The sequence below is a fragment of the Abrus precatorius genome, unplaced genomic scaffold (assembly GCF_003935025.1).
Source record: "Abrus precatorius isolate BTA unplaced genomic scaffold, Abrus_2018 Scaffold2, whole genome shotgun sequence".
NCBI lineage: Eukaryota > Viridiplantae > Streptophyta > Magnoliopsida > Fabales > Fabaceae > Abrus > Abrus precatorius.
Genome location: NW_020874362.1, coordinates 33,633,524 through 33,685,876, shown reverse-complemented (window position 1 = coordinate 33,685,876; position 52,353 = coordinate 33,633,524). Strand labels below are relative to the sequence as shown.

General features: G+C 26.8%; 3 protein-coding genes across 5 annotated transcripts; 1 reads left to right on the top strand and 2 right to left on the bottom strand.

Moving 5' to 3' along the window:
- Window positions 1–10,403: 10,403 nt before the first annotated feature.
- Window positions 10,404–13,207, bottom strand: LOC113858119 (dof zinc finger protein DOF1.4-like). Of its 2 annotated transcripts, XR_003503334.1 has the most exons (3): window positions 12,786–13,207; window positions 11,558–12,595; window positions 10,404–10,654 (listed from the first exon to the last, which is right to left on the bottom strand). XR_003503334.1 is itself a non-coding variant. In XM_027490598.1 (2 exons), the coding sequence occupies exons 1-2, from the start codon at window positions 12,846–12,848 to the stop codon at window positions 11,612–11,614; spliced, it is 1,047 nt and encodes a 348-aa protein (XP_027346399.1). In that variant the 5' UTR covers window positions 12,849–13,207; the 3' UTR covers window positions 10,876–11,611. The 2 variants fall into 2 exon arrangements, 1 of the variants encoding a protein (XP_027346399.1); XM_027490598.1 differs by lacking the exon at window positions 10,404–10,654 and having other exon boundaries at window positions 10,876–12,595.
- Window positions 13,208–33,326: 20,119 nt separating this feature from the next.
- LOC113858927 (squamosa promoter-binding-like protein 3) lies at window positions 33,327–35,517 on the top strand. Its single transcript, XM_027491729.1, has 2 exons — window positions 33,327–33,804; window positions 34,852–35,517. Exons 1-2 carry the CDS (start codon window positions 33,479–33,481, stop codon window positions 34,958–34,960), a joined length of 435 nt encoding a protein of 144 aa, XP_027347530.1. The 5' UTR covers window positions 33,327–33,478; the 3' UTR covers window positions 34,961–35,517.
- Window positions 35,518–42,896: 7,379 nt separating this feature from the next.
- LOC113858725 (mitochondrial arginine transporter BAC1) lies at window positions 42,897–48,879 on the bottom strand. Of its 2 annotated transcripts, XM_027491461.1 has the most exons (10): window positions 48,585–48,879; window positions 45,932–46,021; window positions 44,669–44,770; window positions 44,369–44,473; window positions 44,178–44,276; window positions 43,921–44,109; window positions 43,732–43,830; window positions 43,492–43,627; window positions 43,372–43,407; window positions 42,897–43,248 (listed from the first exon to the last, which is right to left on the bottom strand). In XM_027491461.1, exons 1-8 carry the CDS (start codon window positions 48,681–48,683, stop codon window positions 43,493–43,495), a joined length of 918 nt encoding a protein of 305 aa, XP_027347262.1. In that variant the 5' UTR covers window positions 48,684–48,879; the 3' UTR covers window positions 42,897–43,248; window positions 43,372–43,407; window position 43,492. The 2 variants fall into 2 exon arrangements, 1 of the variants encoding a protein (XP_027347262.1); XR_003503421.1 differs by having other exon boundaries at window positions 42,989–43,243; window positions 43,372–43,627.
- Between the last annotated feature and the right edge of the window lie 3,474 nt (window positions 48,880–52,353).

Below are 52,353 nucleotides of genomic sequence, written 5' to 3'. Positions count from 1 at the left end.
TCCCGCGTTTCTTCCCTGAATCTGATTAGGGCCCCACCACCTCATTAACTAGGATCCTCCACCTTGCATTTAAGGTACAAGTGTGGAAAAATGTATGTAAAAACATTTTCCTTAGTAAGAATAATAGAGGGTAGGAATTTGAACTGGAGTTTATGTTTTGTGCCCGACAACCTCTATTGTCTACTGGTGCAAATTTCTTTGAAAAATTGATTTTCAAGTTGAAGAAAAGCAAATGGCTCTGTTGGATTGGTGCTTTTTCCTAACTCGCCAATCTATTGTCCCTCTTCATGTCTCCAAAAACATTTTGCGTTTTTGGTGTTTGTAGAAAATAGCAACTTGTAAAGCACTATCGTCAAAGATTTGCCTCTTCCCTGGACTGGAGGCAGACACGGGTCTCATTTTTTCTCTCTGGATTTTTCATTGAAAAGACTGGATTTGCCTAATTAGGAAGTTGTCAATTGATCATTCCCACATGCCCATTTTTCTATTATTACATTTTTATTTATTTCTAAAGAAATGACGTGTCAACCTAATATTCTTCAATTCAACTTTTTCTAAAATAAAGACATTATTGTACATGTATAAATTTAATCCCTGATATTAATAAATTAATCTCTGTGTATATACAATTTGTGAGAGTAAAATGAGGATGTATTAAAAAGAAATAGAGAGGCTTGTTACTAGGAAAAGCAAAACACATTAAAGGAAAATAATATTAAGAAGGATTTGTTGAGAATATATATATATATATATATGATAATTTTGAGTTTTAAATTTTAAAATAGAATATTTTATTTTTTAATGCTTTTTCTCCTTTCAAATCCCCTCAATTTTTGGAGAATTAGGAGAAATTTTTAGTATTTTCTTTTTTTCCTTTTTTTAAAAATTTGAACATATTATGAAAAAATTATAAAAATTATTTTTTATTATCAATTTTTATTGAAATATAATTTTTGAGAAGTGAAAGTTCCTAAAATTATTTTTCTTTAAAGTTTGTTGCGTGTATATTTTAAAATTAAAAATTAATTAAGAAGAATGTGAGTTATACTATTAATATTTTTATGTTTTATTCACCTACATCTTTGTTAATTTTTTTTCTAAATTTTAGAGATTAAAATTTTTATTTAATTTTTTATTATATATATATATATATATATATATATTCTAAATATCAATTTTTACAAAAAAATATCTTAAATTTTTATATTTTATTAAATTTAAATTTTCTTTTAATAATCTCATCTTTTAAATTAATAATTATTAATATATATTATTTATCCATATTTAATTGAATTTTTTATATTTTAAAATTATTTAAATTTATTGTATCATTATTATTTTGTTACATACTATTTGTAATAGTAAAATTAAGTAAAAATAAATTTTTAAAAAATTATTATTTAAAATATTTATATATATTGCTAATAGTTTTATTATATATAATTATTTTAAAAAATATAATATTTTATTCTTTATTTATGGAATATTATATATACATATTCTAAAATAAAATACCAATACATCTAAGGACTAGTAAATTAGTTAATCTATATAATACCGACATAAAAGTTTATTTTGAAGGCATAGGTATTGGAAGAATGAAAAACATATATTATAAAATAGTTCCATTCATCGTGAGTTAGTGGGTAATTTGGTACACAAATGAGTTAGGAATTTTACCCGTGACGTGATAGTAGGTTTTTATTTTTATTTTTCTTCTTTAAAGTCCTTGAAATATTTTAGATTACTAGGATGTAAACGTTTTTTATCAGACACCTTAAATATTTTTATGTTCAGGTTGAAGACTTTTATTTTAACAAATAAATCCTTAATATAAAATAAATGTATTGTTAAAATTTTATATTCACAAAACTCATAGCATATCATATTATAGATAATTTAACACTATTTAATCACTTTTTTTTTTAAATAAATGAAGCTTAAAAGTTTAAAAATAAACAAAAACTTACATCACATATCTAAGAATCTAGACATCAAAAAAATTCAACCAACAAAGAAGGAGGAGTCTTATCAAAATATAGAAAAAATAAATCATCCTGAGCCCCAAATTTAGCTAACAAATTCATACTCTGATCGATTTCTCATAGAACATGGCCCTCTCAACAAACCCTTAATCCTACTAATTATAAAGTATAGAGGATGACTATTATTCTGATAGTTAACAATTAAAGAGATAGTCTCCATAGAATCACATTCAATTTAAATAAGGTGAATTTTTTTTACTAAGAACAAGTTTTAGACTCCAAAAACACCTCAAAGTTCTGCAGCAAGGGAAGAACACGTATCTAACAAATCAACAATGAGTTCGCTATCACTATCTCTAATAAGATCTCCACAACCAGCAGTTCCAGCAGATTAGGAGACAGCTCCATCAACATTTGGCTTGAGCTGCAAGTCCATAGGGTTGAAATTTGTTTAAACTTTCAAGTCCCAGCCATCCAGAATCCATCCCATGAGAAGACCTGCCACAAAGAAAAAAATCAAAATCAAAATTAATTTTATGCAACAAGGACTCAGCAGTAAGGGAAGAATTTTGAAAAATCTCCTTTTTTTCTATTGTCCCACAAACTCTAAAATGTAATACAAAATAATAAATTCTAATGAAGATACATAGGAAACCTAGAATCAAATAAATTAAATATCAGCCAATTAGTTAATCCTTTACTGAAAAATAAAAACTAACTATCAAGGATAATCAATTGATTTCAAATTAGTATAGCAAAACATCAGTTCTTAAGGACATAAATTACTGTCTCAGTAGCTTCATCACACATAGCACAAACAACAAAGTTAGTCATGATACGATTACATCTCTCGTCATTAGTAAAAAGTTTACTATGAACTCTTTTTCATACGAAAAGCTTAATGTTTGGAAGACCTACCCATCTTCAGACAAGATTAAAAATATTCTGATTCTGGACTAGAGGCTGATCAGGGACAAAAATAAATTTATAGATAGATTTAATGGAGAAAACACCATTTCCAGTAAATTTCCAAAAAAACAAGTCCTACCCCTTGCCAAATTAAGAGGATTAATTTGAGCAATCAACTCGCAAATGGATTCAAGAAAACGATTCTTGATTCTGGTCCAGTTCCAACAACCATTTTGGACAAACATCACCATAAGGTCATTCATCTCATTTTCAGGGAAAGATTGCAAAGTAGATTGACTAAGGCACTGCTTGTTAAGAATCTAGTTATCCATCCAAAAACGGATGGTCATCCCATCGCCCAGGACCCAACTCAACCCATTATAAAAAGACTTCCAAATTGAGAGAATGTTATTCCACATATAAGAGCAATTTTGATACTTACTAGAAGTAATATTTTTTCAAGAGAAAATTTATATTTACTCCTAAATACTTGGACCCACAGGACAGTTGGAGAGAAAATAATCCTCCAACATAATTTCATAATATAGGCTTTATTCACAAGATGAGTTTCCCTAAAATCAGGGTCCCATCATAATATAGGCTTGATTCACAAGATGGATTTCCCTAAAGCCCAAGCCCTCATTAAACTTAGATTTACGGACTTTATCTCAACCAATTAAATGATATTTTTTGTCACCCAAAACTTCAAATGAACTTTTTGCATATATTGTTATTATTTTAATCATGTAAGTTTATTTTGTGTGCATGTTATAAGAAAGAAATTTATAAAAGAAAATTTTAATTTATATTCTATCTTTCAACCATTTAATATTTTAAAAATTTTAAAATATAATATTAGTATTTTGCATTCAGAAATAATAACAAATAAATAAATTTGCAAATCATAAAAAATAAGATTAAGTGAAAGAACTGAATAGAAAATTTTAATTGGGTGATAATAGAATAAATATAAAAATATGGAAAAAAATTTAATTTAATTTTTTTACCAATATTAAATTTGATGTTTTAAACTTTAGTTTACCCAAATTTTTTATCTTATATTTTCAATTCTCATCTATATTTTAAAATATTTTTATTTAATTTAAAATTTAAAAAAAATAACATATATAATATATTATAAATTTGATCAGTTTAATTCTACTAATTTTAATCAAGAAATATTTTATTACAAATTTAAAATTAAAAAAATACAATAGTATACAATTTACAAAATTAAGAACTGAAATTTTTTTAACAATTTTATTCTTATAATTTTGAATTACAATAGTTTCTCTTCTAAAAATTTTAGGTAAAATCTCCAATACATTTGTAATTAAGAGAGTTTAATATCTAATCTTACACTGAAACAATCTCAAAAGTTAATTTTAAATTGATAAACAACAAAATTGTTGATTTAGTTGAAAAAGATATTAATACTTTTTTATTTTTAGTTTAAAAAATTAATACTTTCATATTTTAAAATATTATAAAAATCACAACTATTAACATAAAGAAAATATAAAATATTATTTTAAGTTTTACAAGTAACAGAGCAATCACCAAAAATTTTATTTTGAATGTTAATGTTATCAACTAAAAATTTTATTTTAAATGATAATGTTATCTACTAAAAATTATAAAAGAAATGTTCAATTTGAATTTATTATTAAATTATTTAAATTAAAAAAGACTGGTCAACGTCCCTTGACAGATATCACGCCTATATATCTTACATGACAGCTTTATTTACAATTTTTACTTTTTTCTATTTAAGGACTAAATTGCAAACAGATCAAAACTAAACTTATTGACTAATGGCATCAAATTACCGTCATAAAATAATTTTAAAGTAAATCTAACGACCACACAAAGTACTTACAGCTACTAAATATGTTAACTCATGGTTGACTTTACCTTATAAAATTTTACCTTAAATAAATAAATTTATATTCAATTATGACTCACTCAATTAGTGGATCGAATATGCTTGAGCTAGATCAAATTGTTTCCTCTCCAGCGTTGATTACAATCGTTTAAATGAATCAAATCAACAAAACTATAGTGCCATATCATGGAACAAAAGAAGAGTCACAGAGTCCTTTTCTATGAAACAAGCATAATTTTACTAGGCTACGATAGAAAGATCCAAGCCTCTTACATCAGACTAATTAGAGACAAAGATGCAAATATAACACAACAATCAAATTGGCAACTTTGTGTTGTATATTTTTATCCTCCCAACCATAAGATGAATTCAAAGGCCCCATTCTTTTCATTCTTTTGAAGTTTTATTTTGGTTCCTTTGAGCCATTAGATGCATTGACTGTCATCATTTATGGAGTTTTGCCAGAGAAAAGCGGGGATTAAAGATAATCTGGTCCATAGAGCAACATCTCCCAAAACTTCAAAATATCATAAATAAACTGACTTGAAAAGTACTTAACCTAATGTAACATTGAATATACTGACTAATGAGTCTGCCATAATGCAAAAGATCACAATTATACTATGAAAGCGACAAGTAATGAACCCCATTTTAATTTTTATTAGAAGAAGATAATATGATAAACAACGTGATGAATATTCATGAAAGAATATTGAATTTTGTTTGTACGCATTATAAACTAAAACTAATAGGAACACTAACAAAGTACTTCATGTCACATCATAAATATCAGCCTCTCAAACAATAAATAATCATTACCCAATTCACTTAAAGATTTAAAAAATAATTGCCACCAATTCTCGTATTCTTGTTCTTGACAATTACGAGATTAAACTAAACTGAAATAAACTAAAATAAAATTATTCCGAAGCACTAGACATGATGGAGAGTCGAGAAGGCCTAATTTGGAAGTGTTTGTGACGAGTTTGAAATGTAGATGGTTTGCGCTTTATAACCATATTGTTTTCTGCAAACACAGCTTCTTCCCCACCCTTCTTCAACATGGAATTCTTGATTGCCTTTTTGAGAAGTATGATGTTACTTCTAGTATATTTTGTCGAGGGTGGTTTCTTGTCAGATTTAGGACCTGTGTGTTGGAAGTAATTGAGAGCCACAGGATGAAGTGAAGGGGAGCAGAAGAAACTCGCATTCGCCAGAAGGTTTGGGTCGGTGACGTTCAACCTGCTCATCTGTAACTCTATTAGATGCCTTCTACTTCTTTCCATTGTAGCAAAAAGAATCTCTTTTGAAGAATCCATTGACGTTGAGATTGAAAGCGTACTGAACTTTTATTTTTTTACTTTTAGATCTGAAAAAGACTTGCGTATTTATAATTGTTTGTTGATAAGATGATTATTTGTTTTCCAGTTCCATCGCTAAATAGAATATGAAAATAAAAATTTGTAATGCTTGTTATTATCTTTTTCTTATACGTTTTATTCAGATAGCATTTTTTAGCATTTTACATAAGCTTTATTTGATTCTTGAGATAAGATGTATTTGTATTTCAAAATAAGATCACAATCCTTGAAGAAGTTAGTTTGGATTAAGGGATTTGTCTACACTATCGAAAACTTTTCTTAAAGTTGGTCTATTAAATTCTTTTATTTTAGATTTTTTTTTTCTCTACCACACTATTATGGTTAGAATTCTATTTTTTTTTAAATATAATAATTTTTAAATTAAATTTTTTCTAATTTTTTTAATTTAATTTTAATAATATTAATTTTAAAAAAATAAAATAATATCGTTTATATTTAAACTTATTTCACATTCTTGTTTCAATATTAAACATCTCATAATTAAAAGTTTAAATTTTTTTCTTTTTTCTCTTCTAAGCATTCACACAAAGTTTAAATAACACACTTTTAAGTTATTTAATTAAAATTTTCAAATTTGACATGAAAAATAAAATAACAGTTTTAATTTTTTAAATGATATTTTTTTTACTGGAGTTTAATAAATATGATAGAACATTAAGTTACATAATTCAAAGCAACTTATAAAAAAAACAAACTAACGAGGAGTAAGATTTTTGGATGATCTATTAAGACCCTGGATCCACTCGGTAAAAAAGACATTGAATACTGCGGACATTTCTGCTTTCCTCACGCGCGCGCACATGTATATAATTTTTTAAATTATAATTGACAAATTCTAACCTTTTTATAATTTTTAATATTTTTAAAAAAATCATCACTGAATTTATATATATATATATATATATATATATATATATATATTTTATTTTTTTTTTTATAGCTTTTCGAGGATTTATCTCTAAAATTTTTGAATTTACAAAAACAATCTTCAGTGACAATTTTTAAAACTTATATTTTTATAATTCTTTTAAAAATTACATTTTGATACATATTATATAAAATAATTAGTTGCGATATTTTTTTCATAATTATATATATTAAATATAAAATAGTTTGATGTTTTATTTTATTTTTTATTTTTTGAAAAAACTACTGTGAATTAAAATAAAATTATTTATAAATTTTAAAATTTTTTTAAAATATATAAAATATTGTGAACTTGATTATTTAATATGAGTTGTTATTTTAATAATTAGACTGATAAAAATTTAAGTTTTAAAAAAATTAAATAAAGTAAGTTATTGAAAAAACTAGAGCTAGTAAATCCATTTTCATGTTCAAATACTAAGGTTTTATTTTTATTTTGATAATATATTTATATTTTACTAGAATATATTACATAAATAACGTTTTAGATTGAAATTTCAATAAAATTAAGTCAAGTTTCATACATAATTTATCAAATAACACAGTATAAAATAAAATTTTGGATTAAATTTATTATTTAAATTGTTGGCATATCTATATAGAGAGAGAGAGATTTACAAATGATACTTTTAGCAATAGCCTTACAGAGACTCTTTGGTAATTATATAGTTTTCTGATAAAAATAATATTGTAAACGGAAAATTACATGATAACAACGATGACATACGCCATTTCTTTGTTCTATATACAATGGGTATCGATGCCCACCCAAACTCAAATATAATAAACAAGTTAACTTAAAGTATGTAAATATCAAAAGGGAAGTTATTCAAGAACATATGGAACTCTTTTTACTCCAGGAACAAGTAGAAAAAAATTGATTAATAACTAACCAATTTTCTAATTATTATCTTTTAAAATCTTTTCTTTTAATTTGAATATAATTAATAATATTATATTAATTCGAATATAAAATAAATAATAAAATAATAAAAAATTCATGATTATTAAAGATTTATATATAGAAAGGGATAAAACATAAATTGTATATATATATAAGATAAGTTATTCTTCTAAATAAAGTTTTAGTGGCTCTTGCTCAGTTCAAATCATTCAAGATATTCTATTTTTAGAAATACGGAAATAAAAGGAAATATATAGACAAATTATTTGCGTCCAATAGGATAAATAAAATATACGCAATTAACTATAAAAAAAATGGAAAACAATGGCAAATAAACAAAAAGATAATAACATTTTTTTAAAACAATAATTATAGTAAGTATCTGGTCAAGATAATAATAAAATATTATTACTTTTTTAATTTGATGGACTCTTGATAGAATTATATATATATATATATAATTTTTTTACACTGATATGAGTCTAAAACTTTTTACATTTAATCTAAATTTTTCATTTAACTTACATCTAATGAGTTATAATTTATTATTTCACTGATTGTTAGATATAAGTTAAATGAAAGATTTAGATTAAGTGTAAGAGTTTTTAATCTTATACCAGTGTAAGAAGATTCTTCCCCATATATATATATATATAATAGTAAGTAAATATCTCATCAAATTAGTGTTTTGATATTTTATTTTATTTTTTATTGGTTTTATTTATGAATTATTACGGTAAAAAGTTATAACAATTGAAAAATTAAGGTCAAATTGAAAAAAAAAATATAGGACTTATAAAAAATTAAAAGACCAAAACAAAAGTTAGAATTTATTTTAGAAATTAAGTTTAGGAGAAGAAAAGAAAAGAATATATTTAATGATAATTATACGAAGATTTTTAACCTTTCAAAATTTTTGTTCTTTTTTTAATTAAAAATTAATTAAGCAACATAATGTTACTATAAACTTAAAAAAGAAAAAAGGAAAAAACTAAAGCTATCTCTTAACCTCATTCCTAAATTGAATGGAGAAATAAGTCCAAACTTACGAAATGTAGATTTTCACATACACTAAGCACTTGGTTATTTAAAATAATTCCAATGCAGTTTTGGCCAAAACTAAAAATATCATCTACAACGCTAATGCCAATACATGCACACTAAACTTTTGAAGTGAGTTGAGGCAAATTTTCTAGAAGAAAATGCTGATTATTTTAATTTGGCACACTAAAAGCAAAAATACTTCGTGCACATTTATTAGTGTCAAGTAATTCACATTTGGGTAAGGTGGTAGCAATGCAGTCCCAGTGTATAGGGAACGAAATGACATTATTTATAACATAAAATTTAAGTACAATTACTAATTACAATTTGAATTTTATTTCAATAATCACTGTTAATATTAACTCTAAATATTTTATTAAAATAAACTCTGTTTTTAATTGATAAACAACACCTAAATTTTTTCCTTAGTTTTAATGAGGTAATAAAACTATACTGATGCGAGATAAAGTGTGCATAAATAGGTATAAATAACATTATTTGTCTTTAAAAAAAAAAAAACGAAGTAGAATGGAGAAGAACAATATACAGATGCACATCGTCTTGAAGAAATATAATTTAAAGTGAAAGTTTGAAAGTGTTGAACTAGCTGGAAGAGCAGTGTCCATCAAGAAGAAAATTTTACTAAGATAGAATTTAATTACATTCAAGAGCAGTTGTCAAATAAAATAAAAGGGGTAAAGAAATCAATTTTCTAAATTAATATCACTACTCATTTATTTAAAGAAAGATCTTATCGACTAATATATTAAAAATGTCGAGTAAAGAATTAATTAATAAAAAACCATAATAATGCATGAAAAATTACAATAAAATCTTATAAAAATATATTCATAACACCCTTTAATAAAAAATATTTTTAATTCCTTAATAAAATCGTAACACTGGTTAGCATTCTCGATCCCTAAAGAAAAGTAGTATCACATTACACATCTTGTAAAATAGTACATCATAATATCAACAAATATAGAGAGAAGAAAGCGTAAAAGAATTATTTTTCAATAAATATAAAAGGGGTTTCTAAAAATACAATTAATCCAAGTTTCTTCTTCAAGAGTAAAGCAACAAGTTAACTGTATCTTTTAGTAGTGTTTCCTACTTATAATAATGTAATATATTTTTACTTACAAGCACAATTAATTAAAAAAATTCAAAACATTTTTCTTCTTAGTATTATCCAGGTCAAGCTAACTAGTCTTCTTAAAAGACTCATTCTATTGACTTTTTAAATTATTAAATATATATATGTTTTAAAAACTGTTAAATTTTATATTTCCAATATAATAGATAATTTCATTTTTCCATAACAAAATTCCATATGCCAAATTGTAAAGAAAATGTTATATAACAATAAATATATTTAATATCTTAAAAAAAAATTAAAATGTCGTTTGATTAATAAGTAAGAAAATTATTAAAAAAAAAAGAAAGACTGTATATGTTGAAAGAAGACTTTGAATCACTCTTCCAACTTGTGGAAGTCAGGCCAACTACAGAGAAGAGGAAATTCTTGGGAGCATGGAAGTGGAGAATGTCTGGTGTGAAATGCATGGAGTTGTCTAGTTTGAAATTTCACAACCTATTACCTGGTCCTATACACCTGAAATGATACATAGACGAAATGTCCCCTGTCACTAAAAGACAACAACATACGAGTCCGAGTCCTGCTTAAATTCCTATTGTGCGCTACAGATTTTGGCCAGACTTCATAGCCCACTTAGCAGTTATACACCATTTCAGGACTGTTGGTACTCTTTAACGTGAAGTGTCCACTCAACTCGATAAATATTCTTAAAAAAATAGTAAAATTCTTTGCATGGACCAAAGTTTCTTGAATTACCAACATAGAAAAACTACAAAGTCGAACATATGACCCAAACCATGAAATCAACCCCACACACATAAATCACCCAAATACAAGTAATTAATCTCACTCTCCTATTTCTCCACTTGCCATAACAAATGTTGAGTAAGTTAACAAATTAAAATGAAACCAATATTAGTTCCTTTCGCCAAGGACAGTAGCTTATACCAAGCAAATCCCCCACCCCATCTAACTAATCACAGTACATAAGAAAGTATTAAAAAAAGTGCATGTCATTGCATTGTATATACATTACAAAATTAACGAAAGACCAACTTACTAAACTATGGAGAGCTTGCACCAAAAGTTCTCCTTTTGATCTCCACAGGCATCAAACACTGTGCAGAGTCTACGGTGACACGATGAGAGAAGAGGATCCGAGGTTCCTCTCAGCGCAAAATAACCAATTCTCAACCTTGACACATAAAACTAACAGGCTGAAGCGTAATTCAATTGCAGCTGACATGATCGCTCCGATCCCAAACTCCTCTCATCTTTACCTTTTTAAGTATCAATATTTTTTCCCTTTTCAATGTAAGTAAACCAACCAACTCACTTTGACCCAAGAGCAAAAAAAGGTAGCAGTAATAAAGAGAATTAAATTAAGCCTAGAGCTAAAGAAAAGGACCAAAAGATGACCTTAATTAAACGATGGAGAGAGATATGTAGGTTCGAAAACGATGCATCATCTTTCTAGATCAGAGAAGTGACTGAAGGGCCAATATTAGGTTGATCACTCCAAGCACCCCAATAAAGCGAATTAGGATCAGACAAACCCACATGCTCCATCTGGTTCTGGCAAGCACCACCACCGCCACTATTATTGTTATTATTATTATTCCACTCCAACCTGTTTTGTCCTTCAACTTTCACGTCTTTTGAAGCCACCACCTCTACACTCTCACCGCTATTATTTCCTTCCATTTGCAGCTCCTCTAGCGTTGCTAATCCTTGGAAACCGTTGCTACCTTGATCACCCTTCAACCCACCACTGACAATTTTTTGTTGTAGCAAAGTAGAACTCAGCAAGGAGGCCATAACAGGAGTGGAAGGTGCACAAGTTGAAGAAGAACCAAAGATCGAATTATAAGCAGAAAGAAACGAGTTGCTGCCATTTGAAGTAAAACCATTTCGGTAACCATATTCGGTGGACATAACCCCAGATGAAAAACCTAACCCAAGAGCATTCATCTGAGGCTGAAAATTGAACCTTGGAAAAGCAAGGTTCATGACATCACAAGAGTTGCCGTTATTACCGTTACCGGGTAACCCATAAAACAAAGGGTTGATGATATGGTTTGAGGTGGAACTAGAAGCAATATTATCGATGTGGGAATGTGAAGGAGGGTTTGAATTGGAACTGGGAGTGGAAGAATTAGAAGGAGAGTTAGAAGAAGCATCAAGGTTTGGACGCTTGACACGCTTGTTTTTTCTGCAGCCACCACCAACGGGAACGTTCCTCAGAGTTCCACCTCTTGTCCAGTATCGCTTGCAGGCTTTGCAAAAGTGTCTTGGCTGTGACAAACTGTAGTTGTTGTAGTAGCAGAACTTGGTGTTTGATGAGTCACAACGAGGGCACTTGAGGGCTTGATGCTGCTGCTGCACAAGATCTTGACTTGGTTTCTCCATAACCCTTCCAGCGGAACCCATAGAGATTTTGTGATCATCTATTTGAGCCTGCAAAAATAAAGGTAATTAAGAAAAGAAGACGAAAAAAAAGGAGAAGAAGGAGATGAAAGAGAAAGTGTTTTAAGTTGGTGTTTTAGGGTAAAAATAACAACACAGTATCGATATTCTCTTCCAAGAGGAAAGCAACAAAATTGGGGTGGACATGTATTTGTCAAATAATTAAGAGAGAGACATGAACCTGTGTCCATTTGTTAGACGTTGTTGGAGGGATTATTGCCATTTTCTCACAGTTACCCAACATTTTTTTCTCTCTGGAATGAAATCGTTGAAAGCCGAGTAACAGACAAAGAGAGGGTGGCGCCTTGAGTTGCGCTTGAAATGGTGGAGACTGAGTGAGTGAATTGTTGTGGATAAACAGAGAGAAAGGGCGAGGATAACATGATGTGATGAACGTGATTAATTATTAATTAATTAATCCCCTAAGAATATAATCTATGTCAAAACTCAATTGTGAAGTTTCACGTGATGGGTTGGGTCTAAAATCCAATTTGGATGATTAAATATAATGGAATTGGAATAATGAAAAGGAATATAAAAAGAACATTCGAAATCCAAGAAGGGGACATAGAGGTAAAGCAGAATTGGGGATGAATCTTGAGTGGTTCAAGAAAGAAAAGAAAAGTGAGACGTATTTATATATATTCCAATGTTACATTCCTTTATATTGAGAGAGAGAGAGAGAGAGAGAGGATCATTTAGATAAGATAACCACATAGAGGGAATCCCTAAGAGCCCAATGCCCAAAGCATCCATGAGAGCAAATCCCACTTCTATTTTCTCTAATTATTAATTACTTTAGTAATTTTAAACGATAATACAACTTAAATTAATATAAACTTTTTTTTCCTTGTTGGTGGAGACGTTGAATATCAAGTTTTAGCTTGAACAAAACTATATGAAAGTTAATATGGCAAGTGCATGAACAATTTACAGATAAACAAGTACATCGACATAAGTATATTAGGCAATAAAGATTCTTTCTCTTCTTTGTAAAGGGATAAGTTAAACAAATTAAGAAAGTATAACATACTAAGGAAGCAGAGAAATGATGATAACAATAAATATGTGTTACGGACTAGAAATTCCAAATGAAAGGGACAAAAAGGTACCATGTGGGTATTTACATCTCAAGACTCGAGTAAAAGACCACTATGCAATTAAGACCCTCTTGCTCTGCGTGTTGTTTGTTCTCTCGTTCATCTTCACAAGAGAATTTTGTTATCACATTTTTTTAATAAAAAACATAAACCGTTAATAGAGTGTATATATATATATATATATATATATATATGTCAGAGTAAGGACGGTGAGAGAGTCATGAGATGGGGGCATGGAACCTTGATGTGCATAACCATGTGGTAGGCAGCTCAGCTTCAAGGGAAAAAGAATAGAAAAGAAAGATAAAGCAAATCACATAAATGGTTGCTTAAACAGATTTTGTAGTCATCCGAGGGATCTTCTCTTCCTCCCTACATCCCATCATTATTCTTCGAGGCAGTTAAATTCTCCATTAAACCTTGGTATCTGTTGTCGACAACATATTACCCTCTTTTTTTTTTTTTTAGTTAATATATTTAAGGCTGTACATGAGTTATATCGCATTCATCGTAAAATATTAAAATGTTTGATTAAGTGTTTCGTACTATATAAGCTGTATAATTTATATTTATTTTTTAATTTTTTTGTTAAGAAAATAATTAGGAAGATCCAATATACAATTACCAACAAAATAAAAGATAATAAGACCATGAATAGTTAATCATACGTGTAATTTTATATAAAAGTTATAACATGATTCTTTAAGTACAAGAAATACAAAATTGTCGCGTATAAAAAACTTATCCATGCGGTACTGATTTTCTGTAAAGATGATGAAATGGATTTGTCCACTGTAGAATTGACTACTTACCTTAACTTCACTATGGGTCATGATTTAAGTGGTACTATTTTCATGTGAGTGAAAAATAATGTAACCCACCTAATCAATGGTTACCAGCATAACAGAATCAGGGACATCTTAATGTTTGACTGTTAATGTAGAAGGATCAGTATCAACATAGAAAGTGATTGATGATGTACTTATTCTAAGAACAAAAAAAAATCCTATATCTTCTTATGATATTTTCTAAATAATTAAGGAGATTATTGAGAAGAGATTATAAGAAAAACTAGAATTATGGTTATTATTATTAGTGTTAGAAAGTAAAGTAACAAGAAAGAAGCACGCGAGAGCATATAAGGAGTGGCAATGGTGAAGGGGTAGAAATGCAATGTGGAGGTGGGTCCTTCCTACCCATCACCAGCGACAAGAGATTCCAATTTGGCAAAGAATGAAAGAAACCCAACGCGCACGTTAAAGGGAAGGGTGTGAGCGTAGAGAAAGGAGGGAGGGAGAGAGAGAGAGTAGACGTTTTGGGGACCAAAGCATCAAATCCAAGCCAACTGTATCCATCAAAAGGTGACCACAATGCACCCGAAACAATGTGCAGACATAGATCTCACTCTCCATTTGCTAGAGATTATTTGATTATGGCCACACCCCACTTTGTTGCTTGGGATTTTTCATGTCTGCACGTCAAAAGACTATGCTGCCCTCCTTTTCTTTTTTCTTTCCCTTCCAATGCCACTTACAATATCCACTGTTCCCTTCCCATAATTATATAAATCAAATTTAGGCCTATTCTTTTAAGTATCTCTGCAATTTTTACATTAATATTTTATTCTAATTAGTTATTACTTAAGCACTCAGAAGAGCTAATTAGTTTACATGTATTTAATGATAGTCGCTAGATAAATTCTTGCAAGAATTCCTACAAAATCAAGAAAATTTCTTCAAGGTAAATTACGGAATTTCTATTTTATACGAGCATTAATGGTCATAAGAATAGGTTTGTCATTTTTTATCCTTAGCATTATGACTATCATATACAAAATGTAATTAGTGTTTATACAATGTATTATGACGTGTCCAATGATATTTGTCAGGAATGTTAAATAGTATATATATACAACAGTTAGACCCTTTTGATTATAGTCAAATTAAAGGAATCTGTTGCCCTAAACGAGCTGACATGAATGGAGTGGATGACCCATTTTACTGGTTTTAGTTATATGCTTCTATATATAAGGTGCCCAAATCCCTATTTTTGTATTGATCATTTTTGGTGGAGTTCAGACTTCTTAATAAAGACTTTTATATATGAATTTGTAAATAAAGGTATGAAATGAGTTTCATTTTTAAAAAAATAAAAGACTCCTCTCGACATGAAGTAATTGGAATTCAACATGATGTTCGGATACAGACAATTTTAGAGGAAAATCACGATTTGTTTTCTCAATTATTTCTATGTCTATATATATATATATATATATATATATTATGCTAAAAGGAAGTAAATTTTATGATGGTCTAAGAAAGAATGTGAATGGAATTTAGCGGAGCTTCATATTCCATATAGTGATCGGTGGACTCATACATCATGTACCTCCTGTACTTACGCACAGACAGTGATGACCGTCCTATAATAATCCAAAAAGTATTAGCCCACAAGAGGCAAACACATGCCAAGGTTCATCATTACTTAACTGGCAAATTTGAAATTTGATGGTAAAAAAAGATGGGGTTTTTCAGACGAACATATCTCCCAACCATAATTCATTTCATTGACAATCTGGGTAGATTATAAATCAAGGGAATAATTCAGAAATCATATGATTGCTTTGCAAACCTTGAGGTTTGGAGCATCAAATAAAATATATCTGCCATGAAACAAGTATGACTTTGAGGCGATTCACCAGGACTATGCATTGCACGTCATCAATTGGTTCCCCAGAAACTCTTCCAATGAACTAAATATAATAAAAAAGTCTTGTCCAAGATACAATAATATAGAACATTGATGCTATTCACTTTCTATTGCCATCAATAACAACAAAACAGAATGACTGCAAATTTACATATATTGTATCCATTTATTTTTTCTTCTTTAAGTATCTTGTTACTGTTTATTAAAATTATTCCTACGACATGTTTTTTCGTGTATAACTTTCAAATCTCATCATAACATGCGTTAGAGGTTTAAAAATCTTATTATAAGGCTTTGATCGTCAAATTTTTTTTAAAATTGTTTATACCCCTGATATGGGTACCGAAGTAATTTAATAATTGATGATTTGATCATAATAAAAAGTAATTAATCAGCAATTAATGAACAGTCACACCTGGAAACTGGGCCATAAGCAGCAAGCATAGAAAATTCCAGTAAGGCATTGGTCATACGCGGTCTTTTAACAACAGAATCTACCATTTAAATCAAACACTTTTGGCTTGGACTGTTGCTTATGGAAGTTTCAACTATCTTCAATCCTGTGGGACCTTGAGAATGTTGGGGAGGGATTATTCTACAGTATTATATATATTAAGATGCCTTATCACGACTATTTAAATATTTTCCACTATCCCTTGGAATGGGTGTGGAGCCCATGGTGCTAATCTCAAAACTAAGCAGTTGAAATCAATTTGGATTGAGATTCTTCTTCTTTGAGAACAGTAATGTAATAACAGGTTTATTAATTATTGTTATTATAGTATGAAATGAAAGTAGGGGAAAAGAATAGAAAAGACTAATGGTGGCATTCTGACATGAGAGGTTACTAGCTCCCAACCTGTCCACAGGTCATATATGCAGATATAGAATTTATGGCAGAATAGTTATATGAATAATGAATGACTAATGATTTTTATGATCATACCTTGGCAATTATGTGCTTACTACATTCCGTTTATTTGTAGTATTCTTACCGTTATAAACTGTAGCCGCTAAGCCTACGATGTGTGTGGCCAGATAGATAGCATAATAAATTTTATACCTTCAGCTTGTCATGGGCCCTGCTTAGGATTTTTGAGGAAAGAGAATAAAATTAGGTCCACAAGCCTTAAACAGCAAGGTTCCATAGATAATCCCCCACTCATGATGATGGGGTGTAATCCAATCAAAACCACAAGTTAAGTACTCTCAATCAATCAGGATTTTTATTACTTTATTTTTCAATTTGTGAGAGGAAATTCTCTGACTACAATTACAACTTTCCTTCCAAATGATCCTAACAATAATAGGAAAATTGCTGGGCACAAATGAGGAGTCTCAAGTTTGACTGAACTAACCTTATTATTATTTATCTAAAATGTACTGCATCTTGGCAATAACATATTGGATTGGTCCATTCTTTTGATCAAATATGATTTTGTTTTCCACAATACGATTTCCTACTCTATAAAAGAATATTAACAAGGAGTGACCTTAGAGATATTGCATGAATCTCGTTAAAAACTCCGAGCACCAAAAGCTAAATTATGACTTATTAACAAATGACAACAACACAAGGACGGGATCCACAAAAACTTCTAATTACATTAATTGTATTTGGAAAAAAAAAAGAAAAGGAAAAGACTTAAAGCATGTTTAATTTCTGTTTTAAAAATAATTTTTTGTTTTTAAAAATATAATATAATATAAATTCATAATTACTTTGGTCTTCATCCATCCTCACAAAAGATAAACTGCTGATGTTGTTGTGAATTATTATTGACCATGAAGAGCTTGCAAAAGTTGCGTTTCTTGTGCAATTCTAGCTTAGAAATGAAAGCAAGGATCAACTAATCAATGCTTAGTGATAAATGTTTATAAAAAAAAAAAAATACTTGGTTATCAATACATTATTTGATGTTATAATCAACGTTGAGAGTGTGTTCAAAAGAGCTTGTAAAACAATTATGAAAATATGTTATCTCATAAGTTCATTTTTTTAATAGATTTTTAACTATAACTTATTAAAATAAGTTTTTTTTTTTAAAAAAAAATTAAATTGCTTGGTTAACCATATCTTAAATCACATAAAATTAAATTTCAAATTTTTGTGTCTGATCAATTTTTCGATATCATCGATGTATATATGGCAAAATGGGTTAAGATCATTCTATTTCAAAAATGCAGTTTAATCTAAAGTTGTGGATCACATTTGAAAAGGTTAAAATTAATTTAAAAAAACTTAAACATTGTACTTTAAGTTTTAAACTTTTTTCTTCAAATAAAATTAAGCTTCTACTTTAGCAATCAATATTTAGTATTAATTTTAAATTTTATCGTGTGAATTATTTAATTTTAAATAAATAATAATAATAAAAATACTCAGAACATTATCCCTAAATTTTTCCATTCTTAAAAAAATCCTTTCAAAACTGTTAGAACAATTTTTTCTTTTATTTTCTTCGCTTTAATTTAAGAATAATATTGAGTTGAAATATAAACTATGGACTTGAATTTACTGCATACCAATGAGGAGAAGAGAGAGGACTATGGAATCTTATGAACTACAAGTAAAAGCACATACACCATGTTCTTATCACGAAAATATCTATTCATCAACTGCAATCTTTTCCTAACTTTCCTTTCGATGAGACATGTTTAGTTGCCTACATCTAGTTGATAATATAATTCTCCAACACGAATCTATAAGATTAATCTAAGAAATTAGATAAATGTTTTGATAAGCACTTATAAAAAAAATATAAAAATAAAAAATAAAATAAAGTATTATTTTTCATAACTACAATCAATTTAAATGCCCAAATTTTCATAAATATTTTAACATTTGTATAAGTTAAAATATATAATCTAATTTTAACTTTAAAAATTCAATTTAATATATCTTTTTAGTTATTTTTATTTTTTATATATTTATTTTAAAAGTGATTCTAAATATGTTTCTCTGAATAATAATTCTTGTTAAGCGTCATTATAGATGAGAACACGCTTCCAAATAAATTATTTAAGTATTTAGTTAATATTTTTTTTCAAATAATAACTTATTTCATAAAAATTTATCGATAAAATTTTAACTAGATAAACTTTTTGAAAAGTCTTTATAAAAGAAAAAATTAATATAAAAAATAAATACTTTTTTTATAAATTAAAACACAATATTTTTTCAAATTTTACAAAACGAAAAAAATTAGAAAAATAAAAAATATAAGTTATTTTTAATTTATAAAAAATTTATTAATTTTTTGTTATAAATATTTATTTAAAAATTTACTCAAACAGGATCAAAATTTATTAACATAGTTAAAAAAAAAAACTTATTTTAATAGTTATTATCAAAAATTTTATTGAAATAAATTAAAAACAACTTATGAAAGCATAAATTTTTTAAAAGTAATAAATATATAATGTTCGGTGATATTTACTTTTACAAATAAAATGTGAGTGTTACTTTTAAATTAGAGTATTTTCATAAATTATCTTAAATGATATGTTTTTATGAGTTAATTTTTTTAAAATAAAAAAGTTGGTTTTCTTTCTCAGATCATTATAGCCTTAAATATTGGAAATTTATTTATTTTTAATTCAGTCTGAATTTAAAATAATAATTTAATTTTTCTAATATAAAAATGCTATTCTTTATTTTAATCCTATTTATTATTCAAAATTAAAATATTAGTTCATTTTGAAAAATTAATTCAAATAGATTCATGATAATCTCAGTATTAACATAGGCATTATGAAATTTTCGTTCACATGTAATCACCTAATTTGGAGAAGCTATTGTCATCTACACCCCCACGTTTCAATATATATATATATATATGGTCAATTTGTACATCATAAAGTTAATAGTATTTTTGTTATATGTCACGTAAAGATTAGTTAGAATTATCATGCATGAGTTCATATTTTCGGTCAATTTTCATATAACATGTCATCAAATGTTTTGATTCACAAAAATAAAACTTAATCGCATGTTATATAAAAATTTATTAAGAGTGTGAACGTTTTTAATATGACACTATTTTTAAATTAAAGTAAACAAAACATAAATATTCATGTTAAATATATATTTTCATATAAAAAAAAGTTAAAATATATAACTTTTTAAAATGAAAAGCTGACATATTCTTTCTCTCTGTGTGTGCTAGTAAACATACCGAGTTCAAGCATCTCACTTGATTTTGGGGCAGCCTAACAGATTTTACAATAGAATATTTTATTTTAATTCTTAAATTTATAATCGTTGATACTTTAGCTTTTAAATTTATAAAAAAATATTATTTATTTTTATTAGTATTTTACATTTAAAATGACAAAAATAAATATTATTTTATAAAATGAAAGATTAAACTAATAATTTTATTAAAAAGATTGAAATAAAGAATTAGTCTAAACAAGTAAAACCAAAACAAACATATAGTCACTAGCTCATGAATTCACATATAGGAGAGCACATTATAGTCATTGCTATTCTTAGTGCTTATTTATATTCTATAATTATTTTATTTTATTTTTAGTACTTATTTAACTAACATCATATAATTTTTTTAGTTGAAATTCTATCTTATGAGAAGTCTCGATAAAATAATAGAGAAGATACAATACAATAATATATTATTATCTTAATATGCATCAAATATAAAATAAAATAAGATTTTATTATACTATTATTCTATTGCATTTTCATTTAACTCTCATATCTTGTCTTTTTTATTTTGTTTTGTCGACTAAACCAGGGCTTACATTACACTTCCATACAAAAATTAATGCAGCTTTGCCAATCTTAATCAGACTACCTCGATTGGACCTCTTAAAGGCCATTACTTTAGAAATTATTTAGGAAGAGTTTCACAGAGAGAAAAAGGGTGGATAGTTTTTTAATTAATGAATTTACACAACGTTTTTTTATAATAAATAAATAAGTAAGTAATACATTATATTTATATTATATTAATTTAGCATTTATCTACTACCACCACATATTTTGATAATAAACAGAGAAAAAATAAAAAAATAAGATTGTTAATATAATAAAGAGATAAGATAAAAGCAGCATTGTAGAAGGCATTATAAAACATATGAATAATATAACTCTGTGCTTAATGAGACAACTTTCCATAGTTCTCTAATTAAAAATGATGAATTTTCAAGACATAGCTGTACAACTAAAAACTAAATAAAATCCAAACCCTACAATTGTTTAGGGAGTATTGGTCCTCTGAATCTCTAATTATTTCAAAATTTGACCACAGGAGTCAAGAGATACCTATCCCATGATAGTTACCATAACATAATTGTTGGTTTCTCGTGCACATAAAACAGTGGGAATTGACTTCTCAATCACCCACCACGCCACCAACCTCTATATTTAATAGAAGAAATTATTTTATTCGGAGGTAAGAAATTCCTACAAAGATAATTCACAAATAGTGTCTATTAATTTAATTCTACACATGTTAATATGGTGATATAAAATTCTCTTATTCATGATAATTATAGTGGAAATTGGTGTTTTGGCATTCCAATGATGGAACATAGATGCCCTATGCAAACAGCCCACGATTTTAAAAATAAGCAATGCTGGAAGAGGTTGACATTTAAGAAATAAGAGAATGTTGGGGTCAAATATAATAATTTAGTAATATATATAAAGCTGAAAAGTGCCAAAACAAAATGAATCCCTGTCAATAAACGGAAAGCCACTAATTAAGCATGTCAAGCTACCTCTAGCTCCATATATATTAGACCCTAATGGGGTCATCTAAGTTAGTAATCTATAGATAATAATTTGCTTCTTTTTTTTTTTCTAATGTTTTCACAGAGCTTTTTTAGTTATATTTCAAAGTGTGTTTGGGATTTAGACTTTAGAAGAGAAAAAAGAAACAAAATTTTTATTTAAATTAAAATTCTCCAATTTTATAATTTTTTAAAATACAAGTCATAAAATAATAGATTAATATAAGTCTAATATATTAATCTTTTATTCTTTTTTATAAACATTATATAACTTTTTTTAAATTTAATAATAAAATATTTGTCTTTTCCACCAAAATTCATTAGAAACAGGTATATATGGATTATGGTCAACTATATATATATATTGCTCTAGCATCTTTCTCTAAACGTCTATAATATTTTTAATTGAATTAATATTTTAAATTTATTTTTAAAATTAGATTTTCATTTATTCATTAACATCTAGATTGTGCTGTATATTTATAATATAAAGATAATCTGATATATTATTGATAAAAAAAACCTCTATGATCATATTTTATGACTAATATTTTTTATTAACCTTAATTTTTATAATTAAGATTAAATTTAAAAATTATATTTTAAAATATATAATTATAATATTAAAGATATAAAATATTTTTAAATTAATATTATTATTATAATATTTGAATTATTTTTTTATATATTATAACATAATATTATTACTATTTAATGTTACTAATATTTATTTTTATAATTGTTAAGTTAAACTTTTATCACTAACTCTGTTTATTAAAAATAAGTTAAAAAATAATAATAAATACTTTATAAAAAAATCTATAAAGTATAATATGGTTAATAAAAATTATAAATTTTTTTAAAACACATTTATTTAAGACAATAATATTGCACCAAAAATTAGTTTTACTTTAAAAATTAAATTTATAAATGTATTTAAAATTAATTTTATTTTAAAAATTAAATGAAATATTTAATTTAAACAAAATTAATGTAAAACTGAATTTAAAATTAATTTAACATAAAATATTGTTTAGATTTAAAATAAGTTTTAACGAGAATCAGATTTAAAACTTATTTTAAACTAAATCTAAATTTTAAAATTAACTTTAAACTGATTTACAAAACTAATTTAAAATATAATTCATATAATTAAGTTTAAAATAAATTTAAATTAGTTTAATGTCAAAACCAATCTATGTGCAACCGTATCTTGCCGTCTCTATCTCTAACTCTTGTTCTTTTGTTTTTGTTCAAGACTGGGTCGCAATTTGGCCATGCCGGAAATTGCTGCCTTAGTCCATGTTTTGTTTCTCTTTGAATGGGCCGAATTCTGACGATCACTATAATGTTCAAAAAAGCCCGGAGCTAACTTTTGACCTTCTTGTAGGCTCTACCCCACCCCCTAGCCCGTAAAGCCCAAATCTCAATTTCCGATAAAAGAAAGAATGCTGTTAGCATTTTGCATTTAAGGTATGAATAAAAGTTTAATTTAAAGTCATAGTATTAAAATTTAGAGGCAAATATTGATCCAAGTCTTAGTATTGAATTAGACTCGAGCAATTGCAACAGGCTTTACTTAGTTCCTTATCTCGAATCTTTAACTTGAGATTCCTTGTTTGTTGTTTTTTGATACAAAAAGTCATTTACCGATGATGTCTAATAATTTTCTCTTAAGTATACGAAACGTTATCTCTTCTTCATTCATTCCCTTAATTCATGATATTTGCGATATGTATGTCATTTCTTATTTTTACGGAAGAAAAAAATAATATAAAAAACAAATAAATTTTTTTTAACTTACAAAAGAAATTTTATTATTTTTTATATTAATTTTTTTATAAGAATTTCGCAAAAATTTACTCAAAAAGAATCTACGTATAATTAGTAATTAAAAGATGAACTCTAACCCTAATATTGAAAAATAAATAATTGATGGAGGCCTAATTTAAATAAATTCAAAAGAAATCATTATAAGGAAAAAATTAATATTAAAAATAATAAAAATATTTATAAGTTATAAATTAACTTTTTAAAACTATTTTATTGAACTTCTCAAATTTAAGTTATTTTTAATTTATAAAAAAAATTTAAGATTAATTTGAATAAACTTTTTAGAGAAATCCCTGTACAAAAAAAATTAAGTAAAATACTAATAATTTTTTTATAAATTAAAAACAATTTATATTTTTATACATTTTTTAATAACTTCTCTCACTTAACTTTTCTAAAATATCAGGAGTTAAATTATTTTCAACTTATAAAAATTTATTTTTATACTATTTTTTTTTTACTACGTCAATGAGTTAATATATATTATGGAGTTTAATAATTTTTAATTAATTCATACATAGAAAGTTAACATTATTTTAATTTAATACGTTTTTTCATACTAAAAAAGATGGAATTAAATTACATTCAAACAAATTTACATATGAAATTACAACAACCTTTGTTGATGCTTGTAATTGGTTGAAATGAAATCTGTGTTCAAGATATTTAATCCATTAAGCTAAAATTATTCAAATTTTTTTCTTGCTTTAGTTTAGTAGTAATTTGCTTAGTTTTCTTTAATTTAAATTTAGAAGTTAACTGCGATGATTATTTTTTTAATAGTTTAATGGTCAATTATATTCTTCACATGAATAATACATCGTTTATTTATTTTTTATTACTTTTTGTGACCTGTGTATATCAACAAAACAAGAGTCTAAGGAAAGTTAAAAATAAAAGTAATAAATAGATCTTTTAAAGTTTTAAGAAACTTTTGTTTGATCCTCTAGATAATCTTCTTAATAAAAGTTTTAGTAGAAATAAAACTTTAAAAGACCAATCCGAAAAGCACTATGTAAATTTTATTTAGTTAAATAGATAATGTAAAAGAAATCAGAAAGTTTCAAAGACAAGTGAGATGTTTATTTTGATTCATTTCTTCAATAACATAGAAGTTATATCCAAACTCTAGCTCATGAGTCAAAATTTTACTGCATAGGTTTCAAGTTCACATCTTAAGTCTTTGAAAAAACAAAATAAGAACATTGCAGATGAAAATCATTGATAGTTATATAAATATTCTTTCAATTGTACATGGGTTGCAACAAGTTAACACAACAAAAGCTTGAAAAACAAATGAAATAATGAATATCTTCAATGGCAGCCGTTTATACTTTTTTTCCTATTCCATCTTTTATTAATGTTTTGTATACACAGGTAAAGTTTAAGTAAATTTCTGGAGTTTATAAAAGGAAAAAAAATAGTGTAAAAAAAATATATAATTTCTATCATAAATTAAAAACAATTTATACTTTTGTTTTTGAGAAATTTTTATAAGCTTTTTGCATTTAATTTCTTTAAAAATTGAAGAGATATTTTTTTTAACTTATGATATAAATTTTATTCATTTATATAAACTTATTTATAAATTTACTCAAACTAAATTACAGTTTTTTAGAAGTTGAATGTTATATTCAAAAGCTTTTGAAGTGAAAATGAAAGTTTTGATATGCATTAAATACAATGAGATATTAAAAGTGCTTTTCTAATAATAACTATATTTTTTTTAATTAATTGTGCAAACAATTTTGTAGGGATTTGGGGTTTATACATTTTTTTTCTTTTTTATGCAAACATAATAGTTAAAAGTTAGAACTTCTTTTCATCTAATTGTTTTAGTGTATTAATCCAATACTCAAGATGCATTAGCTTTCTACTTTTGCTTTAAAATTGACTTCATTTGATTCATACAAGATATCATTTAATCATCTTTGTAAAATTTCCTTAAACGAGCTAGATTAGCAAACATGAAAAGAATAATTCAAACTGTTTTATACAAGAAATCATTTCCTATTCCTCTCATGTGTTAGCTTTTAAGTCTTCATGTTATTTTTAAATGCTAAAATTGAACTTTTTTACTCATATAGAGAGAAAACATCTAAAACATGAAAAGTTTACTTTTTTATACTGTTTTTTCCATGCCTAATTTTTTTATTACAAACAAAGCATAGTACTATAGTTTAAGAAAAGTCTTTAAAATGTTATTATATAAGAATTCTTTAAAATGTTATTATATAAGAATTCATACTCACAAGTTATATATAGATGTTGATAAATATTCTATCACATCAAAAAATAAATAAAAAGGTAAATATTGAATAAAAAATTATGAATAATATAAAATTTAAATTAATATTGAATTTAAAATGAATTATTGATGTATAAAAATTACATGATTGGACGAGAAAGAAAATTGATTCCTAAAAGTACTCACATTTAGGAAAACATTTTAAAATAATCTCATTTAAGAATTTATATTCATAAATTATACAGGGATTCCTTATAAAACAAAACAAATATTATTCATTAGGGTAATTGCACATTGGATTAAACCAAATTTTAAATAAAAAATCATCCAATTCAATTATAAAATTATAGCGTAGCCTTAATCTGAATCAATTTAAAAAAAATAAATTTATTCCAATCCAATTAAAAGCAGTTTGAATTGGATTCAATAATTAAATATTAAATTTATATAAAAACATGATAAACAATAATAAGTAAAATTAATATAAAGATCTACTTATATAACTATTAAAATAATTCAATTAATTTGATTGATAAATTTTAGAATGAAATAGGAAATCTACCCAATTTAATAAAAATATTTTCTTTTGCAATTGTTCAATTGTTCAATTTTTTCATTCATTTTTTACACTTGATAATGAATTAATTGAATTGATAGGAAGAGAAATGATATGAAGAGGCTGTGACTGATATTTCATTTCAGAAAAGGAATTCTGTAATAGTTAATGCTTTGAAAACATTAACATCTCTCATCTGAACTAAAATAATAAATGATACTCACAAAAATGCCAAAGCGATCCCACTGTAACAGTGGATCGTGGACTGCACTTATCATCAAAGAGAAAAATAACAAAAACCTAATGATTCTCTGGTCAGTTTATTCTTTTCAGACTTTAGATATCTATATTCCCATGAACTTTATACTAAAAGCATTACCGACACAAGCAAAAATGTTAAAAAAGACTAAGTAGAGGTATATATGATTCTGTAAATTTTTAGCTTTCAAAATTGTAGATCTCAAATGTTGGAGAATGGAATAAAAGGACATTTATAGAACTAATATCATGTGGTTTGAAATCTCTTATTTCACACGTGCCATGAGTGCTTATTCTGTGTCAATTCCATCGCTGATAAAGCAAAACAGCAAAAGAGACACAATAATTTCCCTCATCAAATGATTCTATTGCTGTTGTCAAGAATTGAATTCCAATTAATAGTGCAGTGAATTTGATTCGCCAAAACAACGGCAAATATTAAAACACAATCTATGTCAGTCACATGAACTAATTTATGTCACCACACTTCACTAGTCCAATGCCAATGAACGACTTCAATTTAACATGACCCTTAAGACCAACTTCCTCATATAATACTAATATATATATACAATTTTAATATATCTAATCTTTTTAGCTAGTTAAGTTCCTCTATTTTTATTCTACTGAAATTTCGTAATTATTCTTATATGTCTAAATATTTGAGAGATTATATGAAATAATTTTAAATACTTAAAAGCAGAAGGGTTAGTGAAATTTTAACAAAATTTAAAGAGATTTTTAAGATGTGAGATTATGATTGAAAAGAGAAAACTTTTTGATATATATAGTTTGACTGAAATTCAATGTGATTTTTGAGAAATAAAAATAAAAATAATGCAATTGAGTCAATTTATTAAGATTTTTAATAAAACATAAGAATTTGAATATTTTTAAGAAAAAAATTTAGCAAAGAGACTAAATTTATAAAATTTTAAAGATAGAATATCTTAATTAACTACAAAAAGGGATTAAGTGAGTTTGGATTTACCCTTAAAATGTGAAAAATTAGAAGTGGAAAATGCGTTGCTTTTCTTAAGTGATTTTCAAGACTACTGATTTCTTCAAAAGAGTTTATAGATAAATTATTAAAAAAATTATAAATTTTAGAAGTTTTAACTTATTTTAATTCATGTCAATAAATTTTAATATTAAATTTATTGTATAAATTTACAAACATAACTTATTAAATAAATATCTAATTAAGTTATATATTCAAATTTACTTTATAACGACATGTATATTTGTATTTTGCAATTAAAAAATATTTTAAATTAAAAATGTGTCTGAAAAATTTCAAGATAATTAGATGTATATATTGAAGAGTTAAATTTAAAATTAATAATCTATCTGTTAAAAGGAGTAATTTAAAAATTTTATAAAAATACCAAATAAAAAAACTTATTTAAATCTATGTAAGTCTGGACCGCATAATGTTTGCCCGTAGAAGGAAAACCCACATGACGAAGTAGAACCTATTCTGTCCCATGCATGAACCTTAAGATTACTTGTTTGGATTTAATTATTAATTTATACAAAATAAACTTCTAATTTTATAGAAAATTTAAGAATATATAAAATTAATATTTTTCTAAACCTGCACTAAACCTTAGAGGACAAGAGTTAAAAAAATATTATAATTAATAAAATTAAAATAAATAAATTATTCAAATTGAAAACAAAATATTTGAAGCAAGTATAAAAGGCAGCTATATATATAAAAAAATGGATCTGAATTTTTTTCTACCGTAAATTAGATATTTAGTTTTATTCTTGTTTAAATGAAAAAATTATTTAAATAAAAATAAAAAATGACAAAAATAAAATTAAATATTTAATTTCTGTGTTTGTGACAGTTAAAGAAGATATATATTTATGAAAAATAATTTTATTTAATAAAGTATATTTTAACACGTTATTTTTGCTCGAAACTATTTAGATGATTATTATTGAAAAAGAAAAAAAAATAACATACGTTTTTTCTTTAATAATTTAAAGATAATAAAAAAAATAAAATAGAAAAATTAAACAGTAGTTATTCTCTGTCCCCTCTCTCCCAGTGCGGTGCACCATTTGGCATGCTAGTATGTGACAGTTAGGGCGCAACCTTATACATAAGCCCCTTTGTATAATGGCAATGAATTTTGAAGGTTCGATCTCGATTTCTGAGGTATTTTTAATTAGGTTGTCCAAAGAATAAATTGGCTACTGTAAATTTTATATTAAATTATAATGAATGAATAAATAATAAATTATTAATTCATTTATTATTAATAAGATATATTACAAATTTTAATATATCTAACAATTCGTTTAATAAAAAAATCTAATTTTTTTATTAATTTTTTTATAAATAGATATCAAATTACTTCATTTAATTAGTGTTATTTTTTATAGAAAAAAAGGTTGAAGATTTCAATACGTTTTTATATTGAAACACCGTGAAGTTTATGATTTATACTGAAAGATCTATACTTAATTAATAAACTTTTAATTACTTGATTTAATGGATTATAAAATATATTAGAACAATTTATTATCCATGCAACAATTAATAATTATTTAATAATTTTATTTTATATTTAGACTGGTTGAATAAATTTATACATAAATAGATTGAATAATTAGTGAAATAATTATTAAAATGAGATCAAATCAGCTGATTTCATTAGATTTTGGTTAAGTTTGGTCAAGTTGGAGAAAATATTAGTCCCGAATAGTCAAAATTATCAAAAATTAAAAAATAGTAAGAATCAGTGGAAAAAGGTATTATTTTATTTTTTTATTTTATAATAATTTTAAAATAAATATATATTCATGTAATATTTTTAATTTTCTATCTAATTTAATTCAGATCTAACTCGATTTCGATATAATGGTTGCGAACCTTCATTGGTTTAATACCTAATTCGATTTTAAAAATAATGGTAAGTGGATAACTAATTTAATTGTTACCCCCAGTTTGTGATGGAGGTTTTCTAAATTAAAGAGAAAAAAAAAACAAAAAGCTCTCAACTAACACGTGTTGAAACAGAAATAAAGATAACGTATACAAACAAAATAAATACTTGTTGTAGACGTAATTTAATAATAAACAAAAATAGAACTATACATACATAATAAATACTTGTAATAGAAATACTTAGATACATCTCTTTATATTTTTATGGGACACCCATTAATAAGAATCTGAACAAGAAACATAACAAATTTAATGCACTTGTATTATCCTAGGGTTAAAAAGGGGGTATTTTATGTGGTTATCCAGGATAAACTTTAGAAAAGGTTAGTATACATTATTCGAATAAACCTCGGCAATTTTTAAAACAGTGTACAGGGAAAGAACATTACTAGCTACATTGGTTGCTTTCAGTCTTGTCTAGCAAAAGTTTGAAAAAGATCCTTATTCTCTCATCTTGGGGAGAGGACTATACATTCAGTTCTATTTTTATTTAAATAAAAATAGACTCACTTAAATATAAATATAAAAAATTATTATTATTTTTATATAAAATTAATTTAAATAATTTTTTTTTTATTTTTTTTATTTTTTTTATGCTTAATATTTCTTCATCAGTCTTTATATTTAATTATTTTTAACTTTCATATTTAACTTTTTCTTTTACTCTATACTTAATTCCTTTCTTTTTCTTCTCACTCTCATCTTAACCTATACGTATTTCTTTCTTTTTCTTCAACCCAACTCTTTATCCTCCTTTTTCTCTACTATCATTCCTATACTACTTATTCTTTTTATCTTCATCCATTCTCAATCATATCTTTCCCTCACATTTAGCCTCCATCTTCTTAAATGTACAAAATTTATTTAAATTAAAATAATTTATTTAATTTTACATAATTTTTTTTGTTATTTTTTACAGTTTTATTTAAATGAGTTTATTTTTGTTTAAGTAAAAATAAAACTGAATGTTCAATTTCTGTTACAATCAGAGGAAATTTGAATCCTTATAAGAGAGTTAATTATCTTCAAAACAAATAACCTAATCTTCTAACAATTTTTTTTTATCAATATACTGATTTTTTTGTTTTTTTAAATATTAAACTATGTGCGTTCTGTTTTATAATTATTATAAAGTATTAACAAAATTAATAGAGAATATATTATCAATTTTTTATAAGTGAAAATGGGGATGGAGAAGCTGTTAGCGGGACAAATTGAAAAATTATTAAAAAAGGGTAATAAACTCCAATATAAGCAGTTAAGCACGTTGAAAATTCAGTTATAAGTTTATGCTACATTGGGTTTGTATATTGAGAACCCCTCTCAATACAAAGTTCAACTTCCTGCTCATAGTTTCCCTCGTACAACTGGGGACCAATATATTAAAATGGGTAGTGAATAAAAGTGGTCCTGGCAGAATAGCATATATTGCAAGTGCGTGTTTGGATGAAAATTTGTAAAATTGAATTAAAAATAATTTAGTTTTGTTGAAAAATAAATTTAAATAGACGTGATTTAAAAAAATAAATTTGTAGTAAAACACATTTACATATATTTAATGAGAGTATAAAGATTTTAATGTGTTCCAAATCATAGCCGAAGTTAAAAGCATGGTAACTGAAGTGTGTACTAGCAGGCGATTTTGGTGTACGAAGGTGGAAGTTGTTAACAATTAAGAAACATTGGAATTGAGCAATAAAAATTCTTAAAGTTCACAAAGATAATTATTCAAAAGAAATGAACGATTATGGTATATATATATTTATATTTTGAGAAAATTACAATGTCTAAGAAAGTGATTATGACTGACACTACCTACCTGTATTAAATTAGACTTTAAGTGTGAGGGACAAAAACTAGAATATCCAAGACCATCCCATTATGTGTTAGAAATTTGTACGTAACACGTGGAGTAGCCAAATAGGCCAAAGCTTGTTAAATCAATTAACCAATCACCATTCCTTCTTTCCTTTCAATAATGCAAATGCAAGATCTGGACATGAGGATGGAATCGATTCCCCCCAACGCATACCGCTACCTTCTTCCCAACGAAAAGGACTATCATCATTGACCCAAAAAGAAAAAGGACCATCATTCTAATGTTGCGACAGAGAGACAGAGAGAGAGAGAGAGAGAGAGAGAGAGAGTGAAAAAGAGAGATACTTCCTGCACGCCCTTCTGTTGTTCCCTATTTATTATGTATGTGCATATTCTTTTTTCATATTGATACATTTGAATTCGTATTTATTATGTATCTAATTTTCTTATTAATTCTTACTTTTGTAAAAATTTATTTTGAGACGATCCAAAAATTTTATTGCAACATTTTTAATCTTATTTTTCAAAGTTTTAAAAAAACTTAAAAACACTTACTTATGATAGTTGTATTATTTAATCATTAGTGTGCTATTTTTATTTTTGTGAAATTGTTATTTAATTAAAATTTATTTTATATTACATTCATTAATATAATTATATTTTGCTTAATGTCTAACCCATAGGCTTTACAGCATAGTTCATAACTAGTTGGGAAATAAAAATACTTTTGAGGAAAAGACTCTTAATAACATGATACGACCCTACAAGGGAAAGAGAAATTATCATTATTATGACATGTCACTTTTGTAATATTGTTTTTAACACCGGTTAATCAAAGATCTAAGAATTTTTAACTGAAAATTGACTGCACGAGCCGCCAAGAAACTTCAAAAAGTTGTGGGAAAATGTTCTATGTACATTGTTGTAAGTGTATACACATGCTGAGAGATAAATAATAATAATAATTATAATTTAAGAGTGTTAACAAAATTTTATTATTATTAGTTGTTTATTTTATTCTAAAATGTTGATATTATTTTAAATTTAATTTATGCCTTTCAGTTTATAATCACAATTAGATCTTTGAAACAAGATTAGAAAAATAAATCAACTTCTTCAAATTAACGAAACCTTTAATTTTCTTTGGGTTTTGCTTACCTATAGCCGGCATGGAAGGAAATTACGGAGACTTTAGGCTGACTTGGATAACTGAGAACCACTAGTCCACAACATGAGGCCACGTCGTTTTTTTTTCACCAAAAGGAATCAGTGTTGATCCACTTACTTAGCTATCATTATCTTTTACAAAATTATTGTCTAAGAAAAGTCCAAGTTGATTTAGAAGAGTGAAGGACAAGGGTTTGTCTTGTTTGTAGTCTTCGCTAGGTCTTCTTGAACTGTACATACCTATCAAAACATAGACTTAGCTACTCTTTTGTTTGCGACCTTTTACTATTCCTCAAAGAAAATGGAGACCAAGGCCTGTGTGGTCCTCACCCACTAATTCTCTCGTTCTATTTACCCTTCTCGTATTTTTACTATTTATATCTAAGTTTTATAGTCTTGTTTTCCTTAAATAACTTCTCTGAGTCTTTCTTTCCCCATAGCCTGCTTCTGGATCTTTGTTGAACTTATGGACACAGGCAGGTCTGAGGGAAAGAGGACTTTGAGGTACAAAGAGGAGGAGGATGAGGAAGAAGAGGAAGAGGAAGAGATTAACGAGATGGGTTTCGGAGAAGATGGTAGAAGAAATAAGAGAGTAATGAGAGATCTCTGTGGTAAGAGAGGGTCCAAAGGTGGAAGCTCAATGCCACCTTCTTGTCAGGTGAATAACTGTGATGCTGATCTCAGTGAAGCTAAGCAGTATCATAGAAGACATAAGGTTTGTGAGTACCATGCCAAGGCTCCCTCCGTACACATTGCAGGGTTGCAACAAAGGTTTTGCCAACAATGTAGCAGGTTGTTAAACCCTAACCTATTTGTAGTCAACAGAATCTTGGGAATCTTATTATGTGTGTCTGAGTGTTGTTTACACATAGGTTACTAATCTTTGCTGTAACTGGCTGAGGGAATACGTTTGATTATAAATCTTTTTTATTTATATTTATTTGTTTTTTCTCTTGTCTAGCAGCCCTAGCTGGTTTGATGAAAGGAGAAAACCCATCAATTTGAATATGGTGCATATATATTATCGGGAGTGATTGGTTGGAGTGGAAATGCGACATGTGTTTAGGCTTATCTCTTGTCTTGCGCCAAGGCTCACCCTCTGCTTCTATTGATTCCAAATATTTTGTTACTTTTGAATTTTCACTTCCACTAGTTGTGTAATAAACTATTATACTGATTGTGACTTATATTGCTTTATTTTGAACAAAGGTTTCGCAACTCCAAAAATGGAAATCTTGGGTATAGGGATTCTAGAAATTACCCTGATTATATGTTGCACATTTTTTGTAAGATTATAGAAAGTTAGAAACCATAGAGGGACTCAAAGCCGATCCTATTGCTATAACATTCTTCACAAAGGTATGAATCATATATGACCAGCTATTTGCTCTAAGATCAGGGTTGATCTCAAGTCAATATCGCAATTACCTGATAGATTTATTCTGAATGGCGTTTACCAATACGCCAATTAATATAGATCCACCTTTCACTTTTTGAGGATTTAGATTTGGAACCACCGTTTTGATACATAGGTTGACAATATTTATTGGTTAATTTCAACCAGTACCATCCAATATAATTGAAAATATTGATACATGACTTAGGGCAGTACCCACTCATCAACACAAGTCACGTCCTTCTTTCAATTTTCCAGTACATTGATATTATAGTTGCATAAACTATCTCTTCGGACGATGATTGAAGGGATGATTTGAACCTGGCCTTGTGTAAACCAAATCAACTGAAAAATATATGTTGTTCTCCACTGAAACAAAATTAATTCGACGTCCAGAAAATTTTCCATGTCAACTAACTTTTCTTCAAAATTTTGTTTTTCAGATTTCATGAGGTATCGGAATTTGATGACTCAAAAAGGAGTTGTAGGAGGCGTTTGGCGGGGCATAATGAGAGGCGTCGCAAAAATGCAGTTGATTACCATGGAGACTAATTTCTTCTATGAGATGGATATTAATGAACATTGAGGCAAGCATATGATTGAAATAAAATTTCCCATTGAAATCTTTATATTCAAATTATTGTTCTGATCTCTAAGGATGCTGCTCTCTATCTTCTGTCAATATGTATGGGAAGATTGTTGCTGTTAGTTACAACTACAAAAAGATTTTCAGCTACAATTGGTGTATGTTTAATTGGAGAGAAAAGATCTTAATCGAACTCTCTTGATTGATTAAAAAATAAAAAGAAGTGGGAAAGAGGGATTTTAATTCTCTTGTTTAGGTCAAGACTAAAGAACGGAGAACAAGAATTTTAATTACTTCCCTCATTTATTTCTGAAAAAGAGAAACTTGTTTGTACTAGATTTTATTTTTAAAAACAAAAAACAATTTTAAAAATGTAATCAAAACATGCTTTAGATTCACCTTTCTTTGTTTTTATCTTCCCTCTTAGAGTGATGAGGGGATTTGGAACTCTCCTCTTTCTATTAAAATTTGTCTCGTCTGATATCTTTTTCCCCTTTAAACCAAACATATTTGAACATGATTTCTACAAGTATTTATTTCTTTCTCGTACTTCTTTAATTTTTTAGAATTACAATTTCTCTAATAATATCTTGGAAGGATATTTTTCCAATAGTTTTACTAAATGCCCAAAAACTTAATTGCATCATAGATTTTGTCCAAATTATGGGGCAATTCAAGTTAGCTCCTGTTATAGTTAATGAAATTACAAAAATATATATGTAATTATGAAAATTAAAAGAATCATTAATTATAATAAAAAGCAATTTAATATGTACTTTCTTTTCCTAAAAACCTTAACTGTAGTTTGTAAAATATACTTGACTTGGATAAACGACGTGATGGACTTGGATTCTCACATCATTTGTGACAACGATTATGGTATAGTTAAGTAACATATATAGATAGACGTAATATTCTTTCATATTCACAAATAGTATTGGGTGTTTCACTACCATGCGTGTGTAGATCAAATTCCAGGGACTGCTTATAAACTTTTTTTTTGGTCAACATCTGCTTAAATTTATAGAGGCTAAAAGAAATGTATTTCCACTACATCTGAATGAGAGTTACAAGAGTATTTATAGATACAACTAAGAAACCCCAATACAGAAACTGTGAAGGAGACAGAGTTTGTCACAACATATAGGAAAAGATTACAATAGAAAAATTGTGTTTTAATCCTCTTTCTCAGCCTAGAAACTACATTTCTACTTCATCTTCATCCATTTATTTTTGTTGACAAAACTAACCTTCAAATTTTCCTATGAGAAATTACAATTTGTCTAATGAATAAAGCTAGTGCGTAATTATTGGAGGAAAATAAGAAAAACGATTGATTATGACACCAAAACATCAGTGTGCATTGTTAGGTAGATGTCACTTAATTTTATTCATTTCTACTTTGTGTGTGTGTGTGTGTGTGTTTGCTTGTCATTCACGTTAGAACACTGTACATATCCTTCCTGCAAAGCAAACAAAAACATGTAGATATACATACCTCAGTACCTCACCGCCGCCGGTCACCCCATGCACCCATCCATTTCATTTGTTCTGAGTACTAATTAATAATGTTAATGTTACAGATCAAGAGATGAATTGTAAAGAGCTATCCTAAATGTGTAGATTTAGGAATTTAGGGTGCATTTGCATAATTTATTGTTTAAATATTTACTTAATAAGTTCTTTTAAAAAGGTGATTCATATTTTAAATTTAATAATAAAATTTATTAAGAGAAGCTAAAAATAATTATTACCACAAGTTATTTCAATAAATTTATAAATTAAAAATAACTTGAGTTATAAACAATTTTTGATAAATTATTCATAAATTCTTCCAAATAAATCCTTATATTCATCCCGAAGTAATCGAAAGTGTGTTCTAGAAGAGAGAGACTTTAGTTCTAGTATCGAATAGATAGGTGTAAGTTTTAAGGACATGTTTGGTATCACTCCTTGAATTATCTTATCTTATTTTTATAGTTCAAATTTTTATCTTAAAGAAAGTGATAAGTTAAAAAACATTAGGATATGATGATTATTTTTCTATTACTATTTTACTCATATTTTATGCTTTTTTAATTATTTTATAAAAATTTAAAATATATACTTTTTATAAAAATATTATGTAAATTATTTTTAATAAAAAATAATTAAGAAAAATATTTTTCTAAAAAATTTTACTTAGTTTATAAAATATATTTTTAATTATTTTATATTTATTTGTTTTAATTTTTTCCAAAATAAATTTTAATTATAAAAAAATTAAACAAAATGATTATAATTCAATATCAAAAAAATAATATAGTGTTATTTATTGTACAATTCTAAAAGTACTCTAATTTTTAGTTTATCTTTCCTTTGTTAAATCCTATCTTCATCCAAAACTCTGTCTTCTCATTTCATGTCCAATATTCTTAAACATAAAAAATTCTAAAAGTAAAAATTTTATAGAATATATTGGAGAGGAAATTTTAGGGCAAAATAACAGCCAAAAAAATTGTTGATTTAAATACTACCTATGTATAAAGAATTTTTTCTAATTTAATTTCATCATGCAAGGGTTGCATATAAGATATTAGATCGAAAACCAATCATTAAAAATTCTCTAGAGATGGAAACATATATATATATATATATATATATATATATATATATATATATATATATTAGTTTCATCTAGTAAAAGTTATACTAATTAATGGAAACTAATCCAATTCCACACTATTAATATATATAGCTCTTTCTTTGTGGTGATAATTTTTCCTCAAAAAATTGCTGAAAACATTTGATTTACTCATTTACATTCCTAAGTGGCAGTAATTAGCATATATTATTCAAAAGATTATGGAAGGCGGTTGCTCCCTCAGCCCTATTGCAAACCTATACCTTCGGCTTTAAGGCTGTGATTAATTATAATACTAGGAAAAATGTACTTTTAAAATTTTGGGTTTTAAATAATATATTATATTATATGATAGATGCAGATATTTACTGATATATAGGTTTTATTTTCACTTTTATTTTAGAGAAATTAAATCTTTATTTGAAACATAGAGGGAAGATGAAGAAAAGGAATGAAAAATTGAAGTGAAATGAAAGAAGAGAGATAGGAAGTTAAATAACAAGTTGATTTGATTGATCATGTTTGAGCTCAAACAATTATAAGGCTCTCAAGCTTGAATAAAAAAAGTATGAGTATACTTAAACAGTCAAGTCATCATAGATTATAGTCAAATAATAATATATGAAATTAGCTCATACATGTTGATGTGAGTCTCCCTACATAGCACATTTGAACGTGGCACAAATTGCTGAATGTTTCATAAGTTGTCAAAAGCACGACCTGAGGCACCTAAATGGTTCTTTAATGGCATATCTAACCCAATTAGAAAGATGACTGACTATATGAAGTTTTTATCAAACTGATTTTATGTTTTGAGCCTTCACTAATCTAACCAGGAAGAACACAAGTTTTAGTCCTCTAACAAAAATTACTAAAAAGAGGTCATGAAAGACTACATGTCTATGTCATCCTTTATTTTCTTTGCATTTTTTATTTCCCATAAACAAATTCAGTTTTTTTATATAAAATTTCCCTATCTTTTTTGTTTTTGTTTTTCCATTTTCCACCCTCAACTAAAGATTTTTTTCTGAATTGAGATTTCTTGTAATTCTTTTAAGAAAAAGAATTCCATAGAATCATCATCCCTATTGTAGAAAAAATAAATAAATGTTTATATGAGACTTGTAGATATAATTATGTGTTTGGAGGATAGAAATGAAACAAAAGATGCATAAAATATTTTTAACTCAAACATTTTTGTCTTGAAAATTGATCTATTTTTTTATTTAATGTGATTATGTTTATGGAATAATTTTTACCTTAATTTTTAATATATATTAAAATAGATTTTTAAGAGGTGAAATATTTTTCTTTATAAACAAGAGTATAAACAAATTAAACTACTCATTTAAAACTATTTACACATCGTCGAGTAAAAAGTATTCCTATAGAATTTAGTTAAAAAAATCAAAATTTGAGTGAAGCCTAAAGAATAACCCGTTCAAGTAAACGTAAATAATAATTAAAAAAAAATTAGTAATTATATATTTATTATTGCAATGAATTTATGTTTGAGTATTTTGATATTATAGACTTTTTTTATTGATTTAAAAGTTTAAGTTCATCAATCTATATATAAGTTTGAAGTGATATTTAGAAGAGGTTATGGTAATAGTTTATAATTCTTATAAGTTTATTTTAATTTATTTTAATATGTTTTTAAGTATAATTTATTAAAATAATCTGTTTTAAACTCATTTTAATAAGTTTTATGATTAAATTTATATAACAAATCCTATGTAATAAAATTATTGAATAAACATTTAAATGTATACTAAGTCCATTAATTTATTTATTTATTTAAAAGTCCTTGCTAGCGTGACTTCATTTATTTTAAAGTTATAAAACTATTTTCACAATTTTTAATAAAAAATTATATGTAATTCAAATTAATTTAAACAACCATGTCGATTATATTCAACAGTTTAAAAATAGTTTCATCAAACTTAAATTCATGTGATTTTAAACCTAACATGCATTAAGTTGTAAAATAAACTCCTAGAATAGGTTGGATATTTTTTTAAAAAAAAAACCATGTCATATAATAAAAAAATCATATTAAGTAAATAGGTGAAATTTAAATTTGAGAAACATAATAGATTAGTTCTTCTCAAGTTTAGTTTACTAATGAAACTATTTTGAACTATTGAGTATGATTAATATGTGTGTTTAAATTAATCTGAATCGCACATATTTCATTATTGAAATGTATTTTTTTATTAAAAATTATAAAAAATAATTTTTATAACTATAAATAAACAAAGTCATACTAACAAGCCTCTTAAATAAAGTAAAAAATAAATAAATATCCTTATATACATTAATGGACTTAGGATGCATTTAAATTTCATTCCATAAAATTTTATTACACATGATTTGTGATAAAAAAAATATATATATCAAAAGAGCTTGTTTTAATAAGTTATTAAAAAATATTAAAATAAACTTATAAAGATTATATCACAAACTCTTCTATATGTCACTTTAAATTTACATATAAATTAATAAACTTAAACTTTTAAATAGGTTAAAGAGTCTGTAATCTTAAATTATTCTAATATAAATTCAAAACAATATTATTATTATTATTATTATTATTATTATTATTATTATTATATATTTTTTATCATTATTTACGTTTACTTACTTAAATGAACCATTCTCATAGAACTAAAAAAAAAAAAAAACTCAAACTTTGGTTTTTGTAGCTAAATCTTATAAAAATATTTTGACTCAACTATGTGTAAATAGTTCTAAAGCGTAAGTCTTAAATGATCAGTTTGACTTGTTCGCACCTTTCTCTACAAATAAATATCTCAGCCTTAAAAATATTTTTTAATTTATATTAAAAACTAAGGTTAAAAATATTCGATAAATATAATTACATTAAATGATAAACTAAACTCATTCCTAACATAATAATGTTTCAATTAAAACTCTTCTAATTAAAATATAAAATATTTTAAATTAAAATATAAATATATTTATAAGATCCATACAAATATTATCTTAATTGACAGTGAAAATGATAATTCTTACAATTCTTTTTTGTTTTAGAGTACGCTTGAGAGAGATTTTTTTATGAAAAAGAATAAAAGGTATATTAAATTTATGTTAACATATCAATTTATATATTTTATTTTAAAAAATATTTATTTAAAATATAAATTTTGTCCTTTCCTTACTTCAAAAATCTTTCTCCTCGAACAATTTCTTATGAGTCTGCAAGAAACTTCACTCCTTAGAAAAAATTAATGATAAACATAATAAGTACGAAGGATTAAATAAAAATTTAGACTTCCTGATATCAAGTGCAAAGGATTGTCATCCTAAATAATAATCGTCACAAGCTCATTCCCTTTCATTATTTGTTCAATATCTCCCAATTGAGCAAATGGGATACATCTATTTTCAAGGTTCATAGAAATGGAGATCCAACTTGACCTAACATTGGAAGATTCTACACTACTCAATTTTAAATTCATCCTAACAGCCTCAGCTTTGAGTGCGTTAAACAAAATTAGCCACTAAACTGATTGAAAATTTACAAGTTGGTAAGAAGCTAAAAGTTAGAAACTGCAGGTTAATAACTTAATTTATTAAACTAAAATTTGGTAAAAAATTTGATAATATTATTAGTATCTATCAAATCTATTTATATTTAATAGAACACTAATGGATCAAATGATAAAGATTTTGTTGAAAAAAAAAATTCTCGAATGAAATGGTTGTTACTGTATTCTCTGAGGGAGGAGAATAGAAAGCTGATAACCTACTTCAAAAACAAATCTTTAACATTTATTTAATTTAATAACTATTTATTAATATTAATTAATAAATTTAACCATTAAATTATGTAATATCATCTTAATGATTTTGCATATAAAAGTTTAAATTATTCTAATATTCATAAATATGTTATTTTATACTCAACATTTACATATATTTTAAAAAGTATAAGTATATATTAAAACAAATATGAATGATGACGTATTCATTGACCTTGTATAGAGAGAGAGGGGGTGGAGAGGGGAGAGAGGGAGAGGAAAAAAAATAAAAGGATCTACCTACTTCAAGAACATATTCTTTTACTCTTATTTTATTTAATTACTTTTTATAGATATAAAATTAATACGTTTAACCATCAAATTATATAATAATAAGTTGGTATATAAAACTTTAGATAATTCTAACATTTGTAGCTATATTATCTTATAGTTGACATTTACACTATTTAAAATGCTAATACCTATTAAAACAAATTTGAATCAAGTAATAATTGATTCTTAAACCATAGCCTCAACTTATTTAACAATTAAATTAACAAAATTTAATATTTTAAAAAAATCTATTAAATAGAGTAAATTTAATATCAGTTTATGTAGCTCCACCGACAAACCGAGTTTACACAAACTCTAATGCACTTTATGTTAAAAAAAACACTTTTTATTAATTATGCTAGAATGGAGGTTAAGCAGTTATCTAATCAAGAGCTTTTAATAAAAATTATTTTTTAGCAAGTGAACACGGTAGGTAATATAAATATATTTATATCATAATTCAAAAAATTTTTACTTTGAAAAATTAAAAAATGTGTAAGAGTTTGTGAAATTAAACGAAGAAAGAAATATAATAAGTATGGATAAAAATGAATCAAGAAAAAAAAAGTCAGGAGCCTATACACTCAAACGTTACATAGAGTTGAATTTCAAAAATCGTTAAAAGCTACTAATCTAAACTCATTCACTAAGCAGAATGTAATTCAGTCAAATAAACTTTTAAACTCGTCAAATAAAATTAAAAAAAAAAAAAAACAACCTTGTTTATCTTGTCTTATTAAAATATTCAGCATGGAGCATAACTAAGATAGGGGCACCTTGGTAACCTATCAATGCAAAAATGTATTAAAAATGAAACGTTAATGAACAAGACAGCCAACATTTCAACGAGTTACTGTATCAGATGGCTATAGACTCAGGGATGGCCCGCCTCCAAACTCGTCTCTATATTTATCAGAAATGAAAAATTGGCATCTTTTTGTTCGATTTCATAAAACGCTAACCAATCTTACTAATTATGAAATTAAGAGTAAAAGATTATTAAAATACCTTTTCTCGTTATTTTCAAAGCATTCAAACGTGATTTTCAATAAAAAAAAAATCCACTTTCAATAGCATGACCCTTTTCGCAATTCTATATTTTTTCTTTAAACAAATCAAACATCAAGCATATTTTAACTATTATATAAAAATAAACATTAAAACCATTACAAAAGTAAGAATTTGAAGAACTAAATTATATTGTTAATATAAACTTTAAAAATTCAATTATACTGAACTCATGTTTCAGAAAGGCCATAAAGGTTGCGCCAGTTAGTGCTTGGCAGTTAAAATCTCCAAAAAAGTGGATTTCTCTGACTTGGCCATATGTTTTCAAAATATAAACTTTAATGGCCATTAAACAATATAATTTCATGCCAGAGATAAAAATGTTCTATCCATAAAATTGGAGGGGGGGAAATCATGGAGAGGGCAGCTAAAAATCAAGGCCCCTTGTTCCAAGTTCGTGAATCAAGCTCTCTAATCTTAAGGAATTAAACAAGCAGCTTCAAATGCAATGCTGAATGCTGTCCTAGTAAAAGACAAAAAATTGAAATCAGAAACTCTTCCGAGGAAAAATGCATTCTAATAAAAGCATTATTCTCTTCTCCAACTCTTATCTAGCGTGTGTAATATTGGCCTCATGAAAGCTTACCTGAGCTTTGTTGTATTATCCGCAATTAAATAGACTCTACGAAAATAATACAACAGCAATCACTACTAGATAATAGTCAGATAACAGAAAGTCATCATCTTGCAATTGAAAGCAACTGACCTCAGTCATGCTTAATGCCTAGCATTTTCATTGCTAGCTCCCACGCCACAATTGTTGCAGCATTAGCTGGAAATGCTCGACTTATAGTAGGACCCAAACCTGTATAGCACCCCTTCAATCCATTCCTCTCGTAGATCTACAAATAAAACCACTTTTTGCCTCTTTATTTGGCATATTTATTTTTGTGAATAAATGATTGGCAATTTAAGAAACAATGTAGTAAGATTTAAGAGAGCTTACTGAACTCAAGACCCGAAAAGGATTTCTTGGACAGTTTTTATCAGGGTTTGTCTGAATTAAAGTCTTTGCCACGTCAAGAGGCAAAACCGTCAACCAAAACTGACAACCAAAAAAGTTAAATGGGGTCAGTAACATATTTAGTTGTCAACAACAGCAGAAAAGAGCATGTTTAGTTATCAACATGCTTACAGCCACACCACCAAGGCCACCAGTAACGATTCCAATGCCAATATCAATCAGGTTGCTGTAATTGGATGAAGTAGTCTTGATGTGTGAATGCATGTTATAACGCACATATTCGTATACACTGAAAAAGACAGCATTCCCTATAGATTCTCTAAGCAACGTGGTACAACCTCCACGAAAAATTCCTTTCACCTGAAAGGAAATGCATCAGCTATAACCCATTAATCATGGTGTTGAAGAATGATGCAGAATTTCCTCACCCCTTCAGTTTTTACAGTTTTAAGGGCACAATCAAGGGGACTACTGTATCTACTTGACTTAGGAACCAAAGAATCGGTGCCTTGGATCTGCATCCTACACTGGAGAAATGCAAATGTAAAATTGGCATGGTTGTTAGAGACAATAAAACTATCAATTACACTGCAGCATACAAACCTTAGGTTCACTTTACCTTTATCAGCTCTGTTGGACCTAATACAAAACTGATGATGGCACCACTAAAAGCTGCAGATGGTATAATCACTTGAGGCCGTGGTTCTCCACTTTGAACTCCCCCCTAGATTAGTGTTGAGAAACAAAAGAAGAGAGCATGAACTAAAGCACAGTTAGAGATGCAAAATACATCAAAACTGATACACTCACAAAACCACTAAGATTATAATACTATTTATTAGATCTCATAACGAATTCATGCATCAATGATGCAACATCAAATTGAGATAAACCTCACTCAAGTCATTTTCATGCACACCTGAAGGTACTGTTTTGTCTGGGAATAAATACCAAAAAAAAGTGATCCTTCAACTGACATCCCAACAAATGATGATGTTGCTCCTCTATAAAGTCCTTTGATCTGAAACAGAGTTAGTACAAAATAACATTAGGAAGTCTCAAACCAATCCCATTGAAATCTCTAATCAAAAATAAAAACGAAGCATTATATATCATATTGTTGAGATCTAAAATCAATTATAGACCTCCAATTAATGGCTTGTGCTTTTGACAGAGCATCACAGCCAGATTGACTTAGAGTTCAAGAGTTCCAGCATTGCTACACCCATTTTTCATAATTAAATTGAAATTCATCACAGGGTAAAATGAGTCCAAGCATTATCTAATATCCATACTTAAAGCCAATAGACACTTAGGTAAGGGCGGTGTCATGGGTATAAAATCATTCATGGTCTCCAACAACTTCAGTTTTTATGAGAACTGGTCTTTCACACATACCAATTGAATATAGATAATATTTATTAGCAATAAAAGATATATTTTAGTTAAAATTGACTGAGGGGATCATCAACCTTAACTCTCCTGCAATTATAGAGGGAGGATCAATTAATTCATCATAAAAGAAAAAGTTAAAAATTCAAGGTGGAAAACATGCAAGTTTAGCATCACCATTTTCTAATTTCATTTTATCAATTAAAATTCAAGGGGTAATATATGGGTGCTGGGAAGAGAGAAACACTTTCAGTTGAGAAGAAAGCATCTGGAACAGGATAGGGAAGAAAATGTAACATTTGGACATATTTTCCTTCTGACTGTACAGAATAATTGAAGTTAAGCATAGCCAGAATTTTACAAATAATTAAGAAAACATGGTCATAGTCATTAAGTTCTATAAGTTTAATATCCAGGTACATGACATCCTTTCTTCTCTAGGAAGATAGCTGTCAAAGCAACATTTAGTGTGCCTCAACAATCACACTCCAGAAATAAACCAAATACCAGATGACCAAATAACTTTATAATTACTTATTAAATGAAGTGACGGTCACTTAATCAATAGAATTTTCAATATAAATTAACAGATGAAATCAAGTAATGGCCCCACAACACACCTATATTATGATAAACTACAATTGACCAGGCTTCCTGCTTTTATACACAATAAAGCATATCAACCAGCAATGATGCAAATTAGCAGCTCTGTATTATTTTATATTCCTATATGGACTTTGAATGAATAACCCATTTTTATCCTTTGAAAGTTAAAGGTCAACAGCCATACTCCTTCTGTCTTCAGTATCCTAGCAGTGCAATGCAATCCATTTCTATAATGAATCGCGTGTGCTTCTGTATTGTGTTTTTGCAGCTTCACCTGAAAAATGGGGAAAGAATAGTTAAAAGATAGGCTAAAATTTTAAAATCATATGTAATTAAATATATAACTTTGACACAGTAAAAATCATCCTGAAGTCACCAGCAAACATGAAAGAACTTCAAATAGATATAAACATAAGTAAGATTGATAAAAACAGCGTAGAAGATCATGGGCCAAAAGAAAATGACCAAAAAGATGACCCATTTCTCACATCAACAGGAGAATCATCATCTAGGAAATTTGTTCAACACAAGGTATGCTTGTGTCTCTGATGCATAAAATTAAAATTTTCAGAAATTTCTCAACTTTTTCACAGCTTATTATCCCCTTCCAAAATGCAATATATGAGTAGTGTTAAAATATTAAGGAACTGTAAATTTCTCTAAATTCAGATTATATCTCACAAATATGAGTTACCATCATTCCCTATTCAGCTACAAGTCATTGTGATCCTATAATCCTATTCCAGCACACATCCCACCATAATTATTAATATTGAATAGCTGCGCATAGGCTAACCCCTAAAACGTTATAGCAATATAGCAGATAGCAAGATGATTGATATTTAAAAATATTTGATACAGATATATAATTTGAAACTCAGCATATGGTCCCAAGTTTGGGTAAAGGAGGAGATTTATTTAGGCCTTAAGCAGCCAATGTAAAACTTGTCAAAACCTATATATAGATATATAATCTGTACCTGATGCACATATTACATATATAATGCTAAAAAATTACTCATAAATTCATATTTCGTAGCATATGCACTATGCAGTGTTTATCAACAAAAAAAACATAGGTGCAATCTTTAGTTTGGCAAAATATACAAGGGAATGAAACATTGGTCCTGTGATTTTGTTTCTAAGATGAATTCATTGTTTGCTCTTCATGACACTGTAGCAGAGAATCAACATAGAACAAACAGCAGTGTAGAAAAACATAGCAGAACAGATGTGTTTGACTGAAAAGCAACCAGAAAGCCGCTGAAGATGATGGATTTTCCATAAGAGAGAAAAGAAGATGAACAAAGATGAGAGAGAGCACGGACTGTTGAGCAGGAGAGGGAACAAGTCCCGAAAAAGGGGGGGGGGAGAGAGATCCATTTACGCTTAAAAAAACCCAAAACAGTGTTGTTTGGAGGGCAAAAACTCATGCCCAAACATTTGTTGGGTACACTGCACTAGAACCGCAAAAACCTACAATTCTGGCCGTGAAAGCACCAGCAACTGCCATGAAAGCATAATGCTCCATGATGGAAAATCTGTAGCGCTGCTCCACATCGCCTCGATAGCTGCTATCATCCACTATAAATGAAAGGCTAACTATGTATCCCACATATCATTTAACCGTGATAGTATTGTTTGGATAACATTAAGCTTCATTATTTCTGCTGTCTTGTTTACCAGTACCACTTTAAGCTCATATCTCGCATATCATTTAATCATGATAGTTTTGTTTGGATAACATTGAACTTCGATATTTCTGCTCTTCCTGTTTAGTACTTTATGCTACAAGCCAAAAAGAAGAGAAAGAGCCAAATCATAACTGCATTTAGAAAAGCTTGATTGCTCGTCTGAGGGGTTTAGGCTCTTCATCAAGGCTTTGGACTGATAATATTATCTGAAAGTTCATGAGTGCCTCTCATGGAGAGCCTAACTGCCATTTTCTACCACAAATGCAAACAATTTGATAAAGGAAAGCAATGTAACAACATTGCATGTGCCAAAGAGATGAGGAAAGTATTACTGCTTTCTTATTATTTGTTATGAGGGTGCGCGTTGCCATAACGATAGGGTTACTACCTTCTGACCCCGTGTTCATGGGTCCAAATCCTCAAAACAACCTTTTCGCTAGTAAGGGTAAAGTTGCACGCATCTACCTTCCCAGACCCACTAGGTGGGAGCCTTGAACACAGGGCCACAATTGTCTTCTACATTATTTGCTATCATACTACTTAATATACATGCTCAAATTGTTGGAAATGTCAACCATAAAGCACTGACAGGAAATAAACACGTAAATTAGTGATAGCTCCAAATCACCATACCGTCCCCAGATAGCACATATGTTACAAACTTACAATTGATTCTTATGCAAAAACCATCAACTGTCACTTAAAACTAAAAGGACTAGAAAAGTAGACTTGGTCATGATGATGAAGCTAGTTAAGTAATACCAACAAGCTCAACACAATCCCACATAATATCCCCACTTAAAAGTTCAAAGACACAGAAAAATCAGAACAAATCTTTAATTGCTCAATCAACCATGAACATAGACAAAACTATATAACACTAACCACATTAAGTGTCAGTTGGCAAAAATAGAAATGAAAATTGAACCCCTTTGAAAAACTGAGATTAAAATTACAGCACCCCATTTTAGTTTTCAACCCCGTATTCCAAAGTACCAAACACTGGTTTTTCAAGGGACCTCAAAAAGCACTGGGCAGGACAGCAAAAAGGGTAACATATATAGGAACAGTTATCAAATAATCTATCAAACCGAGTTTCTAATTTCAACCAAAGGGATCCATAAAAGATGATAAAGATCGAACCTTTACGGTGTCAAAGGGATGGCCAATGGCTACAGCGGCAACACCAGCAAGCAAGCCTGCCACGTAATCCTTGTACCCCGAAGTTGAAATCTCCGCCATGTCTCTCACTCGCTAGAATAATAGAATAGGAGTAATCAGCTACATAGGTACTACGTTGTTGCTGTCCATAACAAGTGTCTCCATGTTCGGATCGTTCCCTGCCAGAATGTGTATGCGTCAATGCCACTGTCGCCAGAAACACGTAAACAAGGCCACTGGCAAAGGCAAAAATAAAATTTTACTATTGAGGATGACTGGATGAAATGGGAACCACTTTTCTTTTTATGAAAAAACAAAAGTTAGGGATAAGTTTATGCCTTTTATTATTATTTTATTTTTGCTACTATAAATATATAAAATTTTCAATATTTTATGGTAAATGGTATTCTTACCGAAGACAAATTATAATAACTTAACCCCTAAAGTCTAAAATATAAAAAGATAAAATAATTTTTAATTTTTAACATGTATTTTTATAATTAAAAAATAATAATGATATAATTTTTGTATTTTTGAATAAATTTTTATTAAAAAATTGTAAGGATATCATATCCCACATTTTATAATGAAACCAAAATTTTAAAGAATAGACGAATTAAGAAAACAACTGCATAAAATTTAAATCATTTTATGATATTTTTTTTATAATCAAATAACTAGAAGAAATTATTTAAAATGTAAAGATAAATAATAAAAAATATTAGCAATTAATTTTTTAAATTAGAAATTAGTTTAAATAATTTTATATTATTTAGTTTCCAAAAATTGTAATATCATTCTAGTGTTTTATTCATTGAACAATTCTGATAACTAATTGACTAAAAAAATAAATTACAATTTTTTAAATAAATTATGAACTTATATTATTAAACACACACAACATGGACATCCTAAAATTAGTATTAATTATCAAAAAAATTAAAGATATTTTCTTAAGCTTTTTAAGTACTTATAATTTTTACAAAATTACGGGCTTAGACTTTGTCATACTTATAAGTTGAATGTACTATAAACTTAAAATTATATAACAACAAAAATTTAAAACTTTAAATATAGGTAATGGAAACGATAAGAATAACACTCGACTTTTCTTTTGAGATAATAAATTTTATTTTTTAAGGTTATATTTGAAAATTAAGTTTAGAAAGGGAGAAAAATATATTAAAAAAAGTTTAATCTTATTTAGGAATTTTTTATTTTGGAAAGACAAATTTTAGAATTTTTTCTAAACTTTTCAAAAATCAAAATATTTTAAATGCTTATTTTTTAAGTTTTTTCATTTTGAGATTTTTCTTTCTTCCACTATTTTATATTATTTCACAAATAGAATTTTTTTAACTTTTATTTTAAAAAATATTAGTTTTTCAAGTGACAATTTTTAAAAATTAAAAATATTATTTTAAAATTATTTATATAATTAAATACTTTTATCATTCTTTTTTTTTAATATTAAACATCTAAATAAGGGAAGAGTTTAACTTCCTTCTTCTTTATTTCTCTTTATTTCATTCTCTTTTCAATTTTTTTTTATTTTTTTTCTCTAAACTCTTAAATAAAGCTTAAATATCATTCGTCAAATTTTCTAACTCTATAAGTAATTTACTAGAGGCTTCATTTTCAAATGTTATAAATTTATATACTTGAATATCTTTCCTTCTAATCAATGCAATCTTAAAATTTATGTTTTAGATAACGGATGAAATAATGTCTCTATTATAATCAATAAAGATTTTGATATTGTAATTAATAATATTTTTTAAAATTAAAATTTATATTATATGTTATCTGTATATTATATGGGTACAATCACTAATTTTAAAATATAAAAATACCATTGAAATGAATAATAATAATAATTAGTACAAATAATATTCAATTTCAATGATATATTTATTACCATGCATAGTAATATTAACGCAAGTAATTTATGTTAGTTGTATATGTTTTAGTACAAATAGTATAGCATTTTTTTTTTATGTTAAGGACATTAATTACCTTAATAATGTAAGAGGAGGAGAAGAAAACGATTGAATAATTGAAGTATTATCGTTTATTTTTAAAAACAAAAATCTGTTTTTAAAATAAGAAATAAACGTACTCTAACCAGTTCCACTTGTAACAATTAATTTGGGATGGACTAAAATTAAAATTTTGCATATGTGGCGAGCTTATATGATAAGTGACATGAGATATGCACAAATATTTACATATAAACAAATTTATTTGTTGATCGTATAAGGCCATTTTTATCACCTTTTCTTTACAGTTTTTTTATTTTATCTTGTACTCAAAAAAGGTGATTTCTTATATATATATATTTTTTTTATATTAAAAAGCACATTAAAAACAAGCTCGATTGTTTGTTTATACTTTTTCATTTAAGAAACTGTTCTGCGGTTAAATATGTTTTAAGATGTTCACGTGAAATAATTTTTTTATATAAATACCTAATTAATGACATGAATATATATTTTTTAAAAATAATTCAAAATTGATATATTTTATGGATTTTCTTATCAAATAAATTAAATGTATTTTTCCTATCTTTAAGAATAATTTCTATCATATTTTAATAAAATAGATCGTCTTTATAAAATCCTAAAAAACTAATAAAATATAAAATATTTTTGTGCTAATCGTTTCGTGGAACGTCAATACCAACATGACCGGAATAATTCCATAGAGGTTATTATTATTTTTTAATATTTTTTATTAATACTATTTTGGTAATAAATCTGATTTAATTACAAATATTAGGATTTATTACTAAAAAAATAATTCTATTTAAATAATATATATTTCAATAAAGAAAAATTGTGAATTAATTATACAGAAATATCTTTTATTGTAATAAATTACTTTTTTATTTGACTTTATGGTATAAATTTAAATAAAAGATTATTGCTTTAATATTTCTTTTTACCTTTACTTTTAAATAGTAATAATTTTTTTATAATAGGACATAACGGTCCATACTCTTAATTATAAAATTAAGAGTCTGGACCGTTATGTTTTATATTATATTATTTTAAGATAAATTATATTTTAAAATTGATTTTATTACATCTTTATCATTTGAATATATATTCTTTGTAGATATAGAATTAAGTTAAAAAAATTTAAATAAAAGTTAATATTTTTAGTTATTAAATTGAATATATATATATATATATATATATATATATATTTAAAATAAAATATTTGTACACTGAGCAAGTTACTGGCTAGTTATCCAATGAGATAATTTATTTCCTTTTTTTTAACTCAAACTTCATACTCTTTTTCATATTTTATTAAAATATAATTTTAATACTTTTTTTAAGAAATATAGAATTCGCTCCAATTCTCACATAAAATGGAATTTCATTTTCATTTTCTAAGCGAATTTCAAAGTTTTGGACTGAGTGGTGCGCAACGTGAAAAAGATAACAGTGACAGAAGGAATGAGGAAAACGTATGATGTCTGAACAAGAACAGGACGTGAGTGTTCCAAACCATGTTTGCAGCAGTGTGTCAATGGCCGCAACAAAATGTAATTTCAGCCTTTTTCACTTATATTTTCTTTTGGACAAAAGAAGAAATCACTTCAAATTGAATGCATGGACAAAAAGCTATTTGAGAAATCTCCAAAATTTTGATTCATTAGCATGACCCATCAAAGGAACAAGTAATGTAGAAACAATGACAATGGTTCTGAGCATAACCAAGCATCGCCGAAACCCAAGAAAGG

What these genes read in the sequence shown, in the direction of transcription:
- LOC113858119 (XM_027490598.1), bottom strand. Translation starts at nt 12,848, where the DNA reads ATGTTGGGTAACTGTGAGAAAATGGCAATAATCCCTCCAACAACGTCT. An exon ending in CGTCTAACAAATGGACACAG is followed by an intron (nt 12,596 to 12,785) that starts GTTCATGTCTCT and finishes TTATTTTTGCAG; the next exon opens with GCTCAAATAGATGATCACAA.
- LOC113858927 (XM_027491729.1), top strand. Translation starts at nt 33,479, where the DNA reads ATGGACACAGGCAGGTCTGAGGGAAAGAGGACTTTGAGGTACAAAGAG. An exon ending in TTTTGCCAACAATGTAGCAG is followed by an intron (nt 33,805 to 34,851) that starts GTTGTTAAACCC and finishes TTTGTTTTTCAG; the next exon opens with ATTTCATGAGGTATCGGAAT.
- LOC113858725 (XM_027491461.1), bottom strand. Translation starts at nt 48,683, where the DNA reads ATGGCGGAGATTTCAACTTCGGGGTACAAGGATTACGTGGCAGGCTTG. An exon ending in ATCCCTTTGACACCGTAAAG is followed by an intron (nt 46,022 to 48,584) that starts GTTCGATCTTTA and finishes CCCATTTTTCAG; the next exon opens with GTGAAGCTGCAAAAACACAA. An exon ending in AAACTGTAAAAACTGAAGGG is followed by an intron (nt 44,110 to 44,177) that starts GTGAGGAAATTC and finishes ATTTCCTTTCAG; the next exon opens with GTGAAAGGAATTTTTCGTGG.